Source organism: Spinacia oleracea, chromosome 3 (assembly GCF_020520425.1).
Source record: "Spinacia oleracea cultivar Varoflay chromosome 3, BTI_SOV_V1, whole genome shotgun sequence".
In the NCBI taxonomy this organism is placed as follows: Eukaryota; Viridiplantae; Streptophyta; class Magnoliopsida; order Caryophyllales; family Amaranthaceae; genus Spinacia; species Spinacia oleracea.
The window spans coordinates 141457965-141530053 of record NC_079489.1 but is presented as its reverse complement, the minus strand read 5'-3'; the positions used below and the strand labels follow the sequence as shown (position 1 = coordinate 141530053).

Below are 72089 nucleotides of genomic sequence, written 5' to 3'. Positions count from 1 at the left end.
TGGATATTGTTGCTGCTGCCATTCTCGTTTACTGTGTTTGAAATCATCGTTGTTGGTCCTGTTGTTGTTGGCATTTCTGACATCGAATTGTTGTTGTTTTTCAATTTATGATTGATTGTGAATTCATATGATATAGGTAATTATTTTCAGATTATGCCCAGTCAATTAAGTTAGGATTTAAGTGAAATCTATCAATGTAACTTTTATAGGTGTCGTCAAGAATTGATATATGATCCGTGTGTATGATTTAGTGTTGGTGCCTCTATTTTTTTTTATGTTGATTAATTTATTGAGACACTTGGTTATGAACTCTTCTCTGCCACAAGTACCCCAGCCTGACTAACTTATACTAGTACTTATGCTATAATAGGCAGCTTAACGTAGGCCATTTCTATACCTAACTAATGCTAGTCCTTGTGCACAGACATCTCATGTAGCAACTTGTACTCATCATGTGTCTGTCTCATATCTAGAGCAGTTATGTTGTACTTATAGAAACCTAAGCTAATACGTGATACGTTTTCTACCAGTTTCTGGTTAAGTTTGCTGGTTTTGATCAAGTTCAGGAATTCAATGGTTGATATTTTATGTTGATGAATAAAAGAATTCAATGGTTGATTCTGAAAATGTAGATTAAATAGAGCTGAATATTTCTGTGACATTAAAGAGAGATGGATAAGTATTGAGTATTGCGTTGTTGTATAGCTTGCATTATTGACTACCAATTAAGATATTATCAGCTAATACACAAATCCACCGCTGCCTTGTCTCAATTCTTGTGGCTGGATACTTTTTTATATTGTTGAGAATATCAAATTGAGATAGCATTGTGTTCTGTTTCATTGCCTGTAGACCAATATGCTGCCTGAGTAAAATCTGTTGTCTGGGCTATAATTTGTCTATCTTTCTACTTTACTGTATGGGGGCCTTGATCTCAGTTAGATACTTAGATTAGTATGGTGAGGAGAATCGGGTTTATATTAAATGCGATTCTGTGTTCTGTCACTATGGCAACAGTGGCTAATCCGTAGATGGTTGATCTTCCCCTTTTGTTTTCTTTTGGGTATATGCATGAAAAAACTGACCAGGTGATGTGTCTTGCTTTTAAACTTGGAAATTACCCTCTACGACATAGCCAATCGACGAAAATCCCAAACCCTTGTTTTCTCTTTCATTCCACTCCCACTGCAAGCCTGGAAGGTGACTCCGCCGATTCCACCGCCTCGTTGTCAATTCTCTTTGCTCCACTCCCTCTCCTCTTTAGTCTCTCTCCTTCGACAATTTCTCCCTAATCCAATTTCCCTAATTTTGTGGCAAACAGGGCAATTCTTACTCTGGCAAAATCCTAATCCCGCAGCCATGGGTTAGTTTCTTTCTATCTTCTCCATTTTTGTAACCTTGCTTCTCTCTGCTAATTTGACTTTATGTATCAAATCTTTTGTAATCTGAGGAAATGGCGGGATAACAGGGAATTCAATTATGTATCAATGCTAATGAGGAGGAAGCATCCTGATGCCTTGCGATTCCGTCTTAAGGTCAGATGTTGAGAGGTCAATTCCTTTCCATTGTCCTGTCAATCTTCCTGACAAGGTAGTTATCTCAATTTAAAACATCCATAATTTTTTTTATACTGGGTCAATCTTCTTGACAAGTTTTCTCGATTCATTGAGCTTATATAACTGGGTTTCAGATTCTATTTAAACCCCCAATTACGTTTTTGTTCTTCTGTGGTGTTTCTGCAAATTGGAAACCTGAACTGTTTGATATAGCTGAAGGAAGGGGCATTTTACAATGTGTCTGCTTTGTCCAATGTGTTACTGTTATGTTCAAAGTTTTAGTTTTGGATATAAATGATTACTTCTCCGATAATTGATTTATCTTTTTAAATTTGTTTCCACCTGTAACTGGGCTCGTCTTTGACCAGCTTCTAATCAATAATCAATATCGATATTTGTAGTTTAATTTACTCAATTTATTAAAAGTTGATGGATTTATGTGATAGGAATTCTCAAGAGGATTTGATCAATCATATTCTTAATGAGATATGGTCTAGAAAACCCGCTAGACCTCCAAAATTGTAGTTACCAACTCTGTTTTTTCATATTTATTTTATCACTGATTATTGATTTCATCATCTCTTTGTCTATCCCTTATTTCTTTCTTTTCTGAACTACCCAATCTGTTTCATTAATATAAGCTTGTGGTGTCACTGTCTGTTGATTCTAGGCTTGTCAAGTCGATTTCAGGTCTAGAGATTTTGGGTTTAGCCGTTTAGGCTATGTTCGTTCCCAGGTCCAGTATGTTTGAAAGTAATTTTGGGTGATGTTACTGGGTTCTTCCTGTTAGATAATTGCTATCAAAAAAGTTATAGAACATGTGTTTGATTAACGTGGTTTATGTAGTAAATTTTCTTTAATGAGACTAATATTTGTAGTTGTTTTGCCATGGGTTAAGCTGTTTGCTCATAACTAAGTGTGTTTCAATGGAGACCGTGTATTTTAAGTGTTATGTATTAGTGTTCGATTGTTGCTCACCTTCTTAATTTGGACAGGAAGTACCCTAGGCCTAATGCATCGACAATTGGGAAGATATTTGCACATTATTGGCCTCGAACAGAGCTAAGTTTATCTCGTCACCAAGTCTTAAGGACGGTCAAGCGGTTCGTTAATGGCACAAATGATGAGTTCGATATGCTCAATGATCTGAAAGTATTTTGGATCTTATTATGTATTAAAGGGTAGCATTTTAGGTATATTAGGTTGGATCCTATTATGTTTTATTGGATGTCATATTTAAAAATTTGGATCTTATATATTTGTATTTTACAGTATAATCGTAGACGTATATATTTCAGTCTACAACAATTTTCTATTTTACAGTACTATTGTAAACATATACAGTACAGTCTAATAATTATATTCGATTTTATATAATACTACCTTCGTCTTTTAATACTCGCAACGTTTGGACTTTTGCCACTATTCATATAATCTACTTTGACTATTCGTAGTGTTTTTTATATAAGATAAAACATAGTCATGTGGGATCTTGTTAGATTCGTCTCAATGTGTATTTTCAAAATATCAACTTTTTATAATTTTTGCATAAAGAGAATTTAAGATATAATGATCAAAGTTGTGCATTGGCATGCGTGAAACTCACAAACGTTGCGAGTATTAAAAGACGGAGGAAGTATCTATTTTAAAGTACAATCCTGGACATATACAGTCTAACACTTATATATAATTTCAACATTTTTGAACATTTTTAAATGTTTCATATATTATGTTTACCATTCATTTAGTATTAATTGATTATTACTGCTATGTGTCCGAAGCTTCGTAGGGTCTTTATTCATTTGGTATTAATTAATTAATTAATTATACTTGCCATAGGTACCAAGCCACCAACGACGACGAGCTTTCGGCATTTCTTATGTAAACAGTCGTCTCAGAGCCGTTGTATGCCGATTCTAGTCTTATTTCTACTAACGTATGGTCGAGAAAAGGAGATATGAGATATGAACAAATATAATATTCCGTAATGTATATTAGTAATTAACAAGAAATATCACGATTTAGTAAAGTATGTAACTAGTATTGAGACCAAACACTTGGACTACCTCAAGAATAATATGTCGTCATAAATGACATTATGGTCGAATTATTCAAAGCCATCTCCAAAATTTGTTTTAAAACAAAAATTATAAAATCCTTACGAGTTGGTAAACTATTAAATATGACACTATATTAACCACTTTGACTCTATATTATTGCAAATGAATTTTATCAGAAGTAAATATATTTAACCACTTTGACTCTATATTATTGCAAATGAATTTTATCAGAAGAAAATATATTTAACCACTTTGACACTATATTATTGCAAATGAATTTTATCAGAAAAAACATTTTCTCCAGTTGCAATGCTTAAGTCTATTCGGATAATCCTTGCGATTGTCGCATTTCATGACTATGAAATATGACAAATAGATGTCAAAACTGCCTTCTTGAATGGTGTTCTTGAATAGAATGTATTTATGACGCAGCCAGAGGGTTTTGTTGATCCAAAAAATCAAGGAAAGGTATGCAAGCTTAAGAAATCCATTTATGGATTGAAGCAAGCATCAAGGAGTTGGAATATACGATTTGATGAAGCAGTCAATGAATTTGGCTTCATCAAGAATCAGGACGAATCTTGTGTATACAAGAAGGTCAGTAGGAGTAAAATTGCATTCCTAGTCTTGTATGTTGACGACATACTACTTATTGGAAATGACATTCCTATGCTGGAGTCTGTAAAGACTTGGCTTGGAAAGTGTTTCTCAATGAAGGAATTAGGAGAGGCATAGTACATATTGGGCATCAAGATCTATAGGGATAGATCTAAGAGGATTATTGGACTAAGCCAAAGCACTTACATTGACAAAGTGCTAGCTCGGTTGTGAGGGGGTCGAAAAAGCGCGAGGCTAATGCGTGACCTCGTCCCTCGTGGGTGTGACGATTCTTTTTATTCAATCAAGTGTAATATGATTTCCTGTGAGTATACACCCAATTGACTAGTAATATAGGAGTCGCCATTCAGTTTTTAACGACAATGAGAAAAACTGACAAAATCCGGTTATCGTGACATAAAGGGAGTGCAATTATGTTTGACCACGACGGCCGTAGGTTCCCTTGTGATCCTTGGTGTGGGGATCTCTCAACATACACCCGCAAGGTGGAGATTGAGGGTTCGGGGGACTGTAACTACCGAGAGGAGTACTTCGCTCGTCGATAACTCCAGAGGCAGGATATCCTTACTAGCTCAGCATAAATAATTGAAAGGACATGCGTTGACTATTAAACTAATCTGAGTTGATTTTAGCAATATGCAACATATAATACTAATTCGATCGTGACTATCTGATTTAAATAGCATTAAGGGAACTAGCATGATAATCCGATTTCCCAAAAATATTATATTTGTTAGGCGTGATAGAACAATCAGATTAGGTTAGTTTAACAGTTCATAAAAAGAGCGAGGAAAGCAGTAAAATCATCGAAAAGAGACACATTACGACGCACCCTTGAGAGGTGCGTCACGGTTCTCAGAAAACTAACCACTTTGACTTTGCTATTTCTCCTTTTTATTTAACGAATCTCAATTATGGGACAGGATACGTTCTGTTCGATTTATGGATCGATTGCGACAGAACGCGTGAACAGTTTCGCAGCGAGAGGCTTAGGCTAAGGGTTGGAGTCAATACTCAGAATATAATTGTGTGTTGTTGTGTGTTCTTTTTACGTCGAATTTAGGGGTCTTTTTATAGGGAAGAGTTCGTGGAAAGATAGAATTGCAGAGTTCTAATCCATAAAGAATTAGGAAAAAACACGTACCCAGGTATTTTCAGCGCCCAGGCCTGGGCGCCGAAAATTTCGGCGCCCAGAGCCAGGCGTTGAAAATAGGGTATGGGCTGTTTTCTTTAGTCAGATTCGGATTCCTGAAATCCGTAGAGTTTGAGACTTAACCGAGTCTTTTAGCGCGTATCAATTTTATGACGGAATGCGTCTGGGCCCGTTACGAACTCTAGGCTCGTTAGGATTTCAATTAATACGTAACTCTTATTTCCGAATCATATTAGGAATAGGATTCTCGCAGTTTTCTATCTCATTTAGGATTTATGTTGGAATGCAACACCTAATTCTGACAGGTTTCTATCTTTTATGATTTTCCACTTTTAGAAGCTACCTTTTACGGCAGTTACTATTTTTAGCAGGTTTCCATAAATAGTAGGTTTCGGGTGAAATGAAAAGGGGGATTGCGTTTCGTTTATTTCATAGGAGATGCGTTGTCAAGTGGAGATTTACATTTTCATCATCGAACCTTTCCCTTGCGGGAATGGGGACAAAAGTAGGTGTCTACAGTTAGCCCCCACTTTGACTGAGTCTTGGAGTAAGACGATGGTCAAAGTATTAGACGGAGTGCGTCACATAAGCCATGGTGTATTGTGACCTGTTTTGCGAGGGTCTCACGAGCCCCCGAGTGATAACATTTGACTTAAGGGTCATCACTTGAAGTGTCGACATATCCCTCACGTGTCATTGGGACTTGTCAACTGATAGTATAGAAACTTCCTCACTTTGTCATTGGAAGGATCTAAAGGTGCGTAGAAACTCCCTTACTTTTTCATTGGGAGTAGCTACAGAGTTTTTCGAAATCAAAGCTGTAAAGTGTAATTGGGCCTGGCCAAGCCCAATCACGAGGTAAAATGTTTTTTAAAGAGTCTCATTTTCAGGGCTAGCTAAACGAGAAAACCCCCTTGTTTTTATAGGACGTAAAACGAAGGAAAATCAAGCACCTTTGTTTTTATAGGACGTAAAACGAAGGAAAATCCAGCACCCTTGTTTTTATAGGACGTAAAACGAAGGAAAATCCAGCAAAAGTTATCGCTGCAGCGACTAAGGACCTGCGCGGTTTTAATGGCGCAGACCCCGCCGGCTAAAGATGGCGAGCCTGTCCGCTAAGGGTGGACACCCCGTCCGATAGAAGTGGACGAATCTGTTTTTGAAATTTGAAAATAAGGACCTACGCGGTTTGTGGCGTAGACCCCGCCGGCTAAAGATGGCGAACCTTGTCCGCTAAGGGTGGACACCCCGTCCGATAGAAGTGGACGAATCTATTTTGAAATTTGTTTTGCTTTTTTGAAAATAAGGACCTACGCGGTTTGTGACGTAGACCCCGCCGGCTGAAGATGGCGAGCCTGTCTTAATTTTGAAGACTTTATTTTTTCGAAAACTGAGGACCTGCGCGGCTAGTGACGCAGACCCCGTCCGCTCAGGGTGGGCGAGCCCTGTCCGCTGAGGGTGGACGTCCCTGAATTCGTTTTCTTTTAGATTTGGGAACTCGCGCGGTTTGTGACGCGATCTTGCCGACTGAAGATGGGCAAGTTCTTATATCTTTGGTTCTTTGTGATTTCTTTTGAGAATTTCTTTTTATTCATTCTTGCAAGAGCGAATTCTTTCGAGGGGTGCTCGAATTTAGTTGTAACCTGAACGTGGGCTGAAAACGTGTTCAGACGGATCTTTGTCTTGCGACCGTCCGCTTTCGTGATTTTGAGCTAGTCTTTACGGCTCGACTTGGCCTTTGATCAGAGGACCGTGCACAAGTGTCAGTGACGTCCTTTCGATGAGGTCGAACCTATTGTTGTTCTTTTTTGAGATATCCAAACATGATATGGTGTATGGCGCAGTCTGGGAATGTGATTTTGATCGCGCGCTCCTCGTTGAAGTCTATTTTTTCGCGAGCCCCCAAGCACTGGGGCTCGTCGGTTATTTTTCGCATCTTGTAATCATGTTTGGGGTCATGCTCGTATGTGCGAGCGGCCTTCTACAGTAGTGTGCTACTTTAGCGAAGCCGTGGAGTGCGACTTTAGTTTTCAGGCGACATCCGGTTTTAGCTTGCCCCGGATTAACCCTTTGACAGACAAACATTTTTTATTTGGAAAACCAATGACTTGACGACACATATTTTTGGTGTTTCGAAGAATGACCATGATATTTAACTTGCTTTTTTTTGAAAAGTGTACATAAGCATTTTCTGAGACGAGTCTAAGTTTCGACCAAGTTTTATTATATATATTTTTTTTTTGCTTATTTGGGAGCTAAAGGTGCTTTGGGCTTGATCCTACTTGCAATAGGGCCTCGTGTTTAGCAACACGGTCTTAAGTCCTTTCCTGTTCCGTGTTTTGTGAAATCTGGGCCTTGGGCTGCATTTTCAGCGCCCAAGGCCTGGCGTTAAACATTTCGGCGCCCAGCCGTGGGTGCTGAAAGTCCTGTCCTGGTAATATTTGACTTTCGGATTTCCTAACACGTTTTCGAATGGGATCAGAATGTCATCGGGTGCGTTCAGCTATATATAGGGGCTAGATACGTCCCTATTTTCTACTACTCTCAAATTCTTTCTTTTCTTTTTGTTGTGCTTTAATTATTCATTGCTTTTGTCATGTCGATCCCTACTTTCTCACTCCAACGGACTGTTAGGCGTTGGCTACGGGCCCTTACTCCCACAGAAAAAACTTTGTTAAAAGAATACCACTTAGAGGCACGTTTAGGCTTACAACAAATTAATATTGATTATAACTTTCTGCATGCTTCCCTAAGCTTTTGGGACTCCGATCATCATATTTTTGCCTTTCGGGGCAACGAAATATGTCCTTTGCCCGATGAATTTGCTGCGATCCTCGGTTATCCTACTAATGCTACTCCTGTTACCCCTGGCACTATTGAAGAGGGTAAAACAACCATAAGGGCTTTCCTAGGGCTAGATGATAACATGTTTGCTGAAATTGTTGTAGATGATAAGGTTAACTTGGCAAAACTTGTAAAACATCACTTTAGGCCTAGTAAAAATATGACCGAACAGAAATTGAATATTCGAGCCCTTGTATTTTTCTTGTTGAATCATTATTTGCTATCGAATAACAATGGTGAGTTCGGTGACATAAGGTTGATCCCCTTGATTAGCCAGATGGAAAGTTGCTATTCTATCATGCCGTTGGTTGTTGCCGAGACTTTGCTGAGTGCGGACGAGCTGAAGAAGGATGCCAAATCTGAACATTTTAAGGGAAGCCCCCTATTACTGCAGGTGATCGATTTTTCCTTGCGCACGTATACGTCCCTTTTGCACATATTTTTTTTGCCTGGGGCTGAGTTTCAGCGCCCAGGGCTGGGCGCTGGAGTTTTCGGCGCCTGGTCCTGGGCGTTGAAACTGCGCCCCAGGGACCATTTTTTCTTTCTTTTCACTCTTTTGATTCGATCGTGCCTGTTTTTGTAGATTTGGCTTGCGGAACGGCTTAGACTTTTGGAAGCTCCTGCCGATCCTAAACACTATCGCCCTATAGCCTTGGGTAACCGAAAATACTTGCACCAAGGCCAGGACGAGGCCGAATGGACCTCCTTTTTTACTTATGGCATTTGTTCTATTAAGTGGGTGGTACCATGGTGGGGTTTGACTACTATGATAGGGGGGTCTGATGTATCGGTTTATGTTTCTTTGTTGGGGCTATCTCGTCCCATTTATATTTTCCCTTACCGAGTCATGCGTCAATATGGTTTAAGGCAGACTATCCCCTTTTCTGATACGGTACCACCTAAGGTAGCGGCCTTTTCACAAACACGGGTCCTAGCGTGGGCCAAGTATTATGATGGTCTCCCGCGTTGGGCCGTAGCTACAAATGGCTTTGTGGGTCTTTCTGAAAACTACAAGTTGTGGATGAGCTCCGATTACAAAGATGTGAGGACTGAGGCTCGTAATGGGGAGCCGACTGAGCTTTTGATACCTCGTATTCGTGTTAAGTATGAGGGTCCTGATTCTGCCAAACCTCGTACCTCTAGTGTTAAGACTGTGAAAGCTCGTCCTGATCGAAAGCGAAAGGAAGTTCCTCCCCGTTCCAGTTTCAGGCCTAAAAAGATGCCTAACATGAAGGGGCCTGCTGTTGTTAAAAGAAATGCAAGCTCTCGCGGAGATCGTCGCCGGAACAATGTATGGGTTAGGAAGGCTCAGCCGCCTGTAGAAACAGTGGCTAGTCTAATTGATGATAATAATCCTTCTCCCACCATTGCCTGTGCCCTCGAGGCTGAGCGGGCTATAACTGAGAACGTTTCTGAAGCCTTGGCATCTTTGGAAGTTAGTGTCCAGGAGCCGGTTCTCATGAAGATTGACATTGGGGCAGCGCAGAGGACTGTGGGAGTGGATCCTGCGAATATTGCCCTCTACAAGACTTTATTTGATGATCCAGAAGAACTAGAGTAGTGTAGTTCTTGCTAGGGTGTAGGTGCCCTCTATTTATTTCAGTCGTGTTTGTTTTTATTTTTAGCACTCTGTTTTCCTTCTTATTATATTTTAATAAAGGCGTATTTTTTAATTTTCATTTATTTTTGTTTCTCCTCTTTTTTATGTATTTTATATGTCTAACACTTTTTTGCACAAAGAATTTTTTTTATTATTATTTGGAACGAATCCTTGGTAAGGATTGCCTACGTATCTTGTCAGAATCAGGTCGCGCGTAGTTCTAGCTTTTGAATTAGTTCTAGTATGCCGGATTTCGGTAGATATGCCCTGAGGTGGAAACATATTACTTAGTCGGTCAAATGAGTGAAGTATTATCATTATTTTCATCTGCCATTTTTTTTTTGCCATAAGTCGTGTAAAATATGAAATTCGAAATTCGACTAATTTGTATGGCTATATTCTTGGTTGGTAAGCCTATTTGGATACGTAATGTACCCCCCAAGTGTTCGTTATTTTTCCGTTGTGTGCGGATAAAATGACGAGCACTTCTGAAAAGAAAACTTTTGGCAGGCAGAGAGTTTCAACGCCCAGGCTGGGGCGTCAGAAATTCCGGCGCCCAGCCCTGGGCGCTGAAAATGACTTGGGCGGTCAATTTTTGACGCTTTGCTTCACATGTTCTTGCGTTTATTTCTATTTCTTTTTTTTGTCTTGATATTTTTCTTCGTATTTAAAGTTAATTTTGTGGCTATTTTGGAGGCTTTTTTTACTGTTAGCGTGAAATGCATTTTTGTCCGGATTAATTTTTTCTATTGGTGACTTGAAACAGTTTTGAAAATGGAGTTAGGGTGCGGAAGTAATGAAGATCTTTGTGTAGGCTTTGGAGGTGGGTTGTTAGTGAAGGGTATGACGGAATCTATGTTTTATGAATCTGTTTTTTTTTTGGTATCATTTGCAATGTTTTGGATTTTTTATTTCCTTTGATTTTGGGTTGCATGGATTGTCTCTTATGATGACATTGGTTGGCTTTTTAGGTTTTGGGGGATATGAATGGGATAGTGTGGTTTATTTTGTGGGTTTCGGGAATTGGTTCCCATGGCACTATTTCAAAACCGAGTGGGCTTTGTTTGTTGGGCCTATAGTGGGCCGCCTCTTTATTTTTGTATTTTGCAAGTACATTTGGTGTTTATTTAGTGTTAGAATAAAAATTTTAGGAGAAATATTACGCCTTTATTGATTCGGAAAGTAAGGAAAACACACTGAAATAAAACTGACCTATATTCTAAGCGGTCTTAGGACCCTCTAAAGTCTCTATTATTTTTTCTATCAATCTAAAGAACTACTAGGCGCTTTTTACTAATGGTGCTCTATGTGGCTCAAGCCTGGGGTTTAGTCTCATAAAACTTCGGTCCTTCACCGGTACTCATCTTGAATTCCATTCCTTTTGCATTGACCCACTGACATGTCTTCACCCATCCGTTCTCGACCTCTTCTAGCGTTGATGCAGGAGAGATTAACCGGGTTGGATCGAAACCTTCATCTTGTAAAGCTAGGGTAGTCATCACAGTCTCGTTCTCCATAGGCCTCGATTCGTTAAACAATGTCCATAGAGCCTGGTTGTCCAATATTTCAGCTGTTTTAGTCTTGGTGAGGTAGGGTGCCTCATCCAAGGTGTGGCAGTCATGGAAAATTTCAAATCCGGGTTTTAGCAAGCCATCCTGAACGAAGGGTTCAGGGAAATCACAGCATGGGTGTTCTTCTCCTTCCCGAACGAACATCCCGTTAAGGGTCCTTTGATATGGGGGAAGGAGGGTGGTTTGTTTGGCTTTGTTAAGGCGTAGCCTAGATAGGCGGTCAGCAATATCTTCCTCCGTTGGTTCATAACCTAAGCCAAAGGGAGTAGATTTGTCGAGAAAAGGATGGAATGTGTATGCCTTCTTCCTTATGCCCAATGGGGTTCCTGGGAAATAACCTTGAGCTAACAGCATTCTAGGGATGACTCGGGATGCATGCGGGTCTAGGAATGCTGGATCATAATCTTCGATGAACTGGATTGTTTCTTCCATTTGAAACCCATAAAGGTCGTCTGCTGTTTCGGCCGTTCCAACCATAGTACAACTGACGTCGAGAGGAGGGGCGCGGATTTCTAGTATTACCCCGTTATGGTTAAGTTTAACCATTTGGTGCAAGGTAGAAGCCACACCTCCTAAGTAATGGAGCCAAGGTCGCCCCAAGAGGAGGTTGAAAGTGGGCTTGATGTCAATTATTTGAAACTCCGTGGTGCGTGCCACAGGCCCGGTTTGTATGGCAAGGTTGATTTTTCCCAATACAGGCCTTCGGGAGTTATCATAAGCTCGTACCCCTTGTGTGGAGGTTTGAAAGTCATTGTTTCCTAGCCCCAAGCAATGGGAGGTTCGCAATGGGCAGACGTTAACCGCCGAACCATTATCTACGAGCGCTAGGGGGATGTTTTGTCCTTTTCATCCAACCACTAGGTAAAGGGCTTTATTGTGAGCACCCCCCTCTTTGGGTAAGTCTTTATCGGTGAAAACTATGGCCTTTTCTCCGGCATCTCTCGTGACATGGCTAACCAATGAGTCAGGTGTGATATCTGTAGGTACTGAGATGAGGTCAAGTGAGCGAATAAGCTTTTCGCGATGTTCCTCTGAAGTACACATAAGATCCCAGATGGTAATCTCGGCCTTGGTTCTTTTTAGTTGTTTCAGGAGAGGATTTTCAATGACTTCCGCGACGGTGGCGTGCCGTCCATTCTCGGGAGTTTGCCTAACCGGGATGTCGTCCATAGGAGGTGGGTGAATATCCGGTTGGTATATTCTTCCGGATCGGGTGAGGTTGTCGACCTCGGGCTCCTGAGGGGTGGTGTCAATGAGAGCATACCCGGGCCAAGTTTCAGTGAAGAAGTCCTGGCCCGAGACTTGAGATAGGTAAATATCTTCAGCATCATCGTTCCACACACCGCACACTTCCCTCTCGATTCGATCCATAGGGACCACAGCGAGTGGTGCACCTTGAGGTGTAATATACACCGTGGGGTCGAAATTCTCTGGTTGGTCGAGAGAGATGTGACAAGAGCCGAGTGGGCTCTTGTTGTTGTTGGGTTTGCCAACGTTAGGGAGAGGTATCACTTCATCCTCTATCATGTCCTGGATCGTATGTTTTAGATTCCAGCAGTTTTCAGTGGCATGCCCATTTCCTTGATGGAATTTGCAGTAAGTACCTTCGACCCAATATTTGCTTTTGACAGGAGGGTCATGGGTGGGGCCTATAGGTCTCAACTTTCCTTTATTAGTTAGTCTTTCAAAGGCTTGTACCAAAGTTGACCCGAGTGGGGTAAACTTTCGGTCTCGGACCCATCTTGCAGGGTTTCTTTGGGCGGGAGTCTCTTCTACAGCATGGACTTCTTGGGCTTGGGATGTGTTACCCCGATTATAGGTGTTGGTCTTATATGTGGGTTTGCTCTGTATGGTTTTGGCGAGGTCGTCCTCGATCTTTATTCCCACATCATAAAATCTTTTGAAAGTGTCAAGTCCCAGGTACCTAAGGTGTTGTCTGTAAGCCGGGTCCAGGTTGTCAATGAATTTTTGGACCAATTCTGTTTCGGGAGGCCTATTGATTAGCTGGGCCGCCTGGTCCCTCCATCTAGCAAAGTAGGTTGTGAAACCCTCATTTTTCTTTTAGAAGAGAACTTCCAGCTCGCGCATGGTGACTTGGAAATCCATGTTCGACGAGTATTGCTTGATGAAGACATTGACAAAGTCTTCCCAAGTGGGGAAGAGCTTAGGGTCCTGGTGATAGTACCATTTGAGCAGCACAGGTTCCAAGGACAAAGGAAAGGCAGGTAAGTACATGGACTTGTCCACGCCTTTCAAGTTCATGGTATTCACAAAGCTCAGTAGATGATCACGGGGGTTGTCCGTGGCCTTGAACTTTGGTAAGTCAGATGAACTGAACTTTTCTGGTAATTTGCCAGGAAAAGGTTCAGGATCGAGAGAGAAGTATTTGCTCCCCATGGTTTGCTGTAGGACCATTTTTTCAATCCTCTTCTCGTTATCGAGGTCATTTTTGGCTTGCGCAGCCGCTAAAGCTTCATTTTCCATTTTCAGTTGGCCCATAAGTTGGGTCATTTGGACCATCTGGTCTCGCAAATCTTCGATGGACATGTTTGAAGGTGCGAACCGAGGTTGGGGAAGCGGAGATCCTTGAAATGAGGGACGACGGACGGAGCTTGGAGTTACTAAACCTGGTGTTGGCGATGTATCTTCGAGACGCACTAACCGTTGATTCCCTGATCGGCACCAAGTGGCATGACCAGTCCTAGGCATAAGATAAGCTAAAGTTTAGGTTCCCAAAGTTTCAAGAATTACTTAGTCTAGACTTCGACTCTCTAAATTGGTTTTTCACTCTTTCTTTTGTCGGTACACTTTTTGGTTTTTTTTTTTTTATTTTGGTCATTCTTTGGATTTTCGAAACACTTGCCCGTGAGACATTCATAGTTATTAGCACGTTCGGTTTTGGTGCCGGGTATTGTCGTCGTAGGAGGCCTAACAACGACACAAAGAGTTATTAATTTTTTGCGAGTCGCTTTTGAAATCGAGTGCTTTTCTTATGCCCTCGTAGCAATTCTTTTTATGAACATTTTTTTGCGCTACGTATTTTCCTTTCGCGCGGGCACCGAGGCTGCTGCGCCTGACCAGAAGGCCAAGCAGCAACTTCAGCGCCCAGCGAGGGGCGTGAGAAATTCTGGCGCCAAGCCAGGGGCGTTGAAAATGCGTCCCTGGCTGGTTCTCGTTTTCTGTCTTCTGTTTATGCGACTTCAATTTGCGTGCTTGTCTAATAACGTCCTTTACGCGTAACAGCGTTTGTGGGATTCGTTACAGGCCATCCCGAGCGTCGCTTATTTTGTGGCGATCATTCGGGTTTGCGGAACACGTGTTTCGGTATAACTCTTTGGCAAATTAGTCTATGAATGTTTGGGCAGTTTTTAAGGTCGTTGGTTTTCTAGGATAGTTTGTCACACACAATCACATATTTCGCTACACATAACTAACATTCATCATGAGGCGATAATAACATGTCATGTAGTTTATGATAGGCTTCTATGGGTAGTTATTTGCGCCTGGCTTGGTACCGCTTCTATCGTAGATCCAACACATGCCCCGGTCGAGGTAGTGTCTTCAACAGACAAATTTCGCTCAAGAGGCCAACCCGCAAGTGCAAGCCAAGGGGGCATGCAGGCGAGAGGGACCTAATAGGCGAGCGATTGGGTTCGGGATAGGTGTACTACCTGCACAAGTACCGAGTGGGAAACATGCGCGGCGTATGCACTACCTATTGGCGAAAAAAGGTAACCTTAGTCCCAACTCCGGAGGGAGCCGAGATTCGTTATGCGGTTCTGCCCGTTCACATTAATATGCTGATTTTCAGGTCGTCCCAACTTGATGGGGAAATAAACGCGGGGTAGGATCGTTTCACCCTTCGGCTATTTTGATTACCTACAAGCACGAGTATTTCCTTCACTATCCCCAGTGGAGTCGCCACTGTGAGGGGGTCGAAAAAGCGCGAGGCTAATGCGTGACCTCGTCCCTCGTGGGTGTGACGATTTTTTTTATTCAATCAAGTGTAATTGGATTTCCTGTGAGTATACACCCAATCGACTAGTAATATAGGAGTCGCCATTCAGTTTTTAACGACAATGAGAAAAACTGACAAAACCCGGTTATCGTGACATAAAGGGAGTGCAATTATGTTTGACCACGACGGCCGTAGGTTCCCTTGTGATCCCTGGTGTGGGGATCTCTCAACATACACCCGCAAGGTGGAGATTGAGGGTTCGGGGGACTGTAACTACCGAGAGGAGTACTTCGCTCGTCGATAACTCCAGAGGCAGGATATCCTTACTAGCTCAGCATAAATAATTGGAAGGACATGCGTTGACTATTAAACTAATCTGAGTTGATTTTAGCAATATGCAACATATAATACTAATTCGATCGTGATTATCTGATTTAAATAGCATTAAGGGAACTAGCATGATAATCCGATTTCCCAAAAATATTATATTTGTTAGGCGTGATAGAACAATCAGATTAGGTTAGTTTAACAGTTCATAAAAAGGGCGAGGAAAGCAGTTAAATCATCGAAAAGAGACACATTACGACGCACCCTTGAGAGGTGCGTCACGGTTCTCAGAAAACTAACCACTTTGACTTTGCTATTTCTCCTTTTTATTTAACGAATCTCAATTATGGGACAGGATACGTTCTGTTCGATTTATGGATCGATTGCAACAGAACGCGTGAACAGTTTCGCAGCGAGAGGCTTAGGCTAAGGGTTGGAGTCAATACTTAGAATATAATTGTGTGTTGTTGTGTGTTCTTTTTACGTCGAATTTAGGGGTCTATTTATAGGGAAGAGTTCGTGGAAAGATAGAATTGCAGAGTTCTAATCCATAAAGAATTAGGAAAAAACACGTACCCAGGTATTTTCAGCGCCCAGGCCTGGGCGCCGAAGATTTCAGCGCCCAGAGCCAGGCGTTGAAAATAGGGTATGGGCTGTTTTCTTTAGTCAGATTCGGATTCCTGAAATCTGTAGAGTTTGAGACTTAACCGAGTCTTTTAGCGCGTATCAATTTTATGACGGAATGCGTCTGGGCCCGTTACGAACTCTAGGCTCGTTAGGATTTCAATTAATACGTAACTCTTATTTCCGAATCATATTAGGAATAGGATTCTCGCAGTTTTCTATCTCATTTAGGATTTATGTTGGAATGCAACACCTAATTCTGACAGGTTTCTATCTTTTATGATTTGCCACTTTTAGAAGCTACCTTTTACGACAGTTACTATTTTTAGCAGGTTTCCATAAATAGTAGGTTTTGGGTGAAATGAAAAGGGGGATTGAGATTCGTTTATTTCATAGGAGATGCGTTGTCAAGTGGAGATTTACGTTTTCATCATCGAACCTTTCCCTTGCGGGAATGGGGACAAAAGTAGGTGTCTACATCGGTTCAATATGATGGAAACCAAGAGAGACCATCTACCCATGTCACATGGCATATATTTTTAACAAGACTCAGTGTCCCAAGACATCTGACGAGCGTAGATAGGTGAGTACGATTCCATATGGTTCGACTATTGGATCTATCATGTATGCTATGATTTGTACAAGGCCAGATGTTTCGTTCGCACTCAGTGCAACGGGCAGGTACCAGTCAGAACCAGGAGAGGCGCATTGGACTGCCGCCAAGAATATCCTTAAGTACGTAAAAAGGACAAATGATCAGTTTCTGGTTTATGGTGGTACAGATGAGTTGATTGTTAAGGGCTATACAGACTCAATCTTTCAAACCGACGGAAAGGATTTCAGATGACAGTCTGGTTTTGTGTTATGCCTTAATGGCGGAGCAGTAAGTTGGAAAAATGCTAAGCAAAGCACTATTGCGAATTCTACAACTGAAGCCGGGTGCATTGCTGCCTTGGAAGCAGCAAAGGAAGTTGTTTAGATTCGGAAGTTCATTGAAGAACTTGGGATTGTTCCCTCTATAAAGGGACCAATGGATTTATATTGCGATAATAGTGGAGTCATTGCCCAGGAAAAGGAACCTAGGATTCAGTAGAAGTCATTTCCTTGTGTGGTGTCCACTTGATCTTGGAATTGAAGTGATTCCAATGGCAATAACATTTGTTTTTGTGTCACCAACTTAACCCTATCCCTTACAGCTATTTCTAGGATTTGCAATTCATTCACAACAAACTCCACAGTTTGATCATAGATAGTTGCTTCCTCACAAATAAGCTCAAATTCTAGTATCGTCTTATTAAACTGTTTAGCCACCTCCGTCTGTGTGGCATCATAAGAAGCAACTATAACATGCATATGCTGGCGATATACATCCTTCCGCCATCGCCGAAGGGTGTATTTATCAGGAATATCGACCACGGGTTTGTATCTAACACACGAATACAATGCCTACATAGAATACTCCTCGTCTCAAACATCTTACACACACAGGATATATCCAGTGGATCTGTACAAAACTTCACTACGTAGAATTTCTTATATTTCGTCCATACCTCTTCACTTTTACCTTTGACAATGATCCACACACGTTCTTCCAACATGTATTCAAAGTCTTTCTCCGATATATGTTTCTCCTCCTTCACAACACAATACAAAAGCCTCTCACATTCTCTTTGGACATCTCTAAACTTATTATCCGTGTATAGCTTCTGGAAGACCCTCTCAATATGGAATCCAGTAACCAGTTTACGGATATATTTTGCACAATTAAATTAGCGTCCACATCTCTCTCATCACTACACCTTTTATTCATAGCAGCACAATATTTTTTTTGGAAACTCAAACAACTTTGTGCTTCTATCCAAAAAACCATCGAAAAAAGAGTTTATTGACTCTACCCGTTGAGTGGTCTTCATGCTAGCCCAAAAATAATTGTTCGTATAGGCAGGCACCCACATATTTCTCTCCTTAAACATGTCACCCAGCCACTCATGACTCTTAGCATGGTCTTTGACCTCAAATACAACTAATAATCAGACCACCTTCTCTCGAACTCGTCTACATATAGACTCTTCTACACAACCTCTTTCATCACATCTTTCAACTCTACATACCTAAACAATTCATAATTATAGTCACCATCATACACAAGCATGGGAATACAAAAACGACAATTGACATTTTAACAACGTACCTCGGTGGAAGACAAATGAAAAGACGTCCCAAACCAAAATGGACAGAGTTTCTTTCTCGTGATTTATTAAATTCAGCGCTACTTTCACAAAGTAAAATTACATTAATTAATTACTCCCTGACAACAAAGTTTACTAACACTTGATTTTGCTATTTAGTATTATCTTACATTAATTAATAACTACCTGAGAGTAAATTTTACTAACCGCTTGGTTTTGTTATTTAGTACTATCTTACATTACTAATGTACTATCTGACAACCGACTTTTCTTACAATAAAGGATTTTCATTTATTGACAACCAACTAAAGGATTTTCACATATTCCGAGTCCTTTATTTAATTTGAATTCAATATAAAACAAAATAAACATTTTAACTAGCCACTATGATGTTATAATCACCATTCTCATCTAAATATATTATAACAAAAGTGATGTATTATGAGGAGGTTATACATACCCAGTGTAAGTACCGAGCTTCGTTGAGATTTTGTTCATTATGTGCCATGGGCACCAACAATGTCGAGCTCAGACATTATTTTTTCCAAGGGACTTCTCATAGCCGATGCCTGGTTAGTTAAAATTGCAACAGGACATCTCTCTCCCATGATCCATTGCATTTGCGTTGTTGGGGAGTAGATTTTAATAAAAACATGTTTGTAAAGATAACTTGCGGGAGAAGTTATTATGGGGACTGTGTTTGAGAGTTCATTTCTACTTTCCTATTTTATAAACTCTACTTTTATTTTTAGTCATGACTACAGTATTTCTTTGAACTTTAGTTAATGGATTTCTAAACTATTTAATATTTGGTTTTGGGCCTTAATGGTTCCAAGTTGTTTTATGACCATTAACTATTTATTGTGTTTGAAAGTTAGTTAAATTCTGTTGCGTAATTCTGGTAAATAAGCTTAGCCGTTATCACGGTGACGGTAATATCTTGGTAATTCCTTTGTTTTAAGTTAGAAAATGTTTTATAAAAAGCAAGAAATTATCCTAACAGGGGTTACATTGGGGGTTACAACCATTTAACGTGGTTGAAAAACTCTGAGGGCTAAGACAAAATACATTTTCGTCTACATTGCTATTATGCGTATTACGAATTGGGGTGACAAAGGACATATCAGAACTCCCGGCACAAGATCCAAATGGAGATTGAAGCCCATAACTCTCTACAACACCCTTTCCACAACGCGGTCCGTGAATAACACCACTACTCAATGTAGATTCCTGTGAGGTAACACCTGCAGTTTGGACTTCATCCAATCCAACCGGCATTGTTGATCTTCTTGTACATCTGAAGGAAATAATGCCCTTGGTCCAAGTATGCATTCTATGATAAGTCTAATAAATGCGGTTCAGTATTAATTAACAAGTTAATAATTCAGTGAGATCAAGTGAGCTGAATGCCTAGCTAGAGGCCGCCTCAGTTCAAGTGGAATTAATGATATTAATCCACAGCTTACTCTTGACTGAACCCGTAGGGTCACACAAATAGTACGTAAACGGATCAAGTATTTAATGGCATTAAATACTCCATCTATGAATATTCGGAATCGACGGATCTTGGTTTCAGTGGGAGCTGAGATCGTCACAGGCAAGAAATGAATACTCCGGAAACGATGATATTGCCGGAAACGGAAATATGGATCGTATCGGAAATATAAATATTATCCAAGTCGTAGATGTTGCCGGAAACGGAAACATGGTACGTATCGGAAAATATTATCGGAAATGGAAATATTGCCAGAATCAGAAATATTGCCGGAAACGGAAATATTGTCAGAATCGGAAATATTATCGGAATCGGAAAATAATTCCGGAAACGGAAATATTAAATATTTGTTCGAAACGGAAATTAATTCCGGAATCGGAAATATTAAATATTGTTCGTATCGGAAATGAATTCCGGAATCGGAAATTTAATCGGAAGCGTATCGTACGAATAAGCATCGGACGAGGGCCCAGCACGAAGCAAGGCCATCGCCCAGCAAGCCAAGCGCGCCACACGAACAGCCAAGGCCACGCCAGGCCCAGCGCAAGGCCAGGCCCAGCAGGCCGTGGCAGCGCGCACAACGCGCGCAGCGCGCGCAGGAGCTACGTGGGCTTGTAGCTCGCGTTGGCCTCGCTGCGTGGGCTGCTGCTCGCACGCACGCGCATGGGCGGCCCATCGTGGCTGCCGTGTGTGTGTGCGTAAGTGTTTGTGTTCATGCACGATTCCTAAAACATGCAGAGTTCGGTTAATGATTAAATTCCTAATTCTATTTGATAAATTAATTAAATAGAGTTCTTGTAGGATTCTAGGTTTAATTAATTTGTATCTGAATAGGATTCCAATTCCCTTTCCATACCCTTATAAATATGTGGCCTGGGTTCACAATTTATAACGAGTTTTAAAGTATTCAAAGTGAGTTTTTGAGAGAAAAATTCAATCACACATCTTGCTCAAAAGTGCCGAAAATTCTAGTACCTTAAGGGCGATTCTAGTTGGTCAATCTTAAGGCGGATCCGGACGTGCTGTGGACTATCTACGGAGGGACGACACTTGGAGTCCTAAAGACTTGTTCTTGTTCGGTTCGGGCGCAGCTAGGGAAGGCACGCAACAAAGAGTATGCATCTAAATTATGCTATATGATTATGTGTAAATAATATGTAATCCTGGGTTAATGGTTGTTTCCGCATGATTTATGTAATATCATATGTATCATAACCTAACAGTGGTATCACGAGCCCCTTATTATTTTCATAATCTAATTTGCATAAACATGGTTAAATATTACAAATTTGCAAGAATTAAAAGGGGTGATTAATTTTCGTAATTGTTAAATAATTGCAAATTGCGTTTATTTAATTATACGTACGCAGTTTTTCGGCAGTTTCTTCGTTACTCATCCAAATCGAGTGATTTTTGTGTCAATCCCGCATGTAAAAGGCATTCTAAAATTTTGACAAAAATAGTAATTTTCTGCCGAACCCAGAATTCTCAAATTCGAAGCCTAACTATGACTTTTCGAAGGTTTTAGTTTTTCGAATGCAAAATTTCGTAAATTTAAGATGTTAAATTAAATATTTGCGATTCTTGTTGATAAATCTTGAATTTTTGATTGACCTACTGTATATGTTTAACAAGTTTGAATGCCTAGCCTTGTTAATTATGCAATCTAATTTGTAATTATGATTAATTTGTTGAAAATTAGAATAATTTAGAATTAATTTGATTTTCATAATTAATTATAATTTAATTAGAAACCTATGATTAAAAACCACCATAAAAATTGTAAATTTATGATAAATTTTAAATTTTTATGACCTAGACTTGAATCCATAACAATCGGAAATCAATTGAATAATAAATTTTCGATTTTTCGCCCTAAAATTATGAAATTAATATTATTTATTAATTTGTCATTAATTTTAAATATAAATTTTAAATTTTTATGCGATTCGTTCATAAAACTTGCACGCACAAAGCAATGGACGCTTCGTGTTACCCTTTAGGGGTGTTGTATAGTGCGGGCATGCGACGACGAGCAAGGGAGCTCGTCGCCCGTGCGGCACGAATGCAATGAGCAAGGGCGTAGTGCACGAGCACAAGGCAGCAGCCCTGCCTTGTGTCGTGGGCCACGAGCTATGAACAAATGGGCATGGGCGAAAGGCAAGCCAAGGCAGTCGCGTGTGGGCAGCAAGCGAGCTGCGCCACAACGCGCACTGCCTCGCGCGCAGCGAGCGCAAGCTCGCGTGCCACGAGCGCTGCGCCCAGCGTTGCTCGCGCGCACAGCGAGCGATGTCGCGCGCCCAGCGAGCGATGTCGCGCGCCCAGCGAGCGATGTCGCGCGCACAGCGAGCGTTGGCGAGCGCGCACTGCGAGCGATGGCTCGCGTGCGACGAGCGCTGGCGCGCGCGCAGCGAGCACCACAGCGTGCGATGGCTTGCGATTGGTAGAGCAGCAGCTATGCGACGAGCGCATGGGCTGCGCGCATATGGCCAGCAATGGCTGTATGCGTGCGGCCCATGGGCGTGCAATGCGTTACGATTAGATCGTTTTGAATGTTTAATTTGAAAATTTCAGTTCACGTAATTTTAATTAATTTTAAAATTAATAATTTAAATTATTTTCTTGGATTTTAATTTTGAATATTGTAATTATAATAAATGTTATTTATTCTAATTATTTTACTAAAATTAAAATCATGAATTAATTTAAATAACGACTGAAATTAAATTAAACTTTTTGGATTCAATTATAAATTTATATGAGCTTTAAATTTTAATTAAATTTGTATGTTTCCGGTTAGACTAGAAATACATTTTTATGTTTAAAATTAGTAAAGCATATGAATTTATTGGTTTAAGTGGGAGCGCTTTTTAGTCATAAACTCTTGATTAGGTCTACAAATCCTTAAGGTTAAAACAACTTGATTAGAATTAATAAGGACTGAATAATTGGTAGATTATTGGTGCCCTTGATTAATTGCTGCAAATATTTACGTGATGCATAATGTGTTTTACTAACCAGCTATGTGGGCCATTCATGATAATGAATGGGTGAATGGTATATATTGTATATGTACTGTTTTGCAGGTTATGAAGTGACTAGTATGGCCCAAATAGGATAGAAAATATGGTCTGCGTACCATTAATTTGAATGTAATTGGTCTAAAGTACCAAAGTTATTTTTCAATTCAAATATGGTCTGCGAACCATCAAATAGTTGTAATTAGTTATAGCTTATCCTATTTGAAGAAAATGGTGCCTCCCACGGAGATTTTCAAGACGGACTTTGAAGTCAAAGCTTCAAGATGAAGTCGGGCCATACTAGATCACATTTATCTTATGCATGTTTAAGTTATTTATTGCTTTTAAATATGTCTTAAGATGCATGAGATCAAAAGCTTGATTATGTTGCATGATTAAGTATTTTAGTTCACTTATAATCTAACCAACATAGTAAGAGCCTTAAGTTCCAAACTTAAAAATTGAGTTAAAAGGTGCCATGCCAAAATATACACTTGCTTGGATATCCTTTACATCAATCTAGTAATAGTTTTCGCTCAGGGAGGTGTTACTTATTGGTCCTAAAGGGGCAAGGTACACAAATAATTGTGAGTACATGTTAGTTTTGGTGAAACTCAACGATATAAGTAAGGAGTCCTTTTATGTCGTGGCAAAATCGATAGGTTTACCTAATAAGTTCTTAGACGTACCTATCAACCAAGAATAGTTTCTAGACTATTAGCAAAAGGCTTTTGCTTACCTAAGATGTTCTAGGATTAAGTCGACAAACTGTGCTTAGTTCTTCAATGATTTTAGGATCTTGGAATCATTTTATTCACACCTGCCGGAACACATAACTTGAATAAAATGCTTAATAAACATTGAATTATGCATGTATGCTAGAATTTAAGTTTATTAAGAGAAACTGTGAATGGTTATTTATTTGTTTATTCTTTTCAATTGTAGTTTTAATATGGCAAACAACAATCAAAACATCATCATGGGTTCTGAGCTTATGGTCAAGCTGAACCTGACAAATTTTCTTGAATGGGAAGCTAAGCTAGTTGAAATAGTCAAACTCAATGGACTTGAGTATGTACTGTCACATCCCATGCCAAGCTACTATGCCAGAGACATGACCCCTGAGAGATTTTACGCCTGGGATGCGGATCTCAAAAAGGTTATGAGTCTCATGCTGAACAATATCCCTGATGATTGGGCTAAAAGGTTTGTAGCATATGAACCTTTTACGCTCATCAAGAATCTGAGGGATATCTGTCGTGGAAGTACGGAGGACAGGGACCTGAACGTCCATGAGTTGATTGAATCAATGTCTGGTCTAAAGGTTAGTTCTCCCAACAGGTGTTATAGGATGGAGGTCCAAGAAACACATGTTCAGCTCCTTCGCACTAAACAGAGGGTAGGCGTCCCACTGAGGTTCCATGTGGATCTTATGTGTTCATACTTTGATCGCCTAAGTCTACTAGGAACACCAATAAGCGAAAGGATGGCAGTCTCTGTCTTGCTCAATTCACTACACAGTGGGTTTGGTCGCTTCAAGCAACTATACCTAAGTGAACCAAGAGAAGAAACAGTTGCAGAATTTGTTCACCTTGTCAGAAAGGCTGAAATAATACTGGACTGTGAAGCCAAAGATTTACTCAAGGCTAGAAAGAGACCGTTCAAGAAAGGTGGAAAGTCCAAGGGCAATGCTAAATCAAAGCAGGACAAGTCCACATCAAGCTGTCTTTATTGTGATGGAATAGGCCATTACAAAAGAGAATGTCCAAAGCTAAAGGAAGATCAGAAGAACGGAACAGTCGTTCCATCTTCAGGTATTTTCGTTATAGACTGTATACTTGCTAATTCAACTTCTTGGGTATTAGATACAGGTTGTGGCTCACACTTATGTTCCAATCCACAGGGACTAAGAAGAAGTAGAAAGTTAAGCAAGGGTGAAGTCGACCTACGAGTGGGAAATGGAGCACGGATTGCTGCATTAGCCGTAGGAACTTACTATTTGTCGTTGCCCTCCGGGCTAGTTTTGGAACTGGAAGAATGTTTCCATGTTCCAAGTCTTACTAAAAACATCATTTCAGTTTCTTGCTTAGATGCTAAGGGATTTTCCTTTTTAATAAAAGACAATAGTTGTTCGTTTTATTTTAAAGAGATGTTTTATGGATCTGCTAGATTAGTCAATGGACTTTATTTATTAGATCACGACAAACAAGTATATAACATAAATACCAAAAAGGCCAAAAAGGATGATTCAGATCTCACCTATCTGTGGCATTGTCGATTAGGCCATATAAACTTGAAACGCTTAGAAAGACTTCAAAAGGAAGGAATTCTAGAACCATTTGACTTAGAGGATTATGGTAAATGCGAATCATGTTTACTTGGCAAAATGACAAAGCAACCTTTCTCTAAAGTTGGAGAAAGAGCAAATGAACTATTGGGTTTAATCCATACAGATGTATGTGGACCAATGAGTACAAATGCTAGAGGTGGTTTCAGCTACTTTATCACTTTCACTGATGACTTCAGTAGGTATGGTTATGTCTACCTAATGAAGCATAAGTCTGAATCCTTTGACAAATTCAAGGAATTTCATAGTGAAGTAGAGAATCAATTAGGCAAGAAGATTAAGGCACTGCGGTCTGATAGAGGCGGTGAATATCTGAGCTATGAATTTGATGACCATCTGAAAGAATGTGGAATTCTATCAGAGTTGACTCCTCCTAGAACACCACAATGGAATGGTGTGTCGGAACGGAGGAACAGAACCTTGCTAGACATGGTCAGGTCAGTGATGGGTCAGGCCGAACTTCCATTAGAATTTTGGGGACATGCACTAAATACAGCTGCACTCACTATAAATAGAGCTCCGTCTAAAGCTGTCGAAAAGACTCCATACGAATTATGGTTTGGAAAGCCTCCAAATGTGTCTTTTCTTAAGATTTGGGGATGTGAAGTATACGTCAAACGATTAATTTCAGACAAACTTCATCCAAAATCTGACAAATGTATCCTTGTGGGCTATCCAAAGGAAACAAAGGGGTATTACTTCTACAATACATCTGAGAACAAGGTATTTGTTGCTCGAGATGGTGTCTTTTTGGAGAAAGATCACATTTCCAAAATGACAAGTGGGAGAAAAGTAGACCTCGAAGAAATTCGAGTCGAACAACAAACTCTAGAGAATGCTCAAGATGACATTCAGGATGAAACTCAGAGATCTTTAGAAGAATCTGGTGAGAATCATGGCCAATCTAGAAATGTTACCCCGCGTTGATCGCAAAGATATAGATCTCAACCGGAAAGGTACTTAGGTATTTTGACGAACGAGAGCTATGACGTTCTATTACTTGAAAGTGATGAACCTGCGACTTACAAACAAGCTATGACGAGCCCTAGCTCCAAGCAATGGCAAGAAGCCATGCAATCTGAATTAGACTCCATGTCTGAAAACCAAGTATGGGATTTGGTCGATTTGCCAGATGGCTACCAAGCCATTGGAAGCAAATGGGTTTTCAAACTGAAAAAGGACAAGGATGGGAAACTTGAAGTTTTCAAAGCTAGATTGGTTGCAAAAGGTTACAGGCAAGTCCACGGTGTGGATTACGATGAAACCTTTTCACCAGTTGCAATGCTAAAGTGTATTCGGATAATGTTAGCAATCGCTGCATATTACGATTACGAAATATGGCAGATGGATGTCAAAACTGCTTTCTTAAACGGCGTTTTAACAGAAACTGTGTTTATGACACAGCCTGAAGGTTTTGAGGATCCAAAGAATGCTAAAAAGGTATGCAAGCTAAAGAAATCAATCTATGGATTGAAGCAGGCATCCAGGAGCTGGAATATACGTTTTGATGAAGCAGCCAAAGACTTTGGTTTTATCAAGAACGCAGACGAATCTTGTGTATACAAGAAGGTCAGTGGGAGCAAAATTGCTTTCCTAGTATTATATGTCGACGACATATTACTTATCGGAAATGACATTCCTATGTTGAACTCTGTCAAGATTTGGCTTGGAAAATGTTTTTCGATGAAGGATATAGGAGAAGCACAGTACATATTGGGCATCAAGATTTACAGAGATAGATCTAAAAGGATGATTGGACTTAGTCAAAGCACTTATATCAATAAGGTGCTTGATAGGTTCAAGATGGCGGACTCCAAGCGAGGCTACCTACCCATGTCTCATGGAATGACTCTAAGCAAGACTCAGTGCCCAAAAACACTTGATGAGCGTAGACGAATGAATGGGATTCCATATGCATCATTGATTGGTTCAATAACGTATGCTATGATATGTACACGCCCGGATGTTGCGTACGCACTTAGTGCTACGAGCAGATACCAGTCAGACCCAGGAGAGGCGCATTGGACTGCTGCCAAGAACATTCTGAAGTACCTGAAAAGGCACAAAGATGACTTCCTGGTCTATGGTGGAGATGATGAATTAATTGTTAAAGGCTATACGGACGCAAGTTTCCAAACCGACAAAGATGATTTCAGATCACAGTCTGGGTTTGTCTTCTGCCTCAACGGAGGAGCAGTAAGCTGGAAAAGTGCTAAGCAAAGCACCATTGCGGATTCTACAACTGAAGCGGAGTACATTGCTGCACATGAAGCAGCAAAGGAAGCTATATGGCTAAGGAAGTTCATAGGTGAACTTGGTGTAGTCCCCTCCATTAAAGGACCAATAGCCCTGTATTGTGACAATAACGGAGCTATTGCACAGGCAAAAGAGCCTAGACACCACCAGAGAGTCAAGCATGTACTTCGTAGATTTCACCTTCTACGAGAGTTCGTTGAAAGAAAAGAAGTCGAGATAAGCAAAATTGGAACTGATGACAACATATCAGATCCATTGATTAAACCTCTGCGGCAAGCGAAGCACAACTCGCACACTGCAGCTATGGGAATCAAGCTTATTGGAGAATGGCTTTGATGTCTCTATTTAATGTTTTAAAGTTTTAGAGTTTAAATCTTTGTAAAACATTATTGGTTAATCATTCACAATAAATGAAAAGAATTCATTTTTCCATTTAATTTGTGGTTTATTAAATGATGAGTCCCTTCAATTTGACGATATATTCAAGATAGACTGTCAGGACCAGTCCTGTGACTAAGAAATGTCTATCAAGTGAACTTGAATGTCAAAGGTTGAAAATGGTCCCTAATCGGAGTTTTCTATAAAATTGGACGCATAGAAAACGTTAGACGATTAGAATTCAAGATGACTAGTAGTTCTGTTTCTTGAACTATGTGGACATGGCAATGTCATAATCATTTGCATAGATACTTACTTTGGGAAGACTAGTATCGGACAAGACCTATGAAACTTTACTGTAAGAGATGAAAATCTGTCATAAGTAAATTTCATTAAATTATTAGACACTAAATCCTCAATACCTGAGTGATTTGAGATTACTTGTTTGAGAACTGGTTGCTTTGACGTTGACCAACCGTCGCACCGTAAAAGGAGGCTATAAAGGCAACGCTCAGGTAATCACCTATCAAACGAAGTCTAATCTCAAGATCGCAAGATTGGGATTGTCCTCCCATAAATCGGGATGAGATGCTTAAAAGTTGTACAAGGCCACTCGGAGAGCTAGAAACTGTGAAATGCATGGCCGTGCTCGGATGAATCATAGGCTATGATTATCTGTTTATTTGATCAGTTGAACTCTGAAACCGAGGAACACCTCTGGACATAATAAGGATGACAACTCTTACCTTATGTTCAAGAGCAAGCATCGAGCGACAAAGGAATTAGGAAATGCACACTTGTCCCTAAGGACAAGTGGGAGACTGAAGGAAATAATGCCCTTGGTCCAAGTATGCATTCTATGATAAGTCTAATAAATGCGGTTCAGTATTAATTAACAAGTTAATAATTCAGTGAGATCAAGTGAGCTGAATGCCTAGCTAGAGGCCGCTTCAGTTCAAGTGGAATTAATGATATTAATCCACAGCTTACTCTTGACTGAACCCGTAGGGTCACACAAATAGTACGTAAACGGATCAAGTATTTAATGCCATTAAATACTCCATCTATGAATATTCGGAATCGACGGATCTTGGTTTCAGTGGGAGCTGAGATCGTCACAGGCAAGAAATGAATACTCCGGAAACGATGATATTGCCGGAAACGGAAATATGGATCGTATCGGAAATATAAATATTATCCAAGTCGTAGATGTTGCCGGAAACGGAAACATGGTACGTATCGGAAAATATTATCGGAAATGGAAATATTGCCAGAATCGGAAATATTGCCGGAAACGGAAATATTGTCAGAATCGGAAATATTATCGGAATCGGAAAATAATTCCGGAAACGGAAATATTAAATATTTGTTCGAAACGGAAATTAATTCCGGAATCGGAAATATTAAATATTGTTCGTATCGGAAATGAATTCCGGAATCGGAAATTTAATCGGAAGCGTATCGTACGAATAAGCATCGGACGAGGCCTGCCGGACGAGGGCCCAGCACGAAGCCAGGCCATCGCCCAGCAAGCCAAGCGCGCCACACGAACAGCCAAGGCCACGCCAGGCCCAGCGCAAGGCCAGGCCCAGCAGGCCGTGGCAGCGCGCACAGCGCGCGCAGCGCGCGCAGGAGCTACGTGGGCTTGTAGCTCGCGTAGGCCTCGCTGCGTGGGCTGCTGCTCGCACGCACGCGCATGGGCGGCCCATCGTGGCTGCCGTGTGTGTGTGCGTAAGTGTTTGTGTTCATGCACGATTCCTAAAACATGCAGAGTTCGGTTAATGATTAAATTCCTAATTCTATTTGATAAATTAATTAAATAGAGTTCATGTAGGATTCTAGGTTTAATTAATTTGTATCTGAATAGGATTCCAATTCCCTTTCCATACCCCTATAAATATGTGGCCTGGGTTCACAATTTATAACGAGTTTTAAAGTATTCAAAGTGAGTTTTTGAGAGAAAAATTCAATCACACATCTTGCTCAAAAGTGCCGAAAATTCTAGTACCTTAAGGGCGATTCTAGTTGGTCAATCTTAAGGCGGATCCGGACGTGCTATGGACTATCTACGGAGGGACGACACTTGGAGTCCTAAAGACTTGTTCTTGTTCGGTTCGGGCGCAGCTAGGGAAGGCACGCAACAAAGAGTATGCATCTAAATTATGCTATATGATTATGTGTAAATAATATGTAATCCTGGGTTAATGGTTGTTTCCGCATGATTTATGTAATATCATATGTATCATAACCTAACAACATCGTCATTACTATTTTGCACTAATTTATCACCACCTTGGTTAATAACTGAAGGAAATAATTCCCTTGGTCCAAGTATGCATTTAATGTTAAGTCTAATAAATGCGGTTCAGTATTAATTAACAAGTTAATAATTCAGTGAGATCAAGTGAGCTAAATGCCTAGCTAGAGGCCGCTTCAGTTCAAGTGGAATTAATTATATTAATCCACAGCTTACTCTTGACTGAACCCGTAGGGTCACACAAATAGTACGTAAACGGATCAAGTATTTAATGGAATTAAATACTCCATCTATGGATATTCGGAATCGACAGATCTTGGTTTCAGTGGGAGCTGAGATCGTCAAAGGCAAGAAATGAATACTCCGGAAACGATGATATTGCCGAAAACGGAAATATGGATCGTATCGGAAATACAAATATTATCCAAGTCGTAGATGTTACCGGAAACGGAAACATGGTACGTATCGGAAAATATTATCGGAAATGGAAATATTGCCGGAATCGGAAATATTGTCAGAATCGGAAATATTATCGAAATCGGAAAATAATTCCGGAAACGGAAATATTAAATATTTGTTCGAAAACGGAAATTAATTCCGGAATCGGAAATATTAAATATTGTCCGTTTCGGAAATAAATTCCGGAATCGGGAATTTAACCGGAAGCGCGTCGTACGAATTAGCATCGGACGAGACTTGCTAGACGAAGGCCCAGCACGAAGCCAGGCCTACGCCCAGCAAGCCCAAGCGCCCAAACACACGCTGCCAAGCCACGCCAGGCCCAGCGTAAGGCCAGGCCCAACAATGGCCTTGGCGCGCGCGCGGGGCTGCGTCGAGTGGGTTGGCGCTGTGCGTGGGCCGCAAGGCCTGCGTGCGGTGCTAGCGTATCACTCGAAGTGTGTTACTCGGAATCCTAAGGCTACCGGGATTCGTAATATGATTAAATCTAATCCTAATAGATAAAGTTTGTTTAATTAGAGTCCTAGTAGGATTATAATTAAATAGATATGTATTCTAATAGGATTATAATTCCTTTCCATAAACTCTATAAATAGGTGCCTAGGGTCACATATTTAAATAGTGAATTGAAGTATTCAAAGGTAAGATTTTCAAGCAAAAATCAGCCACAAACACTTGCCCTATTTAGCCGAAATTTATAGAACCTTAAGGGCGATTCTAGTTGGTCAAGCTTAAGGCGGATCCGGACGTGCTGTGGACTATCTACGGAGGGACGACAGTTGGAGTCCTAAATACTTGTTCTTGTTCGGTTCGGGCACGCTACAAAGTGTATGCATCTGAATTATGCTAAATGATTATGTGTAAATAATATGTTTCCTGGCTTTATGGTTTTTTCCGCATGATTTATGTTTATTCATATGTATCATAACCTAACAATAACCTACAGTAAGTGAATTTCACATATTTAAATCAATACAATCTGAATGAACATGACATACTATCTATCCTGAATTTATACTTATATGAAACACCTACTTCACTACAATTTGTTATATTTTACTATATACACAAATTATAGAGGTAATATACTGATTTATTATCTGTCAATTTCGAATTTGTTGAGAAAAATATGCATTTACAAATAGGGGTGTTCATCGGTCCAAACCCGAACCGGACCGGACCAACCCGGACTGGACAGAAGAACGAAATTACAATGACCCAAAGACCGGACCAATTATGCTTGGATCGAACCCGGACCGGACCAAAAAAAATCGGTCCAAAATCTGGACCGGACCAATTTGGACCGGTTGTAGACCTATTTCTATATATTATTTATATTTTATAAAAATTATGATAAAAAAGAAAAAATATATATACTCCGTAAAAAACTATTTGTTTGAGGCCTTTCTTGGAAGAATAAATAAAATAAAATATATCACAATATAGTAATTTACAACATATTAAAGGAGAGAATTAAATTTTTAAATAGGTTATATTATATTTTATTAAGAAAAAATCAGCCCGGTCCAAAATCGGGTTTTGGACCGAATCGGACCGAAGACCGAAAATTGATATTTTTCGACCCGAAGACCGGTCCGATTGCATTCGGTCTGGATCGATCCTGTCCGATTCATTTTTTCGGTCCGGACCAATTTTTGCACACCCCTATTTACAAAAGGTTAATCTTTCTCTGAAGATCCAATTTAATGAGCCTAACCCATACGTCATAATTAGAGGCCTCCTCTCTTATTTTATAATATTTAATTTCCAACTCAGTCACAAAAAAATGAACAAACTAATAATTTTAGGCCCCCATTCTAGAGAATTCTTCATCCTCTCCGTTTCCCAATTCTACACAACTTTACAAAACACACAAAATAAAAAACTAATAAAACAAAACCTATCACAGTCATTCATCAGATCATCATTCCCAGCTAACTTACAAGAAGAAACACAGAGCAAAAACATCCAATTCTCAAAAAAAAAACTGACATGTTACTCATCATCTACTCTACTATATAAGATTCTTAGTTGTTCGAAATCTTGGAGGCAATCACAACGGAGGCCATACTTACAGATTACTTTGAAAACTAGGTTTTCGCTACAATATTGCAAGAGTTCAAAACTGGGACTCCAATTTTTTTAATATTTTACGAATATAATTTTCGAATGAATCACATCTCTTTTGAAATTCAAAAGAGACGATGCGTTAACGTCTGACAAACGCCCCGCCAAAAGCAAATAAACGGTAGTTAGCTCCGTGAGTTACCCTCTACAAACGTCTTCAATCTCCCCCATTTCTTTTCTCTTTTTTTTAAAAAAAATTTCCTCTCCTTATCTTTCCCAACTTCTTCCCCTTTTTACTTTCCGATTAACGAGTCTGGTTAATCGGGCAGATTAATTGGGGCGGCCTCTAATATGGACTTATCGCGTCATCCCCTTATCCTCCCCCACTGGAAGTCTGGAACCTCAATGTGGAAAAAGAGTACTCCAAAACTAAAATACGAATCCGAGTGTAATGCTATGCTAGCAAGGGATATAAATGGGGTTTTACTAAATGTTGATTAAAAAATATCCATTGAAGATGTATCCAAATAAATGGGCAACAGGCCCAACACAGAAGAAGTTTAATACCAATCGCTAACTGCTATACCTGGGTACAGCCAGCTCTGGCTGTACCCCCAAAAACGACGCGCTCATATTGTTTGTTCATTCTTGTCGACTGTTTGTTCTTTTTTATTGTACTGTTTGTTCATTCTTATTGTACTGTTTGTTCATTCTTATTGCACTGTTTGTTCTTTCTTGTTGTACTGTTTGTTCTTTCATGTTGTTTTTTAAATTCATCATCAAATTTTCATAATTGTTGTATTATTTGTTCTTTCTTCTGGAATTTTATGTTCTTTTTTATATTGTTTGTTCTTTCTTGTTTATTTGTTTGTTTATAATAATCATATGGTTAATGTTCATAATTAAACTCTTCATTAATCTTTTATTCTTTCTTTTTGTATTGTTTGTTCTTTCTTGTTGTACTGTTTGTTCTTTCTTGTTGTTTTTTAAATTCATTCATCAAACTTATTGTTGTATTGTTTGTTCTTTCATGTTGGCTTTAAAATTCATCATAAAATTGTTCATAATTGTTGTATTGTTTGTTCTTTTTTCTGGAATTTTATGTTCTTTTTTGTATTGTTTGTTCTTTTTTGTTGAATTATTTGTTCTTTCTTGTTTATTTGTTTGTTCATAAAAATTATCTGCTTTATTGTTTGTTCTTTCTTGTTGTATTGTTTGTTCTTTCATGTTAGCTTTAAAATTCATCATAAAATTGTTCATAGTTGTTGTTTGTTTGTTTTTTTTTTTCTGGAATTTTATGTTCTTTTGTATATTGTTTGTTCTTTTTTGTTGAATTATTTGTTCTTTTTCTTGTTTATTTGTTTGTTCACAATAAATATATGGTTAATGTTCATAATGAAATTGTTCACTTCATTGGTCTTTTATGTTTTTACAAGCGTCTATATTGTTTATTTCCAAATAAATAAATAAATGTTCATTTTCAAAATAGTAAATGTTCATTCCAAATAAATAAATAAATGTTCATTCCAAATAAATAAATAAATGTTCATTTCCGAAATAGTAAATGTTCATTTCCGAAATAGTAAATGTTCATTTTTGTAGTTTATTTCCAAATAAATAAATAAATGTTCATTTCCAAAATATTAAATGTTCATTCCAAATAAATAAATAAATGTTCATTTCCGAAATAGTAAATGTTCATTTTTGTACCAGTATTTGTTCTTTCTTGTTGTATTGTTTGTTCTTTTATGTTGGCTTTAAAATTCATCATAAAATTGTTCATAATTGTTGTATTGGTTGTTCGAAATAAATAAATAAATGTTCATTTCCGAAATAGTAAATGTTCATTTTTGTACCAGTATTTGTTTTTTCTTGTTGTATTGTTTGATCTTTCATGTTGGCTTTAAAATTCATCATAAAATTGTTCATAATTGTTGTATTGGTTGTTCTTTTTTCTGAAATTTTTTGTTCTTTTTTATATTGTTTGTTTTTTTTTGTTGAATTATTTGTTCTTTCTTGTTTATTTTTTTGTTCACAATAAATATATGGTTAATGTTCATAATGAAATTGTTCACTTCATTGGTCTTTTATGTTTTTACAAGCGCCTATATTGTTTATTTCCAAATAAATAAACAAATGTTCATTTCCAAAATAGTAAATGTTCATTCCAAATAAATAAATAAATGTTCATTTCCGAAATAGGTAATGTTCATTTTTGTAGTTTATTTCTAAATAAATAAATAAATGTTCATTTCCAAAATAGTAAATGTTCATTCCAAATAAATAAATAAATGTTCATTTCCGAAATAGTAAATGTTCATTTTTGTACCAGTATATTAATGTTCATTTTAAACAACACAAAACGACATCGTTTTGGATGGGGGTACAGCCAGCTTTGGCTGCACCCGGGTATAGCCAAAAATTTGCGGTTTAATACTACTATACGAAGTACAAGAGAAGCCCGCAAATTTTTGGCTATACCCGGGTACAGCCAAAGCTGGCTGTACCCCCATCCAAAACGATGTCGTTTTGTGTTGTTTAAAATGAACATTAATATACTGGTACAAAAATGAACATTTAATATTTCGAAAATGAACATTTATTTATTTATTTGGAATGAACATTTACTATTTTGGAAATGAACATTTATTTATTTATTTGGAAATAAACTACAAAAATGAACATTTACTATTTCGGAAATGAACATTTATTTATTTATTTGGAATGAACATTTACTATTTTGGAAATGAACATTTATTTATTTATTTATTGGGAAATAAACAATATAGACGCTTGTAAAAACATAAAAGACCAATGAAGTGAACAATTTCATTATGAACATTAACCATATATTTATTATGAACAAACAAATAAACAAGAAATGACAAATAATTCAACAAAAAAGAACAAACAATATAAAAAAGAACATAAAATTCCAGAAAAAAGAACAGCCAATACTAAAATTATGAACAATTTTATGATGAATTTTAAAGTCAACATGAAAGAACAAACAATACAACAAGAAAGAAAAAATACTGGTACAAAAATGAACATTTACTATTTCGGAAATGAACATTTATTTATTTATTTGGAATGAACATTTACTATTTTGGAAATGAACATTTATTTATTTATTTGGAAATAAACTACAAAAATGAACATTTACTATTTCGGAAATGAACATTTACTATTTCGGAATTGAACATTTATTTATTTATTTGGAATGAACATTTACTATTTTGAAAATGAACATTTATTTATTTATTTGGAAATAAACAATATAGGCGCTTGTAAAAACATAAAAGACCAATGAAGTGAAAAATTTCATTATGAACATTAACCATATATTTATTGTGAACAAACAAATAAACAAGAAAAACTAAATAATTCAACAAAAAAGAACAAACAATATAAAAAAGAACATAAAATTCCAGAAAAAAGAACAAACAATACAACAATTATGAACAATTTTATGATGAATTTTAAAGCCAACATGAAAGAACAAACAATACAACAATAAGTTTGATGAATGAATTTAAAAAACAACAAGAAAGAACAAACAGTACAACAAGAAAGAACAAACAATACAAGAAGAAAGAGTAAAAGATTAATGAAGAGTTTAATTATGAACATTAACGTACCATATGATTATTATAAACAAACAAATAAACAAGAAAGAACAAACAATATAAAAAAGAACATAAAATTCAAAGAACAAACAATACAAAAAGAAAGAATAAAAGATTAATGAAGAGTTTAATTATGAACATTAACCATATGATTATTATAAACAAACAAATAAACAAGAAAGAACAAACAATATAAAAAAGAACATAAAATTCCAGAAGAAAGAACAAAAAATACGACAATTATGAAAATTTGATGATGAATTTAAAAAACAACATGAAAGAACAAACAGTACAACAAGAAAGAACAAACAGTACAATAAGAATGAACAAACAGTACAATAAAAAAGAACAAACAGTCGACAAGAATGAACAAACAATATGAGCGTGTCGTTTTTGGGGGTACAGCCAGAGCTGGCTGTACCCGGGTACAGCAGTTAGCGATTGAGAGAAGCCCATTACACAACTGCAACGTGTGATTCACCTTCTCCTAAACTGACAAACTTTGTTCATCTTTCAACTAAACTTTTATTTTATTTTATTTTTTGACGGGAAACTAAACTTTTTTTACTTTAGTGTCATACTGAGGAAATGAAAACCAGGTTAATTCCTAACGTAATCAACCTAACTCATTATTATGGATAATGTAACAGATAAAATCATTATAAGATGTGACCAATAAAGTCTTGTTTAGTTCACCTTATTTCAGGACCTTATTACTTATTTCAGATTTAATCAGATCAGATCAGATAAGTTTAAATCAGATCTGATCAGATCAGATCAGAGTAGATCAGACCAGATTATTATTATTTATATCATTGTTATTATATTTAATATTTATTACTATTATTGCTTTAATAAAAAAGAATTTTGTTGTCGGTGCAATTAAAACCTATTACTTAAGGCATAAAAAAACATTAACAAAACATTCAAATTCATCATGTCCAAATTAAAACCTTTAATTCCAGATCAGAAACGATATGATCAGGTCATGTCCATATCAAAACTGATTTATATAGATCAAAACTACTACGGAGTATATATCTAGACCAGAATTGATAGAATAAGATAATATCCATATCATAACTGATCTATACAGATCATGTCCAGATCATGTTCAAATCTTACATAACCAATATGTTCAGATCATGTCCAGATCAGAATCGATATGTCCAGATTATAACTGGTCTAGATATCGACTCTGTACAGATTATGTTCAGATCGGAATTGATCGGCAAAGATCATGTCCATATTAGAATTGATTAATAGTGATCATGACCAGATCAGAACTGGTCTGTACAGATCATGACAAGATCAGAAATGATATGTACAGATGATGTCTAGATCAGAAATGATCTGTACATATCATGTCCAGATCAGACCTGATCTGTACAGATCATGTCCAGATCAGAACTGAACTATATAGCTCATGTCCAGATCAGAACTGGTCTGTACAGATCATGTCCAGATCAAAATTGGTGTGTACAAATCATGTCCAGATAAGAACTGATCTGTACAGATTATGTCCAGATCAGAACTGATCTGTACAGATCATGTCCAGATCAGAACTGAACTGTACAGATCATGAGCAAAGTCAAATAAATAATATCAATATTATAAATTTGTGTAACATTTTTTTTACACGTAAGTCGTTTAATATTAATAAATGTAGATTTTTGTTTAAACTTAATTATGAAGAATCAGATCAGATCAGATCAGATCAGATCAGATCAGATCAGACCAGATCAGATCAGACCAGATCAGATCAGACCAGATCAGATCAGATCAGATCAGACCAGATCAGACCAGATCAGATTAGGAGAAATAAGGTGAACTACACAGGGCCTAAAGCGTAGTAATTAAGGTAGTGTGATTTTCACCTGAATTTCACTTATCTTATCTTATTGGTCATGAACTTATCTTATTTTATCTTATCTTTATCTTATCTAGAGCTGGCAAAAATTGACCCAACCCACCAACCCAACCCGAACCCAACCCAATAATAAAGGGTTGGGTCAAGATTTTCAACCCGTTTAATTAAATGGGTCAACCCAACCCAACCCGTTTAATTAAATGGGTTGGGTTAGGTTGAAATGTTCAACCCGAAAACAACCCGCCTAACCCGTTTAAGTTCAAGCAAGTATGTAATATAAATCTGTAGAATTTTATTTAAAATATTTTATTTCTCATTTTTCCTTCAAAAATGAATAATTATTTGACATTTTGATACACGTCAAATACATATTTAAGTATTACTTTTTTCTATGAGATATGCCACAAAAATATCACCTCGCGACTCTATAGTTAAGTCAATTTACACTTAAAAGTGAAAAAAAAAAAATTAAACGGGTCAACTTCAGGTCAACCCGTTTATAATTGGGTTGGGTTGGGTTGAAAATTTCAACCCGTTTAATTAAACAGGTCGGGTTGGGTTGGAAAAATCTCAACCCGTTTATAAATGGGTCGACCTGATTTCGACCCAACCCAACCCATTGCCAGCTCTAATCTTATCTTATCTGAACTTATTGACCCTTATCTTATCTTATCTTATCTTATTGAAACTTATAGTATTACCTTATGTAATATTTACCTTATCTTATCTTATCTTATCTTATTGTCCCTGAACTTATCTTATCTTATCATATTGACCCTGAACTTATCTTATCTTATCTTATCTTATCTTATCTTATTGACCTTTATTTTATTTTATCTTATCTTATCTTATCAGACCTGAAATAAGTGAAAATACGGTGAAGAGAACAGAACCTAAACTAGTTATGACCTAAATCCGGCGCTTGATTTTCCTCTTTGTAACAATGGTTAGCCATCCTTTTTTATTTTAGGTAATCATAACTCTTTGAGTTTATGTTTGTTGACGCACAAGTATGGCCATTATTAACTTGAATTCATTTTCAGTAACAAAGGAATAAAGTATATATTCTTCTTTCGTTCTTTTAGATGCAACATTATTATTTTGATACTATTCACGCGCTATACTTTCTCGATTTTTGGCGATTTGTACTTCATGAAAAGTGTAGTTATGTGAGATCTTATAAATCCGTCTCAACAAATACTTACTAAGTATTAATTTTAAAATATTATTTACTTATTGATAATTAAAGATATTAATAGTTGTAATTATGCATTGACAAGCATGAAAATAGAAGTATAGCGTTTAAAAGAAACGTAGGAATTATTTCAAAAATATACATTGAAACAAATATGTAGTACATATTGTATTCCACATAATTATGTTCGTGTTTTATATATTACTCCGAGTGAAATAACATGATATAATATAATCGAAAAATATTAATAAAATAGTATAAAAAATCAACATGTTGCGATTAATCTGAAATCGAAGGATAACCTAGTAGAAGGGGATACCTAAAAACTACACTATTTCCATTGTAGTTTCCAACAGAAAAAGGCAAAAGAAAACTTGTGGTAAAGAATAAGATCGTAAATTTTTTGATGTACCCGTGTACAGTCAGAGCTGGCTGTACCCCTTCCAAACGACGTCGTTTTGTGTTGTTTAAAATGAAAATTAATACACTGGTATAAAAATGAACATTTACTATTTTGGAAATGAACATTTATTTATTTATTTGGAAATGAACATTTACTATTTTGGAAATGAACATTGACTATTTTAGAAATGAACATTTATTTATTGGAAAATTTGTAATTATTAATCCAACCTTTGCCCAATTTTCTTTAATTAAGTCTACCTATGCGATATTTCTAAATAATCCAATATTTATGACCCAACTACTATTATTAAGCCTGGATGACCGGTTACCTGCTACAAAGTCAACGTTAAATACGTTGGCAACCTAAATTTGGTTTCCATCCTAAAATATTGGACACGTCATCATCACTTGCCACCTAAACAAGGATTTCATTTTTTTTCTTCAAAAAACCCGGCCCTTAACCCTTCTCTTCTCTGTACCGTGTTTCAATTCCACTCTCCTCCATTACTGATGCTTCAACCACAATTGTACAACTTCATGACATCATCAGCGATTTTCTTGTGGAAATAGGTGACTTCATCCACGCGCATTCAAATTTCGTCTCCAAAATCGTACAATTGAAGGTGAACTTACGAACCTTAGCGTTTTTGTTCCTTTTTTGGTAAATTTTGAATTTTGGGCTTCCTTGATGGTCAGTTCGTAAAAACCCGAGTTGTTGCAATAATATAGTTTTTTTTTATGTTGTGGGATGTTGGTTATTGTGGTCTTGTTGACATGTGTAAGGGTGAATACCGCCTATACCAGGTTAGTAACTTGTTAGGCTTAATAATAGTAGTTGGGTCATAAAGGTTGGATTATTTAGAAATATCGCATAGTTAGGATTAATTAAAGAAATTCGGGCAAAGGTTTGATTAATAATTATAAATTTTCCTTATTTATTTGGAAATGAACATTTATTTACTCTTTCAAAGATGAACATTTATCTAATTATTTGGAAATCCTCATTTGTTCAACTAATTTAGAAATGAATATTATTGATTGTGAAATGAGTATTTACTAATTTTCAAATGAACATAGTTAATGTATTACTATGTTATTACATTGAGCATTATATTTACATATAAGGTGCAATGAAATTATGTCAAACAACATATTTTACCAAAAAAAGAACATTTTAGCCATTGCCTATGTAAAATTGTAGTTGAATTACAAGATGCTGGTACAAATCATCCTCTTATTTTTCTATATCTTCAATCTTGAATCTTGCTTTTGATGTAGTCTTGAGTTCTCATACTTCTGAATGTGTTTATGAAGTGTGATTTAAACACAATATTTGACCTTCATGGTTTCAATTTCCTCATTGTTGTAGGCTGAAAATGAAAAAAGTAAGTAATTTGATATGATGATCACAACTAATTTAAAAATGAACATTTACTGATTTGAAAATGATGAGCATGCAAAATGTTTAAATGATAATATACAAGCATAATAAATGTGAACTAAAACACACACACACATATGTTTGTGTATATATATATATATACATAATGTGCTTATACTTGATCGAACATTACAGCTTATAAATGTACATGCTTAAAATGAATTTTAACATGTTGAACTGTTATCATATAAATCAAGCACAATTAACATCATAATCATTTTATAAATGAACATAACACTTTCTCAAAATGAATATACACAATTTATATATGTACTTCGTATTATTTACTAAAGTCAATATGAAAATGTGTTTTTGACAATAAAGAGAGAACTTATATAAAAAATGAACTTAAATAGTTATACATTGAACATCATACCTCTTACTTTTTCATAATTTGAACATAAAAATTTATGATAATGAACATTTTATTATCCGAAAATGAACATTTTATTATCTGAAAATGAACATTTTATTTTCCGAAAATGAACATTTTTAAGTTCCACAACTTAATCAAGTTAACCATGATAAGTTTATTATTTATAATAAGTAGATGTGAACATCATAATCTCGGAAAACGAACATCATACCTCTTACTTTTTAATAATTTGAACATAATTTTATTTGATAATGGAACATTTTATTATCAAAAAATGAACATTATTAAGTTGCATTACTTAGTCAACAAACACAATTTTAATCTTAATAAATAAGAATATATATAAGCATTTGAATATTACAAAATGAACATAATCATGCATTCGATCATATGAACCTCGAAAAAAATATAGATCTAAACAATAAACAACATTCTAGATCTTTTTTGGGAAAAAAAGTTGACAAGAAAATTGAGATGTCAAACAGATTCTATTTTAAATCACTTATATATTAACAAAATCAATTTTAAGAAAAATTAAATATTATACACAACAAAATGAACATTTTATTCTCATAATATGAACATTATAAAGTTCCATAACTTAATAAACAATTATGAATATAATTTTCATAATAAAATGATATGAACATCAGAATCTTACAAAATGAACATAACTATATATAAATATGAATATTTTGAAAAATCTGGATCTGAACATAAAAATTTCTAGATCCGATTTTTGAAGAAATTTTGCAAGAAAATGGAGAGAGAATATGGAGATTCAACCAGAAAATTTCTAAATCACATAAAAATTGATGTGCGCACAAATGTATAACATAAAAGGAAAAATCTATTGATTTATCAAAGACATGCTTCTAATCAACATGTAAATTCAATCAAAAATCACAAAAAAATAAGGAAATTAACAGCAAAAAAGGAGAAAAGAATTTTACAGCTAGTGGCAACGACTTCGTTGTCGTGAATGATAAGGGCGGCGCAAACGTAAGCGGATTTTCCGATTGACATTGTTACTTGAGAAAAAAAATCACGTAAAAATGAGGAGAGAGAAACTTTTGGGGAGAGAGAAATTGAGGAGAGAGAAAACAAAAATGAGAGATTTCTGGTTTTTGAAAAATTTATATGCAGTTTTTTTTAAAGAAAGCACATGTATATATAACTTTTTTATTTTCTTTGGGAGGGAGTACACCAATAGATGGCTATACCCTGGTATAGCCATTAGAGATATGAATAAGATCAGTATTGATTTGGATTTTGGAAGGATAGGTTTTACTTTCTGGAAATGGGCCAGCCTACCACAAATAGTGGGCCCATCTTTAAAAACAATTAACTAGATTTTCAATTAGAGATCAACACATCCACATTGTGGCATTCAAAGTTTGCTCCCTTAAGAGGTGCACGATCCTTTTTCCTAGGGAGTGTGCATAAGTACATTGCCTTTGACATTAACCTAATTTACTTTCATGATTTATGGACGATATTTAACTTTCAAAGGGGAAATTGGACCACATTCCTTAACCACCACTCATACAACAACATACGTCTAGATAAATAATTTGGCTTACAACTTATCTACGGAATAGTATTTTACTCGAGAGAATGACAGTGACAATCACATCTTTAACCACCACTCATACAAGTTCGACCAGATAACTTATACGACTTACGACTTACGACTTACGACTTATTTAAACTTTTATCCAAAACAGACTATAGTGACAAAAAAGTGTTATATTTCTTTCTTTACAATTTGACTCATTTCTCTTATTTTCGAAGGCGATATAGAGAAGAGAAGGGTAGACGGTAGTGCATGAATTGAGGGAAAAGTCAAGTGGGTAGTCTTGTAAGGATATACTAATGCAAAGACGAAGCTAAGTAAATCAGTTGAGAATTTGAGATGCTTTCCAGTTACTCATAAATTTGTCCAGTGGCAAAGGATGTTTTTCATAATATCACACTAATGTAAATGCTCTTGATATATTTATTGCAATTGGTTTAAATTTGTACTCAATATTCGTAGTAGATATGTTAAAAAAACATATGTGGTCCCTTTTAAAGTTCAATTCGAATTTGGGCATCTGACCATAAAAACTTTGAAATGACTAGGACGCAATCATGAACCACAATCACTTCACAATAATTTGGACAACATTCTCAACGTTAACTAACTTCAATGCACTCAATAATTCTCAACTTTTTATGACGTTGACGTTCCTTAAAATTTGTCACATTACTGCCACGTCGGGCGATCCGTTATCTTAGAAGGACAACAATAACTCATTCCTATTGGCTATTACAAAATTTTGATAAGAAAGGTACATGATTAGTACAATGAAATCAATATTACCCACAAAAACGAAGGAAATGTCAAAGTAAAATACAGAGTTTTATATAGGGACTTCACTAAACGAGTCCAAATAGTTAGGGTAAGAAATAACCTTACTTCCACGTCATTTGGGGCAACTGCCAATAAGACACAGGAGAAATAAAAAGTGGGACCCAAGTTCTCGATTGATCGGCACCGCCCAATTCACTAGACATTTACCGTCGGATTAGGAAAACTCAATTTGATCATCACAAGAAAGTTTGGGACCAATGTCGAAACATCTTCGTCTTTTATTAGTGACTCTGTGAGACCTCTTTTCTGCCTTTTTGTGGTCCGCATTTCACTGTATTCTGGAATCACCTATTTGTCATGTGGGTGGCCCCACTTTTTTCTTAGTTTCGAAGCCGACTATAAAACGAGGTATCTTATGGGCCTTTTACTTATGTCATCTAGGGGTTGCAATTCGGATAAATGGATCAGGTTCGAGTTTGGTTTCAGGTCAATATTGGGTTGTAACAAAAAATATCAAAAATAATGTAAAATTTGTAATTAATAAAAAAACATGATAAATAGATCTAATCAGGTTGAATTCAGATCATTTGTGTTTCAAGTCTCGGATTTTTTTTAGTAACTTCAGGTCGGATTTAAATTGGGTTATCGGGTAGAGTCATACATTGACAAAACTGTTGTCATCTTTAATCCAACCAATATAATTAATGGATTACAAACTCCTAAGTAAGATGGGTGTATAATAAATATGGTTAGATATACCTAATATTATCAAAATGCTTAAAAGTTCGCCTGTAATTTATTTTTTTCGCTTTTAATAAAAATTATCCCGTCAAAATCACTTATATTGTATTAAGGTAATCGTATAATCCTTTAAAAAGTTTACCCCTAAAACATCACTTTATTGTATAAAAAGTTATGGAGTAATTAAAAAACATGTTAGAAGTTATAAAAAGCTGATTGAAAATTATTCCGTTGTACAATAAATTTATGATACACCAGATGTACGCATGACTATTTGCATAATGATGAATATACTATATGTATGAACCAAAAAATGCTCACGCAACAATTTTTTTAGTTTTTAGTGCGGACCGCGTGTTCGATCTCCCGCAAAAACAATTAGGAGGAGACTGAAAACTTTCCATCTAGAACTCGCCCCGAATCCGGATTAACTCTAAAGGTGAATCGTGTGGTAACACACAAAAAAAAATTATTGTTAGTTTTGGCTCATTGTGTTATTTAAACTTTTTATAACCTTTAACTTATACGGAGTACTAATAATTTTTTTTTTGTGTGTGTGTGTGTTACCACCCAATTCACCAATAAGATTAATCTGGATTTGAGACAAGTTTTGGGTGGATAGGTTTCAGTCCCCTTCTAATTATTGTTGAGGGGAATCGAGCACACGATCCACCCTACTAAATTCAGCCACAATTACCACTATACCGACAGACACTTGGTAAATAACACTTCGTAACAATGATGTATAAGCGTCTCAAATTAACTTCCAAGTCATTACCTTTAGGAACTTTTAGGACCATTCAAGTTGGTCCAGGCCAAAAAATGGGCGTGCAATTAGTTGAACTGGTTTTACTTTGTTTCCCTCATATGTGCCAAATTATTCGTATGGGACAATAATGCACATGTAACAATTAGTGAAACAATAAGACCCTTTTCACTAATAAGGTATGGGATTAGTGCCTAAAAATGATGATCTGTACACAATAAGTCCTATATTAAAAAAAATTCACCCTCATTTGTAATATGTATTGACTTATTTGCACCAAAAAAATTTATTAAGGGTCTTTTGAAGGTAAATTTTGTTGCTTACACCGAGACTCAAAAAGAAGATTTTTATCTTATCACACTTTGTTTCTCATTTGTATGCCACATTCTCTTATAATTTGTTGATATTTGTATTTAGCATGGGGATGTGGTAAAGACTGCGCGCTGTCGCGCTTGTATTTTTTAATTAAAAAAATACGGAGGGAGTATATGTTAGAAGTTTGAATAATTTTTAATCCTCTATGACAGCTGGAAAGTTGTCAGGTCCCTACAAAGTAACAAATCATACCCCCCGACTCGTTGCTATATAATCCCACTTTCTTTTCACTCTCAGCATCTTCAAAAACTACATACACGCTCATACTACCATAATCTTCCATTCTTTTTTCCTCTCGTGTGTGTTAGTCAGATAAAGAGAGGAGATGGTATCCATTTTTGTAGGATTTAGTATAATTTTAATAGTGGCTAGTTTTGTTATTGGATATGGTTTGTTGTTAGTGAAGAGGTTAATCCAATGGAGGCAATCTATCAAATATGGAGCAAAGCTTCCCCCTGGTTCTTTGGGATGGCCATATGTTGGAGAAACTCTTGAGCTTTTCTCTCAAAATCCACATGAGTTTTTCACCAATAGGCAAAAAAGGTTTCTACTTCACAATCTCGATCTGATACACGTACTCCATGATCGTTTGGTTAAACATAAGAAGTGTAACCTGACGCTGATGAGATTGCAATAAGTGGTGTTAGTATACATTAGAAATCATGCTTCAAAGCTCGCCAAACAACCATATTTGTTATTACTATTTCTAAAACCGTGACAAACTTTTTAGGACAGAGAAAATATAGTTTAAAAATTAAAATAGTCGTGTCATGCAATAAAAAATTGTATATAGACATATTCATAAATCTCACACGTACGGGTTATTTTGTTTTGATGATTTTTTTAGGTATGGGGACATATTCAAGACCCACATCTTAGGGTGTCCATGCATCATGTTAGCAAGTCCGGAGGCCATAAAATTTGTGTTGATGAACAAAGCCAACTTGTTCAAGCCTACCTACCCTAAGAGCAAAGAAAGGTTGATTGGTTCAATGGCTATTTTCTTTCAACAAGGACCGTACCATGCTCAAATAAGAAAATTAGTTCAAGCTTCTCTTTCGTTAGATTACATTAAACCTCGAATCCCCCGGATCGAAGCCATTGCCAAATCTACTTTGGATTCGTGGGCCGATGGTCGGGTAGTTCACGTCTTCCACGAGTTGAAGAAGGTAAGATTGTAACCTCATACTTTTTCCGTTTCAAAATAGTTGCAACATTTTGACTTTCACCATTTGTGTTCAGTTTGCTTTCGATGTAGCAGTACTGTCCATATTTGGTGAACTGGACAGTTACTATACCGAGGAACTGAAGGAGAATTACTTCACTTTGGACAAGGGTTACAACTCTTTTCCCACAACATTGATACCTTGCACTCCTTACTTCAAATCTCTTATGGTAAGCTATTTTGACTGGCCTTAATTGTTAGTGCTAGATCAACCTGATGAACTGAAACTTGCCCTTAATTATTTTCTAACATAGTTGATTAATGTTTTAAAAAATAAAGGCAAGAAGGAGATTGGAGCAAATCATAAGAGAAATAATGATGGAGAGAAGAGAGAAAAGATTGGAAACAAAGGACCTTTTTGGATGCCTATTGAATTTCAGTAATGAAGATGGGAAGACCTTAAGTGATGATCAAATCATAGATAATGTAATTGGTGTTCTGTTTGCTGCTCAAGATACAGCTGCTAGTATGTTAACATGGATTTTGAAGTACATTACTGATTATCACAATCTTCTTCAGGATATACAGGTACTTCCCAGTTCACTCTACGTACCTAGTACCTACTAATTTGTAATTACTTTGTTTAACTAAGTTTTGTTTAATTAATCAAAAGTGTTTTTGATGCTATTCAGAATGAGCAAATGGCAATTTACAAAGCTAATGACAATGGAAAACGACCATTGACATGGACACAAATTAGAGAGATGACAGTCACACACAGGGTATGTACATTGTTACTACTTACTATGCATAAACAACATTTAGGATTTATTCTCTTCACTTAGACTGGTCTGATTTTTCAAGTTTTTTGTCCGGTCTGATTTGGTCTGTGAATGTTTTTTCTTTTTTTCTGGTATAATCTGATCTGATTTTTCTGATATGATCAGCAATAAAAATAAGGTGAATAAAAAATAGCCTTTTAAATTTGAAATACTCCGTAGACCATACTACTCGTATATTGCATCACTCATTTGCATATATGGTGTAATACTGTAATGAGCTTGTATGGTTGTAATGATCGACGTAAGAGTCTGACTAATAATGAGTAAATTGGATTGGTGGAAAAATGAAGGTGATATTGGAAAGCTTGAGGATGGCCAGCATTATATCATTTACATATCGAGAAGCAGTTGAAGATGTTGTTTACGATGGTAAGTACGTTAATTCATGTGTTGTTTTTACCCAATCTACTACAAATCGAGTAATTTTTCTTTTTTTTCCGTATATGTTTATAAGTTAGGCGATGGAATGAAACAAACATTAAAGGCATAAAGTCAAATGGCTACAATTTGATGCAGACATTATACTGTTAGAAATAAGAAACGATCACACTATTCCGTACCATTCTAATCAGGGATAGAATGATATCGAAGATTCTCATCATATCATGAATGAATGCAATCCGGCAATTCTATGTAGTTTTCCATACTTTTCTGGAACAACACATTAAATTTCATGACAACTTGCAAATAGGAGTACAAAACACGTACTGTATATTATATTATTTTAAAAAAGATATTGGATATTTATTTTTCTAGAAATTAATGGAACTTAATTTTGTGATGCATGGTGTCTAAACTAATGCAGGGTACCTAATTCCTAAAGGGTGGAAAGTACTACCATTATTTCGAAACATCCATCATAATCCTGCTTTTTTTCAAGATCCACAAACATTTGATACTTCCAGATTTCAGGTATTTTTTCCAACTTTTATATAGGTCACGTGTTTGAATTTTCCTTTTCTTTTCTTTACTTGTACAAAATGTATGTTGTCCGTTTTCTTTTGATTTGTAATAGTCGTATAATGTTACATTGTTACTTATACTTGTAAACATTATGATTTATGATGATTATGAATTGGTTTGTGTTGTTTAATGCAGGCAGCTACAACGAAACCTCACACATTTATGCCATTTGGGTATGGTGCCCATGCATGTCCAGGAAATGAAGTCGCCAAGCTATTGATGCTCCTCTTCATCCATCATCTTGTTACCCAATTCAGGTATTTATATATTATTATTATTATTATTATTATTATTATTATTATTATTATTATTATTATTATTATATACTCCCTCCGTTTCGAAATAATAGGAACACATAGACTTTTGACACCATTTATAAATCTCAATTTGACTATCATTTGTGATTTATGGGTAAGGAAAAATATAGTCGTGTGAGGTCTTATTTGAGCCGTCTCAAAATATACTTTCGAAATATCAACACTACAAAAATTTGTATCTTTAACGACAACCTAATTACGACGGATTAAAAATCCCGTCGCAAAAGCCTTTTGTGACGGGGCTTACAACCAAACAAAGACGGGAATAACCGTCGCAAATGTCTTTTATGACGGGTTTACGACGGGATTTTCTATTAACGACGGCCCCCTTTTATGACGGGTTCGCGACAGGAAATCCCGTCGTAATCAACAATTATTGGCCTTTCGCGACGGGATTTCCCGTCGTTAATAGTACAATATCTTGTAGTGCAACTTTTTATAATTTTTACGAATACAAAATTAGAGATATTAATGTCCAAACATTGACAAACGTGAAAAGGTAAAGTCTCTCCATTATTTTTCCTTAAAAAAAAGTGTTTCCATTATTTCGAAACGAGGGGAGTACGTAGTATACAAAATCTCACACGATAATGTTTTCTTTTCTGAAAGACATCATATAAATAGTAAATGCAAAGTAGATATTATTAATATGATCTAGCGCTTTTGCATTATTTTGCTACAGGGAGGATTTGGTGTAAACCGTTTTCAGAAAAAATGATTTTATAATTTTCTTTTCAATAATTTTACTTAATCGCGTAACTAGAGTAGCAAATTACCAAATAATGAATAGTACTCGGTTTTTTCTTGAAAGTGATACTATAAACTAAAAAGTTTGTAATTTATGAAAATGACATTATAAATAATTGAGTATTGTTTTGGTTTCAATTGGCAGGTGGGAAGTAGTGGAAGCTAAAAAGGGTAAGGGTGGTGTTGAATATGACCCATTTCCAATACCAGAGAAAGGACTCCCAGCTAAGTTCTGGAAAACATGTACATCTCAACCAACCCCAACACTTGCGCATCAATTATTGTCAATTTATTAGATTAAATAATTTTAGCCGACTTGGCTCAACTAGTTAATTAAGCTCTTAAATACGGATTATAATATGATTAATTGGCTCATTAGAACGTAATGAGTCGAATTGAGTATTTATATTAGGAAGTAGTTTTAGGATTTTAGCTATTATTTAGGAACTGATCGAATATTGCCTCATTTGATTAAGGTTGCCTTTTTTTAACCTTATTATTGCTATCGCAATTTCTTACAGAGTAATATGTATATGCAACTATACAAACATTATGGTATAATATATGTGTAAAAACAGAGGCTTTAGAAAGCTTTTACAGCAAACTTGTTGCTTTCATTTTCATTCTATTGTTTTGTTAATACACTGATTTTGTGTACCAACTTTCTTGTTTCTGCGCACACCAATAAAGCATATATATCTATGTTCATTACAATCCTTAGGAAGATTCTAACCTAGGAAAAACAACCAACTAAAAGAGGACAACACATCAACCAACAAGGCCAATGAAACACTGCCACATAACAACAAGCACACTGGTCACATGGCTCACATGTGACAGTGTGTACTATTCTTTTTCTACACCCCCTCCTCAAGTTGGAGATGGGGATCTGTCACAAGACCCAACTTAAAAGAGAGAAAATTGTGATGGTGTTGAGTGAGAGATTTGGTCATGTTGTCTGCTAGCTGCAAGCTTGACTGAACATGAACAGTATCCAGGAATCTCTGCTCTATATGATCCCTCACATAATGACAGTCTATGTTGATGCTTGGTCCTTTCATGAAAAATGGGATTTTGAGCTAAGTGTTCTGCTGATTTGTTGTCACGATGGAGCATGATTGGCTTATGAATGCTCACATTGACAGTTTTCAAGATATCATCCACCCACACTATTTCACTTGTGGTATGAGACATGCTTCTATATTCTGCCTTTGTAGAAGATTTTGAAACAGTCTTCTGCTTCTTAGTTTTCCACGAAACTAGTGATTTTCCCAGAAAAATGCAATAACCAGTGAGAGATTTTGCACTGAATGCACAACTTCCCCAATCTACATCTGAATACCCTTCAACTTTTATCTCTGAAGTTTTAGGATATAACAAACTCCAATGGATAGTACCCTTAAGCTATCTGATGACATGTAGAGCTGCCTGAAGATGAGGTTTTCTTGGGTATTGCATGAATTGAGATAATTGTTGCACTGAATATGAAATGTCAGGCCTGGTAATATTCAGGTAAGTTAATCTTCCAATGATTCTCATGTATGTCTCTGGATTTTCTAGAACTTCTCCACTGTCAGTGTATAATTTCATTCCATTAGGAAAAGGGAACCTTGCTATTTCGCAGTTCTCTATCCCACTGTCTTTGAGGATGTTAGCAATATACTTCCTCTGGTTCAATAATGTACATCATTTATGTCAATCTCAATTCCAAGAAAGAAACTCAATTCACCAAGGTCTTTGATGGTAAATTCATTATCCAAGCTCAGCTTAAAATACTCTATGGCTTCTGCATCATCTCCAGTAATCAGTAGATCATCCACATAGGCAAGTATTATTGCTTGCTTACCATTCTCTTCTCTTGTGAACAAGGAATATTCTTTCTTTGACTGTTTATAACCAAGTTTCATCAGGAAGGTTTTCAATGTTGAATTCCAAGCTCTGGAAGCTTGTTTTAAACCATAAATGCTCCTGATCAAACACACTTCACCTGGCTTTCCCTTCTTGTACCCCTTAGGAGGCTTCATGTAAATTTCTTCTTCAATGTATCAATGCAAGAAAGCATTGTTCACATCTAAGTGTTGTAGCTTCTAGTTTTTTTATAATGGCTAGAGCTATCAAAATTCTTACAGTACTGAATTTTGCTATGGGAGAAAAAGTATCCTTATGATCTTTTCCTTTGACTTGTTTATCACCCCTTGCAACTATCCTTGCTTTGAGTCTCATCACCTTTCTGTTTCTATCACATTTCACTTTGTATACCCACTTAGAATCAATCTCCTTTCTTTCCACCAGGAAGATTAACCATTTTTCATGTTCCATTCTTCTCCATTGCTTGAAATTCTTCCTCCATTGCAGCTTCCCAACCAGGGTGTCCTTGAGCTTTCTCATATCTGTTTGGTTCTTTCATCTTGATCACTTCACTCATACAAGCTATGTAATCAAGAGAGTGATTCTTCATTTCTTTCACAATGTGGATTGTGAATGAGGTTGACTGATCTGATTCATTTTGTACACCAGGGATCTTGTACACAAAGTCTTTGAACTTGTTGGGTACAATTCTTGCTCTCTCATATTTTCTAACTTCATGTGGTTGATCAGTTTCAACAAGCACACCTAGGTTCATTGCAGGGACCTCCTGCCTTGGTGGGGAACTTTCACCAGTTTGAGAAATTTGAGGAGAATTCCCATCTGAAATTTGTTCACTTAAGTCAAAAAACCCCAAATCCTCTAAATTTTCTTCATCAACTGAAATGTTGTTTGAATCATCTCCTTGAATTGGATCACAATCCAAAGAACGTAAGGTTACCTGATGTTCTACTCTTTGTAACACAGGTATTTTGGTTCTGAAAAGGGAACACATCCTCTTCGAAAACCACATCTCTGCACATATATATCTTTCTTCTTTCCAGATCAAAAATCTTATATCCTTTTGTTAGGTTATGATACATATGAATAAACATAAATCATGCGGAAAAACCATAAAGCCAGGAAACATATTATTTACGCATAATCATTTAGCATAATTCAGACGCATACACTTTGTAGCGTGCCCTCCCTAGCTGCGCCTGAACCGAACAAGAACAAGTCTTTAGGACTCCAAGTGTCTTCCCTCCGTAGATAGTCCACAGCTAGTCCGGATCCGCCTTAAGATTGACCAACTAGAATCGCCTTTAAGGTACTATATATTTTCGGCTAATAGGGCAAGAACATGGCTGATTTTTCTACTTAAAAATCTTAGCTTTTTATTGTTTGAATACTTGAAATTGTGTCTCATAAATTGTGACCCTAGGCACCTATTTATAGAGTTATGGAAAAGGACTTGGAATCCTATTAGGATACTAATTTATTTAATTATAATCCTACTAGGACTCTAATTAAATAAACTAAATCTTTTAGGATTAGATTTAATCATATGACGAATCCCGGTAGCCTTAGGATTCGAGTAACACACTTCGAGTGATACGCTAGCACCGCACGCAGGCCTTACGGCCCACGCACAGCGCCAGCCCACTCGTCGCAGCCCATGTCGCAGTTCCGCGCGCGCCAAGGCCATTGTTGGGCCTGGCCTTGCGCTGGGCCTGACGGGGCTTGGCAGCGTGTGTTTGGGCGCTTGGCTTGCTGGGCGTAGGCCTGGCTTCGTGCTGGGCCTTCGTCTAGCAAGTCTCGTCTGATGCTAATTCGTACGACGCGCTTCCGATTAAATTCCCGATTCCGGAATTCATTTCCGATACGAACAATATTTAATATTTTCGATTCCGGAATTAATTTCCGTTTCGAACAAATATTTAATATTTCCGTTTCCGGAATTATTTTCCGATTCCGATAATATTTCCGATTCTGACAATATTTCCGTTTCCGGTAATATTTCCGATACGATCCATATTTCCGTTTCCGGCAATATCATCGTTTCCGGAGTATTCATTCTTGCCTTTGACGATCTCAGCTCCCACTGAAACCAAGATCCGTCGATTCCGAATATCATAGATGGAGTATTTAATTCCATTAAATACTTGATCCGTTTACGTACTATTTGTGTGACCCTACGGGTTCAGTCAAGAGTAAGTTGTGGATTAATATCATTAATTCCACTTGAACTGAAGCGGCCTCTAGCTAGGCATTCAGCTCACTTGATCTCACTGAATTATTTACTTGTTTAATTAATACTGAACTGCATTTATTAGACTTAACATTAAATGCATACTTGGACCAAGGGCATTATTTCCTTCAGTCTCCTACTTGTCCTTAGGGACAAGTGTGCATTTCCTAATTCCTTTGCGCTCGATGCTTGCTCTTGAACATAAGGTAAGAGTTGTCATCCTTATTACGTCCAGAGGTGTTTCTCGGTTTCAGAGTTCAACTGATCAAATAAACAGATAATCATAGCCTATGATTCATCCGAGCACGGCCATGCATTTTACAGTTTCTAGCTCTCCGAGTGGCCTTGTACAACTTTTAAGCATCTCATCCCGATTTATGGGAGGACAATCTCAATCTTGCGATCTTGAGATTAGACTTCGTTTGATAGGTGATTACCTGAGCGTTGCCTTTATAGCCTCCTTTTACGGTGCGACGGTTGGTCAACGTCAAAGTAAGCAGTTCTCAAACAAGTAATCTCAAATCACTCAGGTATTGAGGATTTAGTGTCTAATAATTTTAATGAAATTTACTTATGACAGATTTTCATCTCTTACAGTTTAGTTTCATAGGTCTGTCCGATACTAGTCTTCCCAAAGTAAGTATCTATGCAAATGATTACGACATTGCCATGTCCACATAGTTCAAGAAAAAGAACTACTAGTCATCTTGCATTCTAGTCGTCTAACGTTTTCTATGCGTCCATCTTTATAGAAAACTCCGACCAGGGACCATTTTCAACTTTTGACATTCAAGTTCACTTGATAGACATTTCTTAGTCACAGGACTGGTCCTGACAGTCTATCTTGAATATATCGTCAAATTGAAGGGACTCATCATTTAATACTAAACCAAGATTAAATGGAATATGAAAATACATTTCATATATGATAAATGTTCAACCCTAATGTTTTACAACCATGGGCCTCAAACCCATCTTTAAAACAGTTCATGGAATTCAAAGCTATGCTTGATTTCCAGTGCTACAACGTGAGTGTTTCTTCTCACTTGTTGCATAGGTTTAGTTATCATGCTTTGCCAATCTTAATATCCTTTTCATCGAATGTTCTTCGAGATATGATGATAAGATCTTTTGAGTATGTTTATTTTGTGATCTAGTCTTTCTTACTTCGATAGTGGTTCCGAAGGAAATAGTGCCCTTGGTCCAAGTATGCATTCAATGTTAAGTCTAATAAATGCGGTTCAGTATTAAGTAACAAGTTAATAATTCAGTGAGATCAAGTGAGCTGAATTCCTAGCTAGAGGCCGCTTCAGTTCAAGTGGAATTAATGATATTAATCCACATCTTACTCTTGACTGAACCCGTAGGGTCACACAAATAGTACGTAAACGGATCAAGTATTTAATGGCATTAAATACTCCATCTATGGATATTCGGAATCGACGGATCTTGGTTTCAGTGGGAGCTGAGATCGTCACAAGCAAGAAATGAATACTCCGGAAACGATGATATTGCCGGAAACGGAAATATGGATCGTATCGGAAATATAAATATTATCCAACTCGTAGATGTTGCCGGAAACGGAAACATGGTACATATCGGAAAATATTATCGGAAATGGAAATATTGCCGGAATCAGAAATATTGCCGGAAACGGAAATATTGTCAGAATCGGAAATATTATCGGAATCGGAAAATAATTCCGGAAACGGAAATATTAAATATTTGTTCGAAACGGAAATTAATTCCGGAATCGGAAATATTAAATATTGTTCGTATCGGAAATGAATTCCGGAACCGGAAATTTAATCGGAAGCGTATCGTACGAATTAGCATCGGACGAGGCCTGCCGGACGAAGGCCCAGCACGAAGCCGGGCCATCGCCCAGCAAGCCAAACGCGCGCCACACGCCCAGCCAAGGCAGCGCCCAGGCCCACCGCAAGGCAGGCCCAGCGCGCACCAAGGCCACGGCTGTGTGGGCCTCGTGGCGTGGGCTGCTGCTCGCACGCACACGCATGGGCGGCCCTCGTGGCTGCCGTGCGTGTGTGTGTTTCTGTTCATGCACGATTCCTAAAGCTATTAGGATTTGGTATATAATTAAATTCCTATTCCTAAAAGGATAAATTAATTAATTAGAGTTCTTATAGGATTCTAAGTTTAATTAATTCGTATCCTACTAGGATTCCAATTCCCTTTCCATACCTCTATAAATAAGAGCCTAGGGTCATAATTTATAGTGACGATTGAAGTATTCAAAGGGTAAGTTTTTGAAAGAAAAATTCAGCCATATTCTTGCACTAACCTAGCCGAAAATCCTAGCACCTTAAGGGCGATTCTAGTTGGTCAATCTTGAGGCGGATCCGGACGTACTGTGGACTATCTACGGAGGGACGACACTTGGAGTCCTAAAGACTTGTTCTTGTTCGGTTCGGGCGCAGCTAGGGAGGGCACGCTACAAAGTGTATGCTCCTAAATTATGCTAAATGATTATGTGTAAATAATATGTTTCCTGGCATTAAGGTTTTTCCGCATGATTTATGTTTTGTCATATGAATCTTAACCTATCAGTGGTATCAGAGCCTCTTATTATTTTCATAATCTAAATTGCATAAACATGGTTTAATATTACAAATTTGCAAGAATTAAAAGGGGTGATTAATTTTCGTAATTGTTAATTAATTGCAAATTGCGTTTATTTAATTATATGTACGCAGTTTTTCGGCAGTTTCTTCGTTACTCATCCAAATCGAGTGATTTTTGTGTCAATTCCGCATGTAAAAGGCATTATAAAATTTGACAAAAGTAATTTTTTTCGGCCGAACCCAGAATTCTCAAATTCGGAGCCTAACTATGACTTTTCGGAGGTTTTAGTTTTTCGAACGCAGAAGTTTGTAAATTTAAGATGTTAAATTAAATATTTGCGATTCTTCTTGATGAATCTTGAATTTTTGATTGACCTACTGTATATATTTAACAAGTTTGAGTGCCTAGTCTTGTTAATTATGCAATCTAATTTGTAATTATAATTAATTTGTTGAAAATTCGAATAATTTAGAATTGATTTGATTTTCATAATTAATTAATAATTTAATTAGATACCTATGATTAAAAACCACCATAAAAATTGTTAATTTGTGTTAAATTTTAAATTTTTATGACCTAGATTTGAATCCATGTTAATCGGAAATTAATTAATTAATAAATTTTCGATTTTTCGCCCTAAAATTATGAAATTAATATGATTTATTAATTTGTCATTAATTTTGGAAATAAAAGTTTTAATTTTTATGCCATTCGCTCATAAAACTTGCACGCACAAAGCAATGGACGCTACGTGTTACCCTTAAGGGGTGTTGTATAGTGCGGGCATGCGACGACGAGCAAGGGAGCTCGTCGCCCATGCGGTACGAATGCAGCGAGCAAGGCAATGGTGCACGAGCACAAGGCAGTAGCCCTACATTGTGTCGTGTGCCATGTGCGATGGGCGAATGGGCGAGGGCGAGGAGCAAGGCAGCGAGCAGTCGCCACAACGCGCAATGCCTCGCGCAGCGATCGAAGCCTCGCGCGCAGCGAGCGCTGGCTCGCGTGCGACGAGCGCTGGCTCGCGTGCGACGAGCGCTGGCTCGCGTGCGACGAGCGCTGGCTGGCGTGCGACGAGCGCTGGCTCGCGTGCGACGAGCGCTGGCTCGCGTGCGACGAGCGCTACGCCTGCATCGAAGCCTCGCGCGCAGCGAGCGCTGACTCACATGCGACGAACGCTACGCCTGCACGAGCGCTGGCGCGCGCAGCGAGCAGTGGCTAGCGTGCTTCGATTGATGCCTTGCGATGGTGTGCAACAGCAGATGCGACGCAGCACAGAGGCTGCGCGCACATGGCCAGCGATGGCTGCGTGCGTGTAGCCTATGGCTGTGCGTTGCGTGGTGATGTGCGTACCTTGTGTTACGATTAAATCGTTTTAAAATTTTAATTTGAAATTTTCAGTTCATGTAATTTTAATTAATTTCAAAATTAATAATTTAAATTGTTTTCTTGAAATTTAATTTTGAATATAATAATTATAATAAATTTTATTTATTCTAATTATTTTACTAAAATTAAAAATCTTGAATTAATTTAAATTCGACTGAAAATAAATTAAATAAATGGATTCAATTATAAATTTATATGAGCTTTAAATTTTAATTAAATTTGTATGTTTCCGGTTAGACAAGAAATACATTTTTATGTTTAAAATTAGTAAAGCATATGAATTTATTGGTTTAAGTGGGAGCCCTTTTTAGTCATAAACTCTTGATTAGGTCTACAAATCCTTTAAGGTTAAACAACTTGATTAGAATCAATAAGGACTGAATAATTGGTAGATTATTGATGCCCTTGATTAATTGCTGCAAATATTTATGTGATGCATAACTTGTTTTACTAACCAATTATGTGGGCCATTCATGATAATGAATGGATGAATGGTATATATTGTATATGTACTGTTTTGCAGGTTATGAAGTGACTAGTATGGCCCAAATAGGATAGAAAATATGGTCTGCGTACCATTAATTTGAATGTAATTGGTCTAAAGTACCAAATTTGTTTTTCAATTCAAATATGGTCTGCGTACCATCAAATAGTTGTAATTAGTTTTAATTATAGCTTATCCTATTTGGAGAAAATGGCGCCTCCCACGGTGAAATTCAAGACGAAATTTCCATTTTCGAGACGGACTTTGAAGTTGAAGTTTCAAGATGAAGTCGGGCCATACTAGATCACATTTATCTTATGCATGCTTTAAGTTATTTATTGCTTTAAATATGTCTTAAATATGCATGAGATCAAAGCTTGATTATGTTGCATGATTAAGGATTTTAGTTCAATTAAATCTAACCAACATAGTAAGAGCCTTAAGTTCCAAACTTAAAAATTGAGTTAAAAGGTGCCATGCCAAAATAACACTTACTTGGATATCCTTTACATCGATCTTAGTAATAGTTTTCCGCCATAGCGAGGTGTTACTTGTCGATACTAAAGGGGTAAGGTACACAAATAAATGTGAGTACATGTTAGTTTTGGTGAAACTCAACGATATAAGTAAGGAGTCCTTTTATGTCGTGGCAAAATCGATAGGTTTACCTAATAAGTTCTTAGACGTACTTATCAACCAAGAGTAGTTTCTAGACTATTAGCAAATGGCTTTTTCTTACCTAAAAGATTTTAGAATTGATTCTAAATACATAATGTGCTTAATTCTTCAATGGATTTTAGGATCTTGGAATCATTTTATTCACACCTGCCGGAACACATAATTTGAATAAAATGCTTAATGAACATTGAATTATGCATGTATGCTAGAATTTAAGTTTATTAAGAGAAACTGTGAATGGTTATTTATTTGTTTATCCTTTTCAATTGTGGTTTTAACTATGGCAAACAACAATCAAAACATCATCATGGGTTCTGAGCTTATGGTCAAGCTGAACCTAACAAATTTTATTGAATGGGAAGCTAAGCTAGTTGAAATAGTCAGACTCAATGGACTTGAGTATGTACTATTACATCCCATGCCAATCTACTATGCCAGAGACATGACCCCTGAAAGATTTTCCGCCTGGGATGCGGATCTCAAAAAGGTTATGAGTCTCATGCTGAACAATATCCTTGATGAATGGGCTAGAAGGTTTGTAGCTTATGAACCTTTTACGCTCATCAAGAATCTGAGGGATATCTGTCATGGAAGCACGGAGGACAGGGACCTGAACGTCAATGAGTTGATTGAATCAATGTCTGGTCTAAAGGTTAGTTCTCCCAACAGGTGTTATAGGATGGAAGTCCAAGAAACACATGTTCAGCTCCTTCGCACTAAACAGAGGGTAAGCGTCCCACTGAGGTTCCATGTGGATCTTATGCTTTCATATTTCGATCGCCTAAGTCTGCTAGGAACACCAATAAGCGAAAGGATGCCAGTCTCTATCTTGCTCAATTCACTGCACAGTGGGTTTGGTCGCTTCAAGAAACTATACCTAAGTGAACCAAGAGAAGAAACAGTTGCAAAAGTTGTTCACCTTGTCAGAAAGGCTGACATAATACTGGACTGTGAAGCCAAAGATTTACTCAAGGCTAAAGGGAGACCGTTCAAGAAAAGTGGAAAGTCCAAGGGCAATGCTAAATCAAAGCAGGACAAGTCCACATCAAGCTGTCTTTATTGTGATGGAATAGGCCATTACAAAAGAGAATGTCCAAAGATAAAGGAAGATCAGAAGAACGGAACAGTCGTTCCATCTTCAGGTATTTTCGTTATAGACTGTATACTTGCTAATTCAACTTCTTGGGTATTAGATACTGGTTGTGGCTCACACTTATGTTCCAATTCACAGGGACTAAGAAGAAGTAGAAAGTTAAGCAAGGGTGAAGTCGACCTACGAGTGGGAAATGGAGCACGGATTGCTCCATTAGCTGTAGGAACTTATTATTTGTCGTTGCCCTCTGGGCTAGTTTTGGAACTGGAAGAGTGTTTCCATGTTCCAAGTCTTACTAAAAACATCATTTCTGTTTCTTGCTTAGATGCTAAGGGATTTTCCTTTTTAATAAAAGACAATAGTTGTTCGTTTTATTTTAAAGAGATGTTTTATGGATCTGCTAGATTAGCCAATGGACTTTATTTATTAGAACACGACAAACAAATTTATAACATAAATACCAAAAAGGCCAAAAAGGATGATTCAGATCTCACCTATCTGTGGCATTGTCGATTAGGCAATATTAACTTGAAACGCATGGAAAGACTTCAAAAGGAAGGAATTCTAAGAACCATTTGACTTAGAGGATTATGGTAAGTGCGAATCATGTTTACTTGGCAAAATGACAAAGCAACCTTTCTCTAAAGTTGGAGAAAGAGCAACTGAACTATTGGGTTTAATCCATACAGATGTATGTGGACCAATGAGTACAAATGCTAGGGGTGGTTTCAGCTACTTTATCACTTTCACTGATGACTTCAGTAAATATGGTTATGTCTACCTAATGAAGCATAAGTCTGAATCCTTTGACAAATTCAAGGAATTTCAGAGTGAAGTAGAGAATCAATTAGGCAAGAAGATTAAGGCACTGCGGTCTGATAGAGGCGGTGAATATCTGAGCTATGAATTTGATGACCATCTGAAAGAATGTGGAATTCTATCAGAATTGACTCCTCCAGGAACACCACAATGGAACGGTGTGTCGGAACGGAGGAACAGAACCTTGCTAGACATGGTTAGGTCAATGATGGGTCAGGCCGAACTTCCATTAGAATTTTGGGGACATGCACTAAATACAGCTGCACTCACTACAAATAGAGCTCCGTCTAAAGCTGCCGAAAAGACTCCATATGAGTTATGGTTTGGAAAGCCTCCAAAAGTGTCTTTTCTTAAGATTTGGGGATGTGAAGTATACGTCAAACGATTAATTTTAGACAAACTTCATCCAAAATCTGACAAATGTATCCTTGTGGGATATCCAAAGGAAACAAAGGGGTATTACTTCTACAATACATCTGAGAACAAGGTGTTTTTCGCTCGAGATGGTGTCTTTTTGGAGAAGAATCACATTTCCAAAATGACAAGTGGGAGAAAAATAGACCTCGAAGAAATTCAAGTCGAACAACAAACTCTAGAGAATGCTCAAGATGACATTCAGGATGAAACTCAGAGATCTTTAGAAGTATCTGGTGAGAATCATGGTCAACCTAGAGATGTAACCCCGCGTAGATCGCAGAGATATAGATCTCAACCGGAAAGGTACTTAGGTATTTTGACGAACGAGAACTCTGACGTTCTATTACTTGAAAGTGATGAACCTGCGACTTACAAACAAGCTATGACGAGCCCTAGCTCCAAGCAATGGCAAGAAGCCATGCAATCTGAATTAGACTCAATGTCAGAAAACCAAGTATGGGATTTGGTCGATTTGCCAGATGTCTACCAAGCCATTGGAAGCAAATGGGTTTTCAAACTGAAAAAGGACAAGGATGGGAAACTTGAAGTTTTCAAAGCTAGATTGGTTGCAAAAGGTTACAGGCAAGTCCACGGTGTGGATTACGATGAAACCTTTTCACCAGTTGCAATGCTAAAGTCTATTCGGATAATGTTAGCAATCGCTGCATATTACGATTACGAAATATGGCAGATGGATGTCAAAACCGCTTTCTTAAACGGCGTTCTAACAGAAACTGTGTTTATGACACAGCCTGAAGGTTTTGAGGATCCAAAGAATGCTAAAAAGGTATGCAAGCTAAAGAAATCAATCTACGGATTGAAGCAGGCATCCAGGAGCTGGAATATACGTTTTGATGAAGTAGTCAGAGACTTTGGTTTCATCAACAACGCAGACAAATCTTGTGTATACAAGAAGGTCAGTGGGAGCAAAATTGCTTTCCTAGTATTATATGTCGACGACATATTACTTATCGGAAATGACATTCCTATGTTGAACTCTGTCAAGATTTGGCTTGGGAAATGTTTTTCGATGAAGGATCTAGGAGAAGCACAGTACATATTGGGCATCAAGATTTACAGAGATAGATCTAAAAGGATGATTGGACTTAGTCAAAGAACTTATATCAATAAGGTGCTTGATAGGTTCAAGATGGCAGACTCCAAGCGAGGCTACCTACCCATGTCTCATGGAATAACTCTAAGCAAGACTCAGTGCCCAAAAACACTTGATGAGCGTAGACGAATGAATGGGATTCCGTATGCATCATTGATTGGTTCAATTATGTATGCTATGATATGTACACGCCCGAATGTTGCGTACGCACTCAGTGCTACGAGCAGATACCAGTCAGACCCAGGAAAGGCACATTGGACTGCTGCCAAGAACATTCTGAAGTACCTGAAAAGGCACAAAGATGACTTCCTGGTCTATGGTGGAGATGATGAATGAATTGTTAAAGGCTATACGGACGCAAGTTTCCAAACCGACAAAGATGATTTCAGATCACAGTCTGGGTTTTTCTTCTGCCTCAACGGAGGTGCAGTAAGCTGGAAAAGTGCTAAGCAAATTAAAGCACCATTGCGGATTCTACAACTGAAGCGTAGTACATTGCTGCACATGAAGCAGCAAAGGAAGCTATATGGCTAAGGAAGTTCATAGGTGAACTTGGTGTAGTCCCCTCCATTAAAGGACCAATTGCCCTGTATTGCGATAATAACGGAGCTATTGCAGAGCCTAGACACCACCAAAGAGTCAAGCATGTACTTCGTAGATTTCACCTTCTACGAGAGTTCGTTGAAAGAAAAGAAGTCGAGATAAGAAAGATTGGAACTGATGACAACATATCAGATCCATTGACTAAACCTCTGCCGCAGGCGAAGCACAACTCGCACACTGCAGCTATGGGAATCAAGCATATTGGAGAATGGCTTTTATGTCCTTATTTAATGCTTTAAAGTTTTAGAGTTTAAATCTTTGTAAAACATTATTGGTTAATCATTCACAATAAATGAATAGAATTCATTTTTCCATTTAATTTGTGATTTATTAAATGATGAGTCCCTTCAATTTGACGATATATTCAAGATAGACTGTCAGGACCAGTCCTGTGACTAAGAAATGTCTATCAAGTGAACTTGAATGTCAAAGATTGAAAATGGTCCCTAGTCGGAGTTTTCTATAAAAATGGACGCATAGAAAACGTTAGACGACTAGAATGCAAGATGACTAGTAGTTCTGTTTCTTAAACTATGTGGACATGGAAATGTCAAAATCATTTGCATAGATACTTACTTTGGGAAGACTAGTATCGGACAGACCTATGAAACTTTACTGTAAGAGATGAAAATCTGTCATAAGTAAATTTCATTAACATTATTAGACACTAAATCCTCAATACATGAGTGATTTGAGATTACTTGTTTGAGAACTGGTTGCTTTGACGTTGACCAACCGTCGCACCGTAAAAGGAGGCCATAAAGGCAACGCTCAGGTAATCACCTATCAAACGAAGTCTAATCTCAAGATCGCAAGATTGGAATTGTCCTCCCATAAATCGGGATGAGATGCTTAAAAGTTGTACAAGGCCACTCGGAGAGCTAGAAACTGTGAAATGCATGGCCGTGCTCGGATGAATCATAGGCTATAATTATCCGTTTATTTGATCAGTTGAACTCTGAAACCGAGAAACACCTCTGGACATAATAAGGATAACAACTCTTACCTTATGTTCAAGAGCAAGCATCGAGCGACAAAGGAATTAGGAAATGCACACTTGTCCCTAAGGATAAGTGGGAGACTGAAGGAAATAGTGCCCTTGGTCCAAGTATGCATTCAATGTTGAGTCTAATAAATGCGGTTCAGTATTAATTAACAAGTTAATAATTCAGTGAGATCAAGTGAGCTGAATGCCTAGCTAGAGGCCGCTTCAGTTCAAGTGGAATTAATGATATTAATCCACATCTTACTCTTGACTGAACCCGTAGGGTCACACAAATAATACGTAAACGGATCAAGTATTTAATGGCATTAAATACTCCATCTATGGATATTCGAAATCGACGGATCTTGGTTTCAGTGGGAGCTGAGATCGTCACAAGCAAGAAATGAATACTCCGGAAACGATGATATTGCCGGAAACGGAAATATGGATCGTATCGGAAATATAAATATTATCCAATCGTAGATGTTGCCGGAAACGGAAACATGGTACATATCGGAAAATATTATCGGAAATGGAAATATTGCCGGAATCGGAAATATTGCCGGAAACGGAAATATTGTCAGAATCGGAAATATTAAATATTGTTCGTATCGGAAATGAATTCCGGAACCGGGAATTTAATCGGAAGCGTATCGTACGAATTAGCATCGGACGAGGCCTGCCGGACGAAGGCCCAGCACGAAGCCGGGCCATCGCCCAGCACGAAGTCGATCCATCGCCCAGCACGAAGCCGTGCCATCGCCCAGCAAGCCAAACGCGCGCCACACGCCCAGCCAAGGCAGCGCCCAGGCCCACCGCAAGGCAGGCCCAGCGCGCACCAAGGCCACGGCTGTGTGGGCCTCGTGGCGTGGGCTGCTGCTCGCACGCACGCGCATGGGCGGCCCTCGTGGCTGCCGTGCGTGTGTGTGTTTCTGTTCATGCACGATTCCTAAAGCTATTAGGATTTGGTATATAATTAAATTCCTATTCCTAAAAGGATAAATTAATTAATTAGAGTTCTTTTAGGATTCTAAGTTTAATTAATTCGTATCCTACTAGGATTCCTATTCCCTTTCCATACCTCTATAAATAAGAGCCTAGGGTCATAATTTATAGTGACGATTGAAGTATTCAAAGGGTAAGTTTTTGAAAGAAAAATTCAGCTATATTCTTGCACTAACCTAGCCGAAAATCCTAGCACCTTAAGGGCGATTCTAGTTGGTCAATCTTGAGGCGGATCCGGACGTACTGTGGACTATCTACGGAGGGACGACACTTGGAGTCCTAAAGACTTGTTCTTGTTCGGTTCGGGCGCAGCTAGGGAGGGTACGCTACAAAGTGTATGCTCCTAAATTATGCTAAATGATTATGTGTAAATAATATGTTTCCTGGCATTAAGGTTTTTCCGCATTATTTATGTTTTGTCATATGAATCATAACCTATCAGGTTCTACGCATTTTTCAATGAAGAACCATCAAGTTAGCAGACATGTGATCCACCCAAGTTCAGTGAAGAACCCTTTAACTTAAACAACCCTGTTTTATTGCTTCTTAGGCAATAAGTACTTTTTCTTCAACTTTATAGGTTGCTAGTGATGCTTTGTTTGGAATTACTTATCCAAGAAGTTCATAGATATGTGGAATACTTTCCAGCTGTATCTTAGAACATAGAAATTAATATTTAATTTCCCACGCAACAACTCATGGTCTCCGATCCATGTTGCCATTTCAAAACACGATGCTCTGTAGCTCGTCCTTGCCAATGGTTAACTCCAAAGGGATCTTGCTTGATCCTTTACCAGTGTTTATGCGTGTAGCATCAATATTTAGCATATCTTTATTTCCTTGAATCAAGAACTATTCCTATGTACCTTTTCAAGTACCATAAGTATTCTTGATCTCAATCTAGTTGATCTTCACTTAGATCAATAGAGATTGGTATATGTTCGTCATGCCTAAAGTCATACGATACGTTTTTGGCGATCCTCATATTATATCATACATGATAAATTCTTTTGCAGAATAATTCCCAATTGAATTCTATTCATGTAACTTTAGCTCATCTAGTTTCAGTAGATACTAATTCCAGCTAAATTCTTTGACATATAATATAGGTTAAGAATCTCATTTAGACTCTTTGATGTTTAACTTAGTAAGTGCTTATACATAGTTCAAACATTCTTTACTTAGATTTATTCACATGGATCGAATATCTCCAATGGAGTATTTCGTGTTTGATTTAGTAAATGCCATTACTTAATCCAAAACAATATCATAAGATCTTTGTAAATAGATCTTAATACCCAGTATGCACTAAGTTTCGCCTTGGTCCGTCATTGATGAATAGTTTCAAATCTAAGTCATTAGCATTTGAATGTCATTTCACAATAGAGAGATATGTGTGTGATACACATAGGACCAATTAAGTTTTATGTACTCCCACTAAACTTCTTATATATCTATAAGAATCATGTACATTTTATGAAACTAAAATACTTATTAGCTTTACTAAAATACAATTCCAATTCCCAATTGCTTGCTTAAATCTGTACTTAGATTTCATAAGCTAGCTTTCCTTTTCAAGTATTTATTTGGATCCACAAATCCTATGACATGCCATGTACATAGTTTCTTCCAACATTTGACTGAGGAAGATGTTTTGTCATCCAATTGCCATATGTACCAATATGCAATCATTGCTTGAATTATAGACTTGAGCATTACGATTATGCATGAGGTTTCAACACAATCCACGGCGTGAATTTTCTTGTAACCTTTAAGCAACTAATCTAGCTTTGTGTGTGAACACAATTCCATGTTTGATGGTTTTTATCCTTAAAACAAACTTGCAACCAATAGGTGTGAAACTATTCTTGTAAATCAACAAAATTTTAATTTTGTCATCAAACCATTGAGTATGTTTTATGGCCTCTAACCATTTAAAACATTTGAGTCTATATATGGCCTCTAACCATTTTAGGGAATTTGGGTTTCGTCATAGCTTTCTTACAAGTCACAAACTCATTAATCTACATGATAATAGTTTGACTGTAAGTTGTAGGTTTCTTTACTATCTAATAGAAGAATTGCATAGTGACATGAGCTCCATGTTTCTTCACTATCTAATAGAAGAATCTCATAGTTTCAGTGACTTGAACTCTGTGCCTACTAGGGTATAGAACATCAAACGATAGAATATCAACAGACACTTGAAAGTTCTTTGAATATTCTGTTCTCCTTGAAGCACTTGTAAAGTCTTCTAAGAGATGTCTATTCTTTAAAGCCACTTCTAAAGTCCTTAAAGAACACGTGTTTGGATTTTCTAAAGAACTTCGAAAAGCCTCCGAAATGTCCATTTATGTTTGTTGTTCGCCTCGAATACTTTCGAGGTCTATTTTCTCCCACTTGTCATTTTGGAAACGAATCTCCAAAAGGACATTTTTTCGAGCAAACAAACATTATGTTCTCAAAATTTCGTGGTAGAAACAATACCCTCAGTCTCATTTGAATAAATCACAATGAAACATATATCTATACTTGGGTCTTAGTTTGTTGAATAACAAACACTAAGCTCCCACTGAGTTTAGGAACTCTTTAGATATATTATGAAAAGATATTCTGAAATTACTTTTCAATAGCTTTGACGAATTTGGTTTAGTTTGGTGGTAGTTGAGCATTTTGTTTTAGAAATTATAGGAAAAGTCTTTATGAATCATCATTGATCGAATCAAGTACTAATTGACATATCTTATGGAGCTAGATCGTGAAATTACAACACACAATCATTGATGATCATTTTTGGTCTCAAGTAATCATCAACATGATCTATCCTAGATCTTTATGATTTCTTGCCAAGTGGGATTTATACTTCTGAATCTTTGAACTAGCCAAACAGATTCAACTTATATCACATTTGAGTAAATAAACCTATATTCACTCAAATTTAGGTGAAATAATAAAGTCATAAAATCTTTCTTTAGCTTTGAACTCTATCGTCTAGGCGTTCTAACAATAGTTCATATCTTTTGTTACTTTCAACAAGTAAGACTAGCTTGTCTTGAATTGATCTAGAAATCAATCAACTTTCAAAAGTCCATTAAAATAGAGCTTTTGAATGTTAATTTGTTGATATGGTCTAAGTAACAATGCCAAAGATTTGTGGAACTCAAATCAAGAGATTGATTTGGACCTAGTAAAGTTCTTATTGTTAAAGAGTTGTTTGTTTTAATCAAGCATATTGACTCAACTCGTAATGACCATTTCATTCAAATAAACAAACAAACATTGTTTTTGTTTTTCTTGAATGTGAGTCTTTCTGTGTTTGAAGTAGAAATTTAGGTATGTTGATTGTGGAACAAAATAGCCATTAGGTTCCAGCCTTAAAACAAACTAGATGACCCTACAACTAATGTAGCATTGCCATGCTTCATTTCCCACTTGTAGGTCATTAGTGTATCCTAGCTTCCATTGTTTGAGTCATTACCGAAGTAAGAACCTCAAGCGGTATATGATACCAAGGAAGTTTGATTGCTAGGTCACTGCTCTTTAAACATAAACTTATAGGTAGAAGCGGAATTATAAATTCCTTTCATTTGTTCCTTTGGTTTCCTATTTCTTGTACCTTTTCTAATAGCCTTACGAATTGAATTCTCTAGTGTTGACTTTTATACTTTGTTAGACATGTCCAATGTCACTCCATCAAAGTTCTTACCATTTTATGTTGAATATTAAGTTTCAACTAGATGATCTTACCAGAAGCTTCTACAGTTCTCTAAGCATCGATCTTTTCGAATGTCTAGGGACTAGACTCATTCGAGAATTAAATGGACAAAGATATTAGGTTGTTAACCATTGGTAAAGCTGAGCGTTTAAACTCAATGCTTTATGATCTCAAAACTACATTGTATTTTTTGAATCCACAAGCACCAATCGGTTCGCCATTTGATTTTGATATTAGAAAACAACCATAAAAGTCGCTAAAAGAAACGTACATTTTAAATTGCTCATTTTCTCTCATTTCCGTGAATCATTCTTGGATTCATTACCAATCCAGGAAATTTACTGTTACCTTTCTAAAAGGATTTACTGCAGTGCAAGATGTTTAACAATAATTAAAACATACATTGAAGCATGCAAAGTCTAAACATTTATCATGAGTAATAACTTGAAAATTAAAGCAATCATGCAATTTAAACAAGTCATTGGCATTTTATTCAAATTTATTGTTCCGGCAGGTGTGAATAAAATGATTCCAAGACCCTAAAAACCATTGAACAATTAAGCACATTATTTATTTAGACTCAATTCTAAAATCTTTTAGGTAAGCAAAAGCCTTTTGCTAATAGTCTAGAAACTACTCTTGGTTGATAGGTACGTCTAAGAACTTATTAGGTAAACCTATCGATTTTGCCACGACATAAAAGGACTCCTTACTTATATCGTTGAGTTTCACCAAAACTAACATGTACTCACAATTATTTGTGTACCTTACCCCTTTAGGATCAATAAGTAACACCTCGTTGAGCGTAATCTATTACTAGATTGATGTAAAGGTTATCCAAGTAAGTGTTATTTTGGCATGGCACCTTTTAACTCAATTTTTAAGTTTGGAACTTAAGGCTCTTACTATGTTGGTTAGATTTTAAGTGAACTAAAATCCTTAATCATGCAACATAATCAAGCTTCAATCTCATGCATATTTAAGACATATTTAAAAGCAATAAATAACTTAAAGAATGCATAAGATAAATGTGATCTAGTATGGCCCGACTTCATCTTGAAGCTTCAACTTCAAAGTCCGTCTTGAAAATGGATTGGAAACTTCGTCTTGAATTTCACCGTGGGAGGTTCCATTTTCTTCAAACAGGATCAGCTATAATTAAACTAATTAGAACTATTTGATGGTACGCATACCATATTTGAATTGAAAAACAAATTTGGTGCATTAGACCAATTACATTCAAATTATTGGTACGCAGACCATATTTTCTATCCTATTTGGGCCATACTAGTCACTTCATAACCTGCAAAACAGTACATATACAATATATACCATTCACCCATTCATTATCATGAATGACCCACATAGTTGGTTAGTAAAAACACTTTGTATACATCACATAAATATTTGCAGCAATTAATCAAGGGCACCAATAATCTACCAATTATTCAGTCCTTATTAATTCTAATCAAGTTGTTTAACCTTAAAGGATTTGTAGACCTAATCAAGAGTTTATGACTAAAATTGCTCCCACTTAAACCAATAAATTCATATGCTTTACTAATTTTAAACATAAAAATATATTTCTAGTCTAACCCGAAACATACAAATTTAATTAAAATTTAAAGCTCATATAAATTTATAATTGAATCCATTTATTTAATTTATTTTTCAGTTGAATTAAATGAATTTAAATTAATTCAAGGTTTAATTTTAGTAAAATAATTAGTATAAATAAAACTTTATAATAATTATAATATTCAAAATTAAAATCCGAGAAAACAATTTAAATTATTAATTTTAAAATTAATTAAAATTATTTTCGAACTGAAAATTTCAAAATTAAAATTCAAAACGACTTAATCGTAACACGACGAGCACTTGAGCTTGCGCCCAAGTCCCATCGTGTGCACGACTGGTCGCTGCACAAGGCACGCATAGCTCCACGCAACACGCAGCCACAGGCCACACGCACACGCAGCCATCGCTGGCCACGCTGCGCGCAGCCTCTGTGCTGTGTCGCGACTGCTGCTGCTTTCCATCGCGAGGCATCGCTCGCTACACGCGAGCCATCGCTCGCTACGCGAGGCAGTGCGCGATGTGGCGCAGCTCGCTTGCTGCCCACTCGCGACTGCTCGCTTTGCCGTGCTCCTCGCCCACGCCCATCGCATAGCACACATGGCCATCACCTCTGCTTCGCGCGCGCGCCATGCTATGCTGCTCGCTGCATTCGTACCGCACGGGCGGCGAGCTCCCTTGCTCGTCGCCGCGTGCCCGCACTATACAACACCCCTTAAGGGTAACACGTAGCTTCCATTGCTTTGTGCGTGCAACATTTATGGGCGTTTTCATAAAAATTTAAAATTTTTAATTTAAAATTAACGACAAATTAATAAATCATATTAATTTCATAATTTTAGGGCGAAAAATCGAAAATTTATTAATTAATTAATTTCCGATTAACATGGATTCAAATCTAGGTCATAAAAATTTAAAATTTAACATAAATTAACAATTTTTATGGTGGATTTTAATCATGGATACCTAATTAAATTATTAATTAATTATGAAAAACAAATCAATTCTAAATTATTCGAATTTCAACAAATTAATCATAATTACAAATTAGGTTGTATAATTAACAAGTCTAGGCATTCATAATTGTTAAACATATACTGTAGGTCAATCAAAAACTCAAGATTTATCAACAAGAATCGCAAATATTCAATTTAACATCTTAAATTTACAAACTTTTGCGTTCGAAAAACTTAAACCTCCGAAAAGTCATAGTTAGGCTTCGAATTTGGGAATTCTGGGTTAGGCCGAATTTTAGAATGCCTTTTACATGAAAAATTGACATAAAAATCACTCGATTTGGTTGAGTAACGAATATTCTGCCGAAAAACTGCGTACATATAATTAAATAAACGCAATTTGCAATTAATTACGAAAACTAATCACCCCTTTAATTCCTTGCAAATTTGTAAAATTTAACCATGTTCATGCAATTTAGATTATGAAAATAATAAGAGGCTCGTGATACCACTGTTAGGTTATGATACATATGAATAAACATAAATCATGCGGAAAAACCATAAAGCCAGAAAACATATTATTTACACATAATCATTTAGCATAATTCAG

General features: G+C 37.0%; 1 protein-coding gene and 2 long non-coding RNA genes across 5 annotated transcripts in view; 2 read left to right on the top strand and 1 right to left on the bottom strand.

Annotated features, from left to right (window-relative positions):
• LOC110802779 (uncharacterized) overlaps positions 1-2935 on the top strand; it is a 3548-nt gene extending 613 nt beyond the window's left edge. For 2 of the 3 annotated variants that reach the window (XR_008931189.1, XR_008931187.1), the window contains exons 3-5: positions 1136-1228; positions 1322-1590; positions 2552-2935. This is a non-coding gene — a long non-coding RNA (uncharacterized lncRNA). The remainder of the gene's footprint in view (positions 1-1135; positions 1229-1321; positions 1591-2551) is intronic. The other variant, XR_008931188.1, reaches the window with a different exon arrangement.
• Positions 2936-40882: 37947 nt separating this feature from the next.
• Positions 40883-42936, bottom strand: LOC130470552 (uncharacterized). Its single transcript, XR_008931186.1, has 2 exons — positions 42649-42936; positions 40883-41248 (listed from the first exon to the last, which is right to left on the bottom strand). It is a non-coding gene; the product is annotated as an uncharacterized lncRNA (long non-coding RNA).
• A 3229-nt stretch (positions 42937-46165) lies between these two features.
• Positions 46166-50595, top strand: LOC110776184 (abscisic acid 8'-hydroxylase 4). The gene is made up of 9 exons (XM_021980742.2): positions 46166-46476; positions 46781-47102; positions 47176-47328; positions 47438-47686; positions 47791-47880; positions 48231-48309; positions 48746-48852; positions 49039-49160; positions 50113-50595. Exons 1-9 carry the CDS (start codon positions 46259-46261, stop codon positions 50261-50263), a joined length of 1491 nt encoding a protein of 496 aa, XP_021836434.1. The 5' UTR covers positions 46166-46258; the 3' UTR covers positions 50264-50595.
• Positions 50596-72089: the final 21494 nt, after the last annotated feature.

Coding starts and splice junctions, on each gene's coding strand:
- LOC110776184 (XM_021980742.2), top strand. CDS start 46,259: ATGGTATCCATTTTTGTAGGATTTAGTATAATTTTAATAGTGGCTAGT. Junction 47,329..47,437: donor CTTACTTCAAATCTCTTATG/GTAAGCTATTTT, acceptor TAAAAAATAAAG/GCAAGAAGGAGATTGGAGCA. Junction 48,853..49,038: donor TTGATACTTCCAGATTTCAG/GTATTTTTTCCA, acceptor TGTTTAATGCAG/GCAGCTACAACGAAACCTCA.